This window comes from Cervus elaphus, chromosome 11 (genome assembly GCF_910594005.1).
Source record: "Cervus elaphus chromosome 11, mCerEla1.1, whole genome shotgun sequence".
In the NCBI taxonomy this organism is placed as follows: domain Eukaryota; kingdom Metazoa; phylum Chordata; class Mammalia; order Artiodactyla; family Cervidae; genus Cervus; species Cervus elaphus.
Genome location: NC_057825.1, coordinates 3,936,559 through 3,990,783, shown reverse-complemented (window position 1 = coordinate 3,990,783; position 54,225 = coordinate 3,936,559). Strand labels below are relative to the sequence as shown.

Below are 54,225 nucleotides of genomic sequence, written 5' to 3'. Positions count from 1 at the left end.
TCTCAGGAGCCTCCTCGGGGCCTGGGCCATCCTGCGACGTGGCACTTCCCTCCCTCGCTGGGGACAGCTCAGCTGTGCCTGCCATGCAGGAAATCACGTCCCCGGAGGGCTGGGCCACGTCAGGATATGTGCTCAGACCCTGCGCTGCACAGACATGGCCAGGCAGAAGCGAGCCTGGCCGTGTGTCTGGGTGACACTTGCAGCCACAGGGACGCCTCGTAATTCGTCGGGCTGTTGCCTTTCCAGGCTTTCTCCAGGGTATGAAGCAGAAAATACTTACCAAGGTGCAGGCTAGAGGCCTGTCCAGGGTCCTGGAGTCTCCCTGCTGGGTCAAGAGGTGACCCTTTAGCTCCTATTAGGATGCAGCCAGGAGGGGACACCTGGGGGAGTGCTGGTCAGAGTCCATTCACCACCCTGATGAGACGTGGTGCTTCGGTATTTCATGGGCAAGGCTGTGCCCGAGCATGCCTGTGGGTTGGCAGTCTTGGGGGCATCCCCTGCCCCCCATGCCTCATCTTTCAGCCTTCCCCACAGAAAAGGGTCAAGCCTCCCATCTCCCCGTGACATAACCACAACATACACTTGGACAAAGAACGCAGCCATCCTACGGGCTGCAGCTCCAAGGGTTCCAGTCCAGCTGCCCTTCAGGATAAAGTTGGTACCAACACGACTGCATTTGTAAACTGGTGATTGTGCGAGACGGTGGACCTCTGAACCACACAATCTCTGACTCTATCTCAGCCAGAGAAGGGCAACATAGGGGTCCTTCACCGGCAGGCATGAGCCCCCTTATCCTGACGGACCAGCACTCACCTGGGATTCCTCAGGCATCAGCCTCGATGAGTGGCCCCCACGTGCCTGACATGGAGAGGCACATGGCCTCCTAGCAAGCTCCTAGGTGAAAACAATTGTATAAAGAGTTGCCGAGGACATATGCACACCTATGGCTAATTCATGGTGATGTATGGCAGAAATCAAAGCAATATTGTAAAGCAATTATCCTTCAATTAAAAATAAATAAATTTTTTTTTAAAGTTGCAGAAACCCTAGAGTTGCTGGAAATCCCAGCTCACAAGGAGTGGAAATGCTTAAGGAATGAGGCCCAGCTGTGGCTTTAAGAGCTGCATCACAAATACTTGCCCCAGACATGAAATGAGCAGGAAAAGGAATCCTGAGGTGAGAGACAAGGATTCCTGGAGGTCAAGGGTCAATCATGGGGCCCCAGAGGGGGGTGTATGCAGATTTCCCCCTGTCCATAGTCTCCTGGCTTATAATCACCCCCGCTGGCCTGCTTCCTCTCACTTTTTAATCTGTTTACAATTTTTCCCCACTTAGTGTTGATGGGATTCCAGACTCTGACCTTGAAATCTACAAGTGGTTTCAGTTGTTGTGGTTCAGTCACCAAGTCATGTCTGACTCTTTGCAACCCCATGGACTGCAGCATGCCAGGCTTCCCTGTCCTTCACCATCTCCCGGAGCTTGCCCAAACTCATGTCCATTGAGTCGGTGATGCCATCCACCATCTACAAGTGTAGACTGGTGGTCAAAAGAAACTCCAATGAGATAAGCAGAAAATGTTCCGTCTTCCTTGAAAGCTGTAGAAAAGCAGCTTTCGAGGAAGTTTTCTAAAGTTTTAATTGGGGTATATATATAACATAAAATGTTAATTTTATAAACATTTATTGAAATATTAATTAGATATTAAATCAATATTTTATTTTTCAAAGGATGATTCAGTGCCATTAATTCTCCTTACACTGTTGAGCAACCATCACCCCAAACAGAAACTTTATGCTCATTAAGCATTAACTCCCTATCTTCCCTCCGCCCGCAGCCTTGGTAATCTAGTCTCGTTTCTGTTCCAATCACTTTGCTCCTTCCAGACGTTTCTTACAAATGGAACCTTTCAGGGCTCGTCCATGTTGCAGCGCGAATCAGAACGCCATTCCCTTTTACGCTGGATAATAGTACCGTGCATACTGTTGGCGTACAATCGTGCGTGGTATTCTTTTCTCAAATCCTTCTTTTTTAGAAAGGTGTTCACTATTTCCGGCAGTGCTGGGTCTGCTGTTGCTGCAAGGGGGCTGTCTCTAGTTGCAGAGAGAGCAGGGGCCACTCCCCAGCTGCGGTGCGCGGGCGTCCCACCGCGGCGTCTTCTCCTGTTGCAGAGCACAGCCTCCAGGCACGCGGGCTCCGAAGTTGCGGCCTGTGCTCTCTGGAGCTCAGGCTCACTGGTTGTGGAGCACAAAAACTGAAGTTACCCCGCGCGTGGCACGTGGGATCTTCCTGGACCGAGGATCGAACCCGTGTCCCCTGCATTGGCAGGCAGATTCTTAGCCACGGGACTGCCAGGCAAGTCCTAGTATTCTCTTATAATCCTTCAGTTAGCTTGGAGTTTAGTTTGCTCTTTTTCTAATTCTTTAAGTGTAGAGTCAGGTTACTGATTTGAAGTCTTATTTTTTAATGCAGGCGTGGAAAGCTGTAAAATTCCCTCTTTGCACTACTTTTTCTGTATCCCGTAAGTTTTGTTTGCTTTGCTCTTGTTTTCATTTGTCTCAAGGCAATTTTCTTTTTAAAAAAATATTTGTTTCTTTGCCTGCGCCAGGTCCTAGCTGCAGCCCTCAGAATCTTTGACCTTCCCTTGAGACGTGTGGGAGCTGACTCCCTGGCCAGGGGTCAAACCTGGACCCCTTCATTGGGAGCGTGGAGTCTTAACCACTGGACCACCAGGAGTCCCTGAGTTTGCATTTTAAATCACATAGGGAAAAAAGGTACAAACGAAAGTCAACAATAAAGGCTTTTAGAATTACCAGTTCGTTACTTCTCCTAGTGTTCTTTACTTTTTCACATGGCTTTGAGTTACTGTCTAGGGCTTTTTCCTTTGGCCTAAAGGGCTCCCTTTAGAATTTCTTGTAGGCAGGACTATTCATAACAAACTCCCGTAACTTTGCTTATCTGGAAACATCTTGATTTCCTTTCACCCTTAAAGGATAGTTTACTGGATATAGAATTCTTTTTCTTTCAACATTTGAAATATGTTATTTCACTGCCACCTGGTTGTCATGGTTTCTGATGAAAAAAGTCAGCTGTTAATCTTATTGGGGACAGCCCTTCCACAGGACTGTTTCATTCTTGCTACTTTCAAGATCTCCTCTTTGTCTTTCAACAACTGTATAGTAACGTGCTTTGTGTGGCTGAGTTTATCTTGCTTGGAGTTCATTGAGCTTCTTAATGCGTAGATTTATGTCTTTCATTAAAGTTGAGATGTTTTCAGCCATTATTTCTTCAAATAATCTCTTCTTCTGGGACTCTCACTACACATATGTTGTTACATTTGATGGTGTTGCCAAAGTCCCTCTGAGTCTGTTCAATTTTCTTCCTTCTTTCTCCTTTCTGCTCCTCAGACAGAATAACTTCAATTGCTGTAACACATTACTGACCAGGGGATTTTTGCCGAAATGAACACTGTGGCCGGCGGTTTGTCATGTAAGTGCATATTGAAATGTCTCTGGTCAATAACGTTCAGGTAACACAAAATAGATGAATACTTCTCTGGTCAATGAGTTGTTAACTTCAAGTTCACGGATTCTTTCTTCTGCCTGCTCAAATCTGCCAGGGAACCCCTCTAGTGAGCTTTTCACTTCGGGTACTATACTTTTCAGCACCAGAATCTCCATCTGGTTTCTTTTCGGAATTTCTACCTTTTATTAAAATTTTATGTATTTAATTGTTGGCTGCGCTGGGCCTTCGCTGCTTGCTTGGGCTGCTCTCTAGTTGTGGCGAGCGGGGGCTCCTGTCCGCTGTGGGCCCGGGGTACCCATCGCGGTGGCTGCTCTGGTCGCCGAGCACAGACTCCAGGTGTGTGGGTTTCGGCGGCTGCGGCACAGGGGCCCCGTAGTTTCTGCACACGGGAGCTGCGGTTGCAACTTGTGGGCTCTAGAGCATGGACTCAGCAGCTGGGGCACATGAACTTAGCTGCTCCATAGCATGTGGGATCTTCCTGGGTCAGGGCTCAGACCCGTGTCCCCTGCATTGGCAGGAGGACTCTTAGTCACTGTACCACCAGGGAAGTCCCTATCATTTCTACCTTTTTACTAAATCCCTATTCTTACATTGTCCTCTTGATTTCCTTTAGTTTCTTGTCCATGGTTTCTTTCAGCTGAGCATATTTAAGACAGTTCACTTGATGTCTTTGATTATTTTAATATCTGAGCTGCCTCAGGTAGTTTCTGTCAAATTCCTTTTTTCCTGTGAACAAGCCCTGTTTTCGGTTTCTTGATATGGTCTGTGATCTGTTGAGAACTGGATGTGGAGTATTATAATATGTCAGCTCTGGAAAGCAGATTCTCCCCCTCCTCGGGATTTGCATTTGTTGCCTGGGGGCTGCTGTTTTCCATTTCTGTGGTCACTTTCCCAAACTTTTTGCAAGACCTGTATTCCCTGATGTGTGTGTAGTCACGGCATCCTCTGCCCCCTCGTCTCAGGGGGTCGGGGGTGTGACCTGGCGCAGAGGTCCGTAACAGCTGAAGTCCAGCAGCATCACCTTTCTTCGAGCGCTCTCCTGGGTGTCGTGTCTGATAACATTGCTGAGCCCCAGAAGTGTTGATTCTGATAGCTTCCTCCCCCAGCCTAATTGCTGTTTCCGTGAGAGACTGTCCCTTATGCTGTCACTTTCTCTTGTGCTTAGCTGCGTCTGACTCTTTGCAACCCTGTGGACGGTGGCCCTCCGGGGTCCTCTGTCCGTAGGATTCTTTCAGGGAAGAATACTGCAGTGGGTTGTCACTGGCTACGCCTGGGGATCTCCCCAACCCAGGGATTGAACCTGCATCTGCTGTGGTTCCTGCACTGCAGGCAGATTCTTTACCTTCCGAGCCGTCAAAATGTTATTTTTAAAAACACTGGAATTTCATAGGTTGTTGTTATGCCATGTGAAAGCACTTCCAAATTCAAATACCAGGGGTTCTGAGGAGCTGTCTCAGCGTGTGGCCCAGTTTAATGACACTGAAGTGAATATACAGTCTGTGAAAGGTGAACGTCTCTGTTTCCTAAAGTGAGCCTGAGGAGGCTGGCTGGCCCTTCTTGCTTTTCCTGCTCAAAATAAACCAGTAACCCTGCCAGATTTCCTATCTGAACACAGAACGTGAGGCCTGTGTCTCATTTAAATGAGCACGGGCCCTGAAAAGAACAAATTCACCACAACTCTCAGGCTATAGTAGAAACAGGATTTTAATATAAGATTCAAGTCTAGCATTTGCTATTTACAACAAATAAATATTGCCCCTCCCCAACTGGTAAACATTTTGCTTTCACCTTTTATACAAATATTCAGTCCCCCTCCCCTCCCCCCAATCCCTCCTTTTCCCACTAACCCCTGTCTCGTGTGGTCTCGTTAAGCCCAGGATGCAGCGGCGAACAGTACTTGCAGGGTCAGGAGATCCGACATCAGTGGGACTCGCCCGAGACCATCCTCACTCACCAGTTAGAGAGTCTGGTCCGTGAAGCGGGTCTCTCTCTCTCTCTCCTCTCCCGGGGGAGGGCTGGAGTGGGCAGTGGGTGAGACTCCCTCACCTTCGGTTGGCCCTGATGATGGACTCTTTGGTGCAGCCTGAGACAAGGCCAGAGTGGTGGGAGGAGAGAACTGCAGTGGTGAGACCCGGTGGAGAAGTGGGTGCCCTGGGGTGCCCACGGGCACAGGTGGCAGTGGTCCACACCTGGGAGGGCGTGCGGGAGGTGTGCGGGGGGCCCGGGCCCGGCGGCAAGCAGGGCTCCGCGCCCACTGGCCGCGCTCCTTGGCAAAGGTTCAGCTAGTCCTCTGGTTCCAGACAGCAGAAGGCACCTAAGGCAGCGAGTGGTCCACGGGAGGCCAGGTCAGCCCATCGGCAGGCAGGCGTCAATCCCGGCACCAGGGGAGGTTTGGGGTGAAACGAGTCTGGAGGTGGCCTGGGCTGGGCGGGTCGGGCAGACGTGTCCGCCTGGCCTGGCTCACCGGAGTCTTTAAGTGCTTAGTTGCCTGGCTAGCCAGACCCTGGAAAGGGTGGCTCTGTGGCTGGCAGCTAAGGGAAGATGCCCTTGGCAATCTTGAGTCCCTTCTGCTTCATGCGGGGGAGGGTCGAGCTGGCTCCATGCCTGACCTTTGTCCCCTTGGTGAAGGTCCGTTTCTTTAGGACAAAGTCATAGTTGGCGGTAGAGTTCATGGCGTAGAACACGTTGGCGTTGTCAGGGATCTTCAGCTCTGGTCGGGGAGGGGCAGAGGGTCAGCTGGGCTTACGGGAACCCCACAGCACACCGCACCCCTGGAGCCCCCCCGAGGGCAGGCTTGATCCAGAGACATGAGGCGGCCCCATGCTACTCCAGGGCCACCAAGGGCCCCCTCTTAATGACACTGCCTGAGATGTTTTACTGAGGCACTGATGGAAACCAACGACTCCTGTTTAAAGATGGGCTCTGACTCCAGAAAGCCCCACCTCAGTCTGCAGCTGGCAAAGGGTCGCCCCCTTCTGTCCCCTGCTGCCTCCACTGAACAGGATTCTCCAGGTGGAGTAAGTTTTCCAGAGCCCAGACCACCTCCCCTGAATCCCACCCAACTTAGGACAAAGGCTCCGGGGTTCTGTGAAGGGCAGGCTTTGCCCCTGGCCCAGCACAGGGTTTCAGGGAGGCCTCCATGCCCCCCGGGCCCCAGGGCCCCAGCAGGCAGCTGCTCTTGGCTCTGCTCCCCACCCCCTCCTCTGCCTTGAGCCAGCTATTCCCCATAGCTGGGCTGGAAGGTGTGCCCTGGTCCTCAACCTGGCTAGGCCCCAGTCTTCCTTTTCTGTAAGAGGGGCGAGCCCCGCCCACCCTGTTCACCTCACCTAAAACGGGGCAAGAAGGTGAGAGAGGATTTAGCAAATAACTTCCAGGGACTGAGGCTCAGATGGTAAAGAATCTGCCTGCAGTGCAGGAGACCCAGATTCGATCCCTCAGTCGGGAAGATCCCCTGGAGAAGGGAAAGGCTACCCACTCCAGCATTCTTGCCTGGAGAATTCCACGGACAGAGAAGCCTGGCGGGCTACAGTCCACGGGGTCGCAGAGAGTCAGACACGACTGAGCAGCTAATAACACTTTCTAGGGACTGTGGGGGTCATTGCTAACTGGGTGATGGCTGTGCGTGGGCGATCAGCTCATGGGAAAGAGGCTAAGAGTGACGATAACGTTTGCAGTTCTGGCGCGTTGATGGCACTCGTGCATACATGAGCATGTAATCCATGTAAACATGGATCAGCTCACTGCCTATTCCATCTCCATGTCGGGACGGGAAAACAGGCACAAAGGCTTCAGTTAGTCGCCTGAGGGCTCCAAGCCGACGCTGCCTGGCTCCAGGTCTGCTTGTTTGCAATCCTTTCCCCGTCCCCCTTTCTACCCAGAGTCTCTGAGCTCAGCATCTGCTATAGGCTCAAATTTGTGTTCTCTCTAAATTCCCCGGAATCCCAACTTCCAAGGTGATGGGATCGGAAGGTGGGGGCTGTGGGAGGCCATGAGGTCATGAGGGTGGAGCCCCATGAAGGAGGACGTTTGCTCTTATAAAAGGGACCCCCAGAGAGCTCCCTACCCCCTTTCACTGTGACGGGACACCAGGAACCCAGGAGAGGGCCTTCACCAGAACCTGACCATGCTGGCACGCTGACCCGGGACTCAGAAGCCACCAGCGGCGGTATACTGTTACGGCAGCCAGAACAGGCTTAGACAGGGTCACGCGTGCGTGGACTTTCACAGAGTCGAGGCTCTGGCCCCGGCCGGCACGGTTCTCCCCGAGGGACACATTTTCCATCTCAGCCAGAAAGTGCCTCTTCGAACAGCCTGTGGGCTCAGCCATCTGGCTGCCTGGCCCCAGGAGAAAAGCCTTTTTCTCTCTTCCTTCCTCAACAATGCCCGCGCTGATCGGGGTTTCCCACTGAGGTTCACGGCCAGGAAGGGGCAGGAGACAGGGCCCAGCGGCCAGCAGGGGCCATAAGGAGACCCTAGGCAGGTCAGTGTCTGGACAAAATCCACTTCTCCCCTGCCCCAGCGCCCACCCAGCCAGCCCTGACTCACTCCGATCATCTGAAATAACCTGCACCAGCTCATAGTCCTCGGGTTCGTCCTCATCCAGGTTGTGTTTGTCCATGGCCTTGCGGATTACAGCCGGAGCCTTGTCTTGGCTGGTCACCTGGATGGGGCAGGGGATGGGCCGTCAGGGCAGGGGTCTGGGGTGGGTCCTCAGAGCTGTCTCAGCGCAGTACGCACGGCTCACAGCCTTTGGCCGGGTGCTGGGTCCATGCGGGTCACACCAGCTTTTCCTGCTCCTCTGGGGAGGCCTCCATGCAATGACAAGGGGTCTTTCCCAATCACTCTTGCCCCCCATTTCCTGAAAGCCTGCCCCCACCTGCGACACCACCCAGGGAAACAGCCTGCCCCTGGGGGGCTGCCCCCCTCAACCCCGCCCACCCAGGTCAACGGTATCCACGTGGTCTGGGTACAGACAGCATCTAGTCCCGCCCTTGAGGGGAGAGAGGAGGAGCCGGCTGGATGCCCGGTGGCCGCCTCCGTGCCAGGCCTGCGCGGCCTGGAGGCTGTCGCGGTGGACAGTGTGGACCCCTGCTGCCTTGACCCCGAGGGCCAGATCACAGGCAGGCCTTGGACACAGGGTGACAAAGGTGATGGTGTTATAAAGGGACTCCTGACCCAGTGGGGGTGGATAGGAAGGGTCGTGGGGGTGGGGTGGGGTGTGCAAATGGCTCATCAGCAGCCTGAGTTCTGGAGAATGAGAAGAGTCCCCCAGTGATCGCCCCCCAGCACACACAGTGTTTGCGGGCAACTCCCGCTGGCTAGATGTCAGAACTTCTAATTATATCCCGTGTCTGAGACTGCCAGCCACCAGCCTGGTGCAGCGCCAGCAGCCTCCTAATCGGCCTCCCTGCCCATACCCCAGGGAGAAGCCGAAAGTCACTGCTGGTCCTCCTCTGCTCCAGCTTACAGGGGCTCCCACCTCCCTCCCCCCAGGTCCAGGCCCCTGACACTCCCCTGACCCCGACTTGTCCCCTGACGCTGGCTCCCTCACCCAGGGCCTCCTGCTGCTCCCCCCAAGCTCCAGGCACACGCCTCTCCCCAACTCAGACCCTTTACCAGGGAGGCCCTGCCCCGCTGCTGCTGAAACCCCTGGTCCACCGCCCCCGGCACTGGTCACCATTGGTGATCAACACTGGTCTCTTCAGTCCTGCATCTGGTTGGCCCTCCGTCCTCCCCACCCCACAGGGAGGCCAGCTCCAGGGGGGCAGGGGTGACCACCGTGGTCAATACGGGTCTGCTGCCCAGCAGGACGAGGGGGCCCTCCGGCTCACCAGGATGCTCTTGTACATGTTGCCGTTGTCCACGTCCAGGCTCACCCGGATGATGCAGGAGTCGCCCACCTGCTGGTTGTAGAGGGGCAGTGAGGAGCCGTAGCTGCAGACCCCGGACACGGAGCGCTTGTGGGTACGCGTGCTGGCCACGGGCGTGGTGGAGGCTGAGGAGGAGGACGTGCTGCTGGAGGCCGAGCTGATGCCGGAGGTCTCCGGGGACGACTGGGAGGCCGACTCCCAGAACTGTGGGCAACGGCACGGTCAGCAGGTGCCCCGGGCCAGCGTCCAGTGCGGGAGGGGCTTCTAGCATGGAGCGGGGGACCTTGGCCCTAGGAACCGAGGGCTGGGAAGGGCTGTTGGGGAAGCGGGGGGGATGGTCACCTTCTTCTCCTGGCCGTCGGGGGACTCTGGGACGAAGCTCATGTTGATCTCCTCCACGTCGGAGCTGGAGGAGCCAGCCGAGTGGACGCTGAGTGCGTCAGCAATGTCCCCGCTGCTGAGGTAGGGGCCGCACCTGAGTTGATCACAGGACTTGGAGTGGCAGCTGCCGCTGGTACTGAGCTCCGCGCTGGGGGCCTGGCGGCTGCACAGAAGGGCTGGCTTACTGTCCTGTCCCCTGCCCTCTGTGCTGGGTGCTCAGGCAATCACCCCATGGGCTCCAGCCTCCAACAGATCATTTAGCATCAACCCATTTCATAGAGGCAAAAACTGAGGCCGAGAGGAGTGAGGCAGATGGCCCCGTCCCAGAGCTGTAAGTGGAGGAGCTGTGATCTCACTGCCAGCTGTCTGGATCTCCCCTCAAAGCTTCCCTCACCCCAAGAGAGCCCGGGCACTCACTCGCTCCAGCGCTTGACGATGGCCGTGTTCTTCTTGACCTTGAGGGTGTTGCTGGCCGACTCGGAGGGGGGCTCCAGCTCGCATGACAATGTGTAGCTACAGGACAGAGCAGGGCCGTGAGGCTACCAGAAGCCACACTCGGGGCTCTGACCCTGAGCCTGTCCGGCAGAGGGAGTCCAGGGGCCCGGCTGTCACCAGCGGGCCGGAGGCAGAGTGGCAGAGCCAGAGGTTGGCCAGAACCCCAGTCCACAGGCTCTCGGGAGCAGCCCGGCCACGCCCCGCGAGCCCCTGCCAGACTCACCTCTCCGCCTCGCTGAGCCGCTCCATGGCCCGGAACCAGGCCCCGAAGTGCTCTTCGGGTGTGATGCTGTAATTGTTGCAGGCCGACTGGAGCAGCTTGATCTGGGCGATCACTTCGAATTCCTGGGGGCCAGAGGGAAGGATGGGATGCTGACGGCTGGGGCATGTGGGGGGGCCGGGCCTGGGACAGCCTCTGGGTCCCCTCTTCCCACCTTGTCCTCAAAGCTGGGTTCAAACAGCCCCCCAGAAGCTGTTCTTGACTCGACTTCCTGTCCCACCCTCCTGTGGGAGAAGCTCCCCCACCGTTTCCGTATCCAACTCTCCTCCAAAATGTAGGAAGGGGGACGGTGGTGCCAGGTGTTCTAATCAGGTGGGACTCTGACCTCCCTTGCCCCCCAACACCTGTCCCCTTCCCGTGAGGTTGCGGCCGCTCACCTTCCTCCTCTTCTCGAAGTTGATCAGTCTCCCCTGCAAAGTAGACGGCGTCCATTAGAAAGGGTCCCCTTGCTCACAACCACCCCCTCACCCCGACTCAGGCTGCACTACCCAGAAAAAACGCCAGGGGGCAGCGTAGCACAGAGCCGGACCTGGGTGGGATCAGGGCGGCGGCCCGAGGCTCTGGGTCTGGGGACTGCTGGGGAGACTGAGGCCCTGGGCAGGAGGGCCCAGCCTCTCTCCACACACAGCCACCGCCTGAGGGACGGGCTGTAGCCTGCTCCCCTTGCGGCCCGAGCCCCACCCACCAGCAGATAGGCAGGTGTCTCCCGGACACAGGGGGGGCCGGGGGCTCTCGTGAGACGAGGCACGCCCTCTGCTGAGTGCAAGGCCCCGGGGGTCCCAGCCCAGCCCAGCCCAGCCCCTGGGCTCACTCACATACAGATAGTCCTTCATGGCAGTGTCCAGCATCACTAGGTCCGTGAGGAACGTGCCCAAGTAGGGAACGGTGCCCTGGATGACACCCTGGGACACGGGGTGGGGTGGGGGGGTGGGTGATGAGTAAGGCCCCAGGCCCCTCTCCCCAGCCCCGCCCAGGCCCCCCCTGGAGCACCCTGGGCACCTTTATCATCTTCCCGCAACCCCCTCCCAGGGTCCGCGGACCCCAAACTCCCTCTAGTCGCCCTCAATGCTGGCATGTGGCAAATCCCCCTGGATCACACGGTCCCTGGCCCCTGCCCCCCATCCCCACCACCAAACCCCACTGAGCCAGCTCTTCCGGGACTCTGCTCTGGCGGGCACAGTCCCCCGGGATACCAGCTGGTCAGGACACCACCAGGACCCGGAGGGAGTCTAGCTAATGGGCACGTCCAGCAAAGCAGCCCCAGGAGCGTGTCTCAAGGGGCTTCCCCCGCCGCCCCCAGCCTCAAGCATGCTCACCGCCTCTTTCGGGCGCCTCTGGGCTCGCTTGGGATTCATCTCCAGGGTGGCAAATTTGGAGGTCCCCTCCTGCAGGGCCGAGGACAGCGTCGGTGAGCCCTCCTGCCCCGTCCCCCTCCTTACGTCACCAGCAGACCCACCTCGGCCTTGGTCACTGGCACAAACGCTCCAGCCACCCCAGCACACCCGGCTTCTAGAACTGCACCCCTGACCCGGCCCTCATGGGGTGGGAACCTGGGCCTGCAGCCTGGCCTCCCTGAGCCTGTCTCCTCATCTGGAAAGAGGACCACACCCGCCCCATGGGGTCTCCCAGAACTGGGTCACACCTCCATCACCTGTGCTGCCCGCCCCCATCTCCCTCATCTCAGATGCACTCAGGAGAGCAGGCATCTGGCCACCCCCCGTCCCCCACCGCTGCCCTCCAGGGAGCAGGTCCTGGGCTCAGAGCTCAGGCAGGCCTTGGCGAGAGGGACAGGGACTCTGGGGGCTGGCTGGGGCAGGGTGTCCACCGTGCCGAAGGCGCCAGAGCTGCCTGGAGCCCATCTGGATGTCTCCTGCACAGAACTGCGCCCTCGCCCACTCCGGAGGGGTCTCCTGCGTGCCACCTCTGACAGGGGGAGCTGGGGCTGCCACTCTGCTTCCCCTTTTCTGCGGAAGCTTCTGTGGAGGGACCCCGGTGAACACGGGGACCCCCTGCACTTGCCCCCAGCCATCTGGGGTTAATTGTCACGGCCGAGAGGGGCCCCGTGGTGAGAATCCGAGAAGTGTCCACGGGATGCATCGGCAGGGTCTGCCCTGGGACAGTGTGAGGAGCCCCCAGCCTCCAGGCCCACCTCCCGGGCCGGCTCACTGGGACTCTGGGCTGGAAGCCCCTGCAGGACAGTCCCTGGGCGGGCAGGGGGCACGGCCCTCGGGGGCAGTGCAGAGGAGCAGCAGCACCTGGCTTCCTGGGGACAGGCTGGGCTGGGGCAGGAGGAGACCGCAGCCTGGATCCCGTCCACCCCTGGGGGCCTGGGGGGGAACCAGCGAGGACCCAGGGGACTCTGACCTCGCCCCCACCCCCCCAGAGCTCTGCAGCAGCCCTGGCCCACGCCCTCCTTGGACCAGGGCCTCCTGTCCCCAGAGTGTCCCCCCACAATGGCCCATGGGCCAAACAGACCCCAGGAGCAGTTTTCACAGGAACTTCCAATGGGAACGTCAGCCCCCCACCCCATCCCACACCCCCTCCTCTACCTTGATGAGCAGCTCTCTGCTTAGGGAGTAGTTGTTCTCGTCTGAGAAAATCTCCGACAGCTTCTGAAAGACGCGGAGGCTGTCCCTGGGGGAGGAAAGAGAAAGTGGGGAATGGCATGGGGTGGGGTTAGCACGGGGGCAAAATCATATAAGGACCCAGAGACTCCCTCTGCCTGCACGGCAGTGGTTTTCAAACAGAGTTCCGCTGCACACTAAGGGCTCCACGTGCCTGGGGAGGCCCTCTTGTGGGTCACCCGGGCCCCCCATACCTATTAGACTAAGGGGCCCTGTGTTGATATTAAGTGGACAGAGTTGTGTGGCTGTGAAGTAAACACAAAGAAACCTCCAGGGAGGCTCAATCCAGTACCCGCCAGAGAAGGAAACCGAATCCCGAGGCAGAACCGCAGGCCTAAGGCCAGTGGGCCCTGGGGGACCCCACCCCCCAGGAGGCCGCACATTCTGGCAAGCTCCAGGCTCACTGGGGGAGGACCCCTGAACCTGCGGGAGGGCCGCTGGAGCTCCAGCTTGGAGCCCCTCCGGGGAGAGGCCTGCCCACCTGGAGACCTCCTCCCACGTCTTCTTCAGCCGGTGGATGGAGTTGCTCTGCAGGGCAGAGAGGATGGCGTGGAGGGAGGAGAAGTTCTTGAGGACCCGGCACTCCTGGGGGGCAAGGGGACAGGCCGTGAGGGGGCCCAGCCCTCCTGCTCCGGCTTTGGCCCCTCTCAGTGGGGAGCCCCCTCCCAGAAGAGACGGACGCCCCGGGAGGTGCCCCTGGGACTCCGTGAGGAACGCCCCCCACCCCAGGGGGAAGGTCTGAACTCAATCCCGGGGTGGAAGTGGGTGGGTCGTCGGGCCCTGGAGGGCGTGCGTACCCTGGCCACCTCGATCCAGTGCTCCACCACCCTGGCCCGGTGGCGCGCCGACACGCTCCGGTCCCCGAGGCAGGTGGTGATGACACAGTTGGCCACGCTGTTGAACTGGGTGACGGTGGCACGGACGGTGGGGGCCAGGTGCTCCTTGCCCTTCTTGTCCCGCTGGGACCAGATGGAGCCCAGGCAGTGGTAGGGGACCACCTTCTTGAACAGCTCCTGGGGGGGGGCGGGGGAGGGTCACCCGGCTCTGCCGCACCCTGACTCAGCACCCCAGATCCCCCCCCAGCCTCCCGGGGTGCCATGGGGTCCCTGGTCAGAGCTGGAGCTCAGAAAGCTGGGGAAGTGGTGCGGTGGGGAGCTGCTTGGCGGGTGGAATCTCAAGGTTTTGTTCCCTGTTCACTGGGGGTGCCCAGCAGGTCAATGACCCAGGATGAAACTGGCAGGAGAGAGCTTGCTGGGCCTTGTCCCTAGCCCATCCTGACTCAGGGCCAGAAAAGGCTCACGCCTGCCCAGCCCAGTGGCATCTTAGCCCTGGGTCACAGCTCAGGCCTGTCCCCTCTGCCGACGCACCTTCACCTGCGTGCTACAACCACAGCCCTTGTCTGCTGCCTGCCCTGGCCTCTAACACACATCAGATCCCTAATAAATGCAGAAGCCTGGGAGGCCTCCTCAGCAGACCCGGGGCGGGGGACGGGGGGTGTCCCGGGAGCTGGCAGCAACTCAGTGAGCCCTCCTCGCCCCTCCCAAGGGGGCCAGACCCCACCCAACTTCCGACTGTTCCACCCAGTGACATCCACAGTCAATGCGTGTGGAGGGCAGGGCCCCAGGGCCACAGCCTGGAGGCCACCGAGGCTGTGGGGCTGGGACCCTTGCCCAGGCGACACGTGTGTGATGGTGGCACTGGGCCTTGGGTGGGACACCTGCTCCGGGCTTCCCTCGTAGCTCAGTCGGTAAAGAATCTGCCTGCAGTGCAGGAGACCCAGGTTTAATTCCTGGGTGGGGAAGATCCCCTGGAGAAGGAAATGGCAACCCACTCCAGTATTCTTGCCTGGAAAAATCCTGTGGACGGAGGAGCCTGGTGGGCTACAGTCCATGGGGTCGCAAGAGTTGGACACGACTGAGAGACTAAACCACCACCACCTGCTCTGGACGGGGCCCGGAGGGTCTGGGCGGCAGAGGCCAGAGGGAAGGGGTGCCCGTGCCCACCCCTGTCAAGACGGGCTGCCTACCGCGTCCATCAGCGTGAACTGCTCCGCCACCAGGTCAGGAGGGAACGCCAGGAGGTGGGGTTTCCCCTCCCCCAGCCCGTTCTCTGCGGCCACGGGCAAAGGCCAGGGGGGCTCTGGGGCTGCAGCTGGCTCGAGCTCTAGAGCTTGCGAGAGAGCCGGCTCGAGCTCTGGAGGCGGCGTCGGAGCTGGCGTCGGGGCTGGCTCCGGGGCCCGTGCCGGGGCTGGCTCGAGGTCTGGGCCTAGGGCGGGCTCTGGCTCAGCAGCTGGTTTCAGAGCTGGAACTGGAGCTGGGGACAGAGCTGCAAGAGGAGAAGAGGTCAGTGTCACATCTGCCCTTCCAAGACAGAAAGCACGCCCCTGCCTTCCAGGGAAGCCTCGGCCCTAAGGCCCAAAACAGGATGTCGTCCCCGACGGCGGTCCCCACACGGGCGGTCTGAGGCTAATCTGTTCCCGGCCCAGCAGCTGCTGTGGGGGCATGCACCCCCCCGAGTCCAGCACCCACCCCGCCTTCCTCACCCTCTGGCTCTGCCTCGCCGAGGTCCGCATGCTCCAGCTGGGCCAAGAGGAGGTGGGCCCGGCGCTCCAGGTCGGAGCCGGGCATGTTGAGCTGCACGTAGGCCACCAGCTGCCTGAGGCAGGGAAAGTCGGGGGGCTGACAGAAGTCCTCCGAGTACTGGTCCAGCCAGGTGCCCAGGATGGAGGAGATGGCACTGGTGGGGCGGGTGGGCAGCAGAGTCAGGGGCCTGGCCTTTCCTTCCTCTCGGCCCTCCCCTGGCACCCCTGGGGGCTGGGCTTCTGGGCCCACCCCACCCATCTGGAGGCCAAGGCCTGGTCGGCAGTGGGGGCGGGCAGTCTCGGCAGGAGGGAGGCCTCTGTCCACAGTGACCACCTCTCCCTTCCTGGGGGAGCCTGACTCACTCCTGTCTGCCCCCCACCTCCACTCTGGGCCCCTCACCCTGGAAAGGGAACTGCAGGAGGGCAGGGAGGGCCACACCTGCTCTGTTCATTGGTTTGGCCTGGCCGCACACAGTAGGTGCCGCACACACATGGGAGGGAGGAGGGGACAAGCAGAGCCCCCCGCCCGGCCATCACGAGCCTCCTGCACCTGAACTTGCTCTCAGGGGCCGGCCCTGCCTTCCCTCTGCTTCCTGGGGACCCGGGACCCCAGCCACAGCCTTCCAACCCCTTTCCTCCTGCAGGAGCAGCGCCCAGACCTTGGCCCTCCAGCGGGAATCACAAAATAGGGGGGAGCCAGGGTTCTGCCCAGGCCTCCCCGGCCTCAGCCCCCGCTGGTCCCCGCCCTGTAGACAGGAGACCCTCCCCCCAGACCCGAGGTGCACTCACTTTCTGAGTTGGTCCTGGGGTCCGCCGTCCTCACTGGAGTAGGGAAGGATGCACCCGTATCTAGAGGAGGCCGTGAGGGCGTCACATCTACCGTACCTGCTATGACGTCCAGCGTTACTGGCTGACCCCCCGACTCGCATGGAAGCCTGGGAGGGCAGGATTCCTGTCTGCCCCCTTCCCTGAATTAAGCCAAAAGCCCAGAAAAGTGCCTGCACACAGTAGGTGCTTCATACGGATTTGCTGAATGAATGAACCCCAACCAGCACCTTATAGACACCTGAGGGGCCCTGGGGCCCTCTGCCAGCCCCCAGCGATCCCTGCTCTGGCAATCCCAAGAGGGGACCCCAAGACAGGATCCTGAACTTCCTTTACAAATGGGAAGACGGCTCTACCCCAGGGTTGGAGGCAGAGAGCTTCTTCATGGGTGGAAAGAGTGAAAGTGAGTCACTCAGTCGTGGCTGACTCTCTGCAACCCCATGGACTGTAGCTCACCAGGCTCCTCTATCCACGGGGTTCTCCAGGCAAGAATACTGGAGTGGGTAGCCATTGCCTTCTCCAGGGGACCTTCCTGACCCAGGGAGTGAACTGGGTCTCCCACATTGCAGGCAGATTCTCTACTGAGCCACCAGGGAAGCCCCTTCACGGTGGAGGAACACCGTAATTAAAACCCCGCCAACCCTCAGCAGCCCGTTCCACAGGGCCGGGCGTGAGGCTGCTAATCTGACGGTCCTGCCAGCGCTGTGAGGCCAGGCCTCCTGCAGCCGGCTTTCACAGGAGCAGACTGAGGCTCAGAGAGGCAAAGCGACGTCCCCAAGACACACAGCCGGCGGGGGGGCAGGGAGGAGCGGGGCGCTCACCTCTTGAACAGCAGGTCCAGGACCTGCTGGGTGGTGGTGAACGCTCGGTAGGTGCACAAGAAGATGGTGACGTAGGAGAGGTCGCTGCCCTGGAAGGCGGGCACCAGGTGCTCCACCAGCTTCTCCAGCGTGCCCGCCTTCACGGTCCGCACCTTGCAGGTCTCGTACAGGTTCAGGGCCGACTCGTTTTCACACTGGGGCGAGACAAAGGAGGATGGACGGTCAGCTGCAGCCCGAGGGGTGGGCAGGGGCGTGGCTGGACTCAGAGGAAGTCCCAGGTGCTTGGTGACCTCTGGCCGGAGAAGGGAGCGTGAGTGCCCCGAACGGAACTAGGGTCTCAGCTTGGACTGGAGGTGGGGATGATGAAAAACAACTCCTTGAGGTCATTTTGTTAGCTGAGTAGTGGTCATAGCTCGTCAGTATGAAGAGTATCATCCCCATGAGCTCTGGCAAAACAGACCCATTTTAGAGGTGAGAAAACAGAGGCTTGTCCCCTGGGTACTGGGAGCAGTATGTCTGGACGCAGAGGCTGTTGGTGCAGCACTGGGGAAACTGCCGCAGAAAGGAACTCTGCCCAGGTCCCGGGCGGCAAAAGCCTGGGTCACGGTGGAAACCGGTCTCCCTTCTGAAAGGCTGTGCCTCCTCCAGGCCCCTGCTCCGACCTGGAGGGGTTGTGGGGCTGGGCTCCATCACAGAGGTTGTGGAGAACATATACAGTAACCTGAGCCCTTCGGGGTTGTTTTTTTTTTTAAAAAGCCCTAGTAAGTAAAATGATGTAAGCTTGGAGAGGTGTGGGAGGGCGGTCAGGCTGTTGGGCACCCACGACAGCGCCAGGCAGGGCCTTCCCCGGCGGCCCAGTGGTTAAGACTCCACGCTTCCAATGCACGAGGCGCAGAACCAACCCACCCAACTGGGGACCGAAGATCCCGCATGCCTGCCGCGTAGTGTGGCCAAACAGTAAAACAATTAAATAAAGGTGGACACCTCCCGATTATCCACAATAGAAAAAGAGAAAAAGAAAAAAAGCAACAACACCTGGGGCAAAATGCATAAATAATCCCTGTAGGGTAACAACCTTGGAGAAGAACAGGCCCCCTTAAGACAGCAGATTTCCACATACATGCCTCTATATACTCACTCTTTTCTTAGCAGCTCACTAATCTGACTGCTGCCCCTTCTCGCCTCATTAAAGGCGATCCGTTCCTGTAAATTGCCGGTCTCAATCTTTTTGCGAACCTTGCCTCCTCTAACTCCCTTACCCTACTATCCTGGCCTAACATGAAGGGAAAGAGTGTGAAAGTGTCTTTTTGATGTTTCACACAAATAAGAGAGCAGTGAACTGTGGGCTGGGCTATGGGGGGCAGGGTGGGGGCCCAGATCCCTGTGGGAGCAGGACTAGGGGCCTTCTGGCAGGCAAGCCAGGCAGGGAGCCCCGCGGAGCGGCCCCTGGGCCCCGGGCCCTCCCGCACTCACCCCGAGCCAGCGCTGGCCCTTGTTGGCGCCGTGGTGCACTTGGACCTTCCGCAGGGAAATGGAGTAGATGACCCCGTTGACCAGCTCCTCGCCGATCTCCTGTGTGGAGCTCTGCAAAGACAGTGCCCGGCCGCCGGGCAGGGGTGTCAGGGCCTGCCCGGCTGTGGGGCGGCAGGCATGGGGGACACCCCCGTGTCACCTTCTGTCCCCGGACGAGGCAAAGGGGGGTGGCCACAGGGACCTCCAGTCCAGAATGGAACGGAATCACAGCTGGAGGGGTGGGGACTGCCCCCAGCCCCTGCGTCCTCACCCCGCCAGCCACGGCGGCTGTGGGCAAGACGCACCCACCAAGGTTCCAACCGCAGCCTGCCCCGGCTGTGGCCGCCCCCCACCCCGAGACGAGAACAGTTACTGGTCATTTCACAGGTGAGTACACGGCAGCGGAGGGAGCTGGGAGGGACCACCCGTCCACGGGCACAGCCCTGTGGGCAAATAAACGGCAGACCCGGGAGCCAAGGCCCTGACTCGGCCAACTGCCCCTCGGGGGCTCTGGTCCCTCCCCGGGGCCCCCCTCCACAGCCGACCCCTGCCCTGGAGTCAGCGCCCCAGCTCTGCGGCAAGTGCGGGCGTCCTTGACGGCCACAGACAGAGGCGCTTCCTTCCCCTTCTGCTCATTCATGGCCTTGTGCCTCTTGCGCAACCAAGGAGTTCCCAGTTCTCTGACTGTCCTCACATGCATGGGCACAGCATGAGAAGGGTGACGCTGCTGGCATCCGGGCTGGTGCCCGGACTTCCACAGAACCCCACACCACAGGACTTGCCCTGGACCAGGAGTGGGGCGGGGGGGTCGTCTGGCAGCTCCTGGACCCCGGGCAGAGAGGCCCTTGTTTTAAAAGGTGGCCGCCCCTCCTGCAGGGCAGACAGGCTTTGGCGGGGAGAGGGGGCATTCAGCAAGGCCTGGTCCAGGCCACTTGGTCATTGCTGCCCTGGGGTCTACCCCGTCTCCTCTCCCTCTGCTCCTGACCGGGGATGAGGTTAGCCTGAAGCGGGGGAGGGCGGAGTGGGGAGCGGCTAGGAGTAAAGAGACCTCTGCGCGTTGAGGGAGAAGCAGGGAGGTGCTCGCTGACACGGGCCATCAATCACAAGGTCAACGCTGGTAGCTGGGATCACGGTCACTGCCCCGGCTCGGGGTGGACGTGGAGCTCAGAGAAGGCCCAGTGAAAGCGCTGACTCAGCCTGGGCCCCGCCAACAGCCCTTCTCTAAAGCCAGCTGCCTCAGCTGGGGCCCCGGGCAGGAACCAGGTGCTCAGGGTGCTGTGCACCGGACATCAGTACCCCTGGGCTCAGGGCTGAGGCAGGCGGGCGGCTGGGCCTCTCACCCCCTGCCTCCAGGGCTCTGGGAGGGTTCCGGGAGGCCTGGAAAGCCATCCTCCGGAAAGCCACTTCCTCTGACCTGGGGCCACCCTCCCACTCCGGCATCGTACCAACGGGAAAGCCAGGGCAACACGCCGAGGTTCCCGACCCTTCGCCTCCTCCGGAGAGAGAGCCAGGCGTTTCTGGGAAGTCAGCGGGGAACCCACAGGCGGAGGCTCCCCCAGCCAGGCACCTCCTCCCACCCCGCACACCCCCACAGCCCACACTCGGGGAGGTCCAGCCCTGCCATCCGGAGGAGAAATCCCCGTCCTGAAGCAGAAAACCCCAAACAGATGCCCAGCGTCCTCCCTGGCCTCACACACCCCTCCCCCGCCCAGAGGAGGCCATGGTGCTGGGTGACGTCAGGGGCCTGCCATCCACCTGTCCACCCACCTCTGCGTCTCCTTGGGGGCTCTCAGGGGGGGGGTCCGAGACTGCCTCCCACAAAGGCTGCCACCCACCCTGGAAAGGCCTGTCCCTCCCCCGGGGATTCCAGCCACTTCTGGTCCAGCCAGGAGCCAGTGTCCTGAGCACGCAAATCGCCAGCAGCTGCCAGACGTGCCTGCCAGAGGGCGCTGGACTTGAACCCAGAGGGTGCCCACCCAGCTCCCAGCGGGGCTCCAACAAGGCCCGCTGGACGGAAGCACCCCCTGGTCAGGCCAACCCCCAGGGAGGCCTCGCCGTTCCCCAGGCGGGTCTAAATAGCAGCTCCACAGTGAGTGAGCCACAGGCCTGGCGGGCAGCGGAGCAGCTGGCCGGCCCTGCCCGGGTATCGTGTAATCCTCCAGCCCTGCCCCCACCCGAGGGGCCCCCTCCCGCCAGCCGGGTGGGGGGCGGGGCGGGACGCTGAGCGCCACACATGCTATGCCGGGAAGGGGGGGCTCACCACCCCATCGCACAGATGGGGAGCTGCACCAGCCCCGCGGAGCCCACCCACCCTGTCCCCCTGGGTCGCTTCACAGCAGCAGCAGGAAAAAAAACCAGATTGTCCAAGCAGCGCAGAGAGCAGGCGCCATTTAAACCAACTACTGAGAGACAACAGCGGAGTGGGCTCCCGAGAGAGCTGCCGGGGGCCTGGGCACAAAGCGGTCGAGCAGGGCATTGGCTGCCCGCTCCCACTGCTCTTCCAGGGCCAGAGGAGGGGAGTGGCCAACAGCATTTGCCCTGGGACCCCCTGGGGCAGGAAGGGCAGGGCCCTGGCCCCCAAAGGTGACCCATCCTGTTAGCAGAGCAGATAGTGCAGCAGCGTGGGAACTGGGAGCCCATGTGGACGACACCAAGCTCCCCCCCATGCTCTGGCTGGGGCTGGGGGGCTGCAGGGGGAGGGAGTGGGCAAGCCAACAGCACATGCCCTGAGGGGAGGTGTCCATAGGGTTGCCCCGAGCTCTTGAAAAAAAATGAAAGTGTTCGTCACTCAATCGTGTCTAACTCTTTGTGACCCTGTAGACTGTAGCCTGCCAGGCTCCTCTGTCTGTGGACTTTCCCAGGCAAGAATACTGGAGTGGGTTGCCATTTCCTTCTCCAGGGGACTTTCCCCACCCAGGGATCAAACCTGCCTCTCCTGCACTGCAGGCAGATTCTTTACCACTGAGCCACCTGGGAGGCAGGGGAAGACAGCCCCACGAGGGCGGCCGTGTCCTCAGAGGACAGCGCCTCCCATTCCGCCCCAAGCAGGCACCCAGAGACGTGTCCCTGGGGCCCTGTGGCACCTGGCTGGCAGCTGCCCATTCTACCACCTGGGTCTGGAGGGAGGGTGGTGAGATACTGCCGGGCCCTGGTGAGCAGAGGCCGGCAGGACACGCACCAGCGTGCCCCACAGCAACCCCCCACCCCGTCCCTCAGCACAGCCCGGAGCCCCAGGGATAAGGAAACAGCGGGGTGGTGGCGTAAGTCAGGGCACCACCTGATCAGCCTTCTTAGGGTGAGGGGCAGCAAGGTGCTGCGCCCCAGCTGACTGCAGGCCGAGCACCTCGAGGCAGAAAAAGCAGGGATCAGCCAGGAGCTGATCCCACCCGTATTTCAGGCTAGACCTGACGGGGCCCGCTGGGCCTTTCCCAGCCCCGCCGTCTCCCGCAGGAAGGTGTCCGTGCCTGCACATGGGGAGGCAGCCCTTCTTCCCCCCCCGGGGACCCCTGCACTCCAGCTCGCCTGTTCCTTTCTGGCGAAAACTGCACCAGAACCGCGCGGGGCCTCCAGACCCATGGATGTCTCCAGCTGCAGGATGCTCCCGCCCCAGGAGACCTGGCCGAGGCGGGAGGCAGGTGGAGAAGGAAGGCTTGAAGCCACACTACGGTCTCCCTGTCCCTCCCAACATCCCTGGGGGACGGGGGCTGCACAAGGAGAAACCTGGTCTCACTCAGGTCGGGCTGATTGAAGGCGGTGGTGGTGGCCTCCACATGCACAAGCTCACTGCTCAGGGGCCTCAGGCACCCCGCTGAGCTGTTGCTGAGGGCCACTGAGTCACCGAGGTCCCCTGAGCCCTCAGCCGGCCGCTCACCAGCACCCTGCAGCCCTGGGCACACGAGGCCCCTCTCCAGTGCCCGCTGGGCCCCAGAGTGCTGCTTCCCCTGCAGGACTCTGCTCCCAGCTTGGCTGAGTCCCGCAGCCCCCAGCCTCAGTGAGCCTGTCTGAGAGATGGGCCAAGGGCAGCAGCACTCAAACAGGGTGAGGCGGTGGGGTCACGAGAAGGGACAAGCATGAGGAAGGACCAGCTGGGCGCCGGGCATACAAAGCGCTGAGAACGGGGCGTGAGGACACTGTTGCTGGCGCGTAGACGCGGGACACGGTGCGGGGAAAACCTCTTGGGAGACCTGCCAGACGCCCGGGGAACCTGGGGGAGGGCCAGGTGAAAGGGACAGCGGGTCATTCTAAAAGTGCCAGGAGGAGGGAACCAGGCCTGCGGCTTTCTGACATCTCAGCCGTTTGTTGGAATGCCTTTTGTTGAAAGACACGAGAGTGATCAGCATCAGAGTCAGCTGCTCTGCCTTCGGGAACCCAGGCAAAGTTGCACACCCATTTAACAGAGGTGGAGACTGAGGCCCAGGGAGACGGTCAAGGGACCCAGTTCACCTCTCAGAATGTGTGTCCAACAAGGCAGGGAGAACGAAAATGCCAAGTGTGCGCGACCCTCCCGGTGTGCAACAGGGCCTCGCCCCCCGGCCTGACCCCACCTCAGGTGGGTGGCCTGCACCCTGGGCCCGAACAGAACCTTGCTGAGAGCAGACGGTCAGTGCTGGATAAAGGTGGGCCACACTCCTGGTCCCCAGGTACTGCACCCCAGAGGCGGCCTTGATGGTGGCGGAGTGGGGGGACCACACGAGGTGCGTGGGTGGCAGGGCAACCAGGGAGCTTAGTGACCCCAGAAACTGGCATTTGGGGACTGGCCTGGGCTGAGCCCCACAGAGGCTGACCCATCTTCCCAAGAATCTTCCCGGCCAGCTCAAGCCTCGCTGCTCATCAGCATTTAGAAGAGAAACGTGCTTCCAGGGGGCGGGGAGACCAGACCTCAGGCTGGCCTTGCAGACCCCTGTCCGGCTTCAGACCGTCAGGCCTCCAGGGACCAGGCCTGCAAGGGGGCATGGCTGGTGGCAGTGGAGGGCAGGGGCGCCTGTCGGGGGTGGGGGTGGATCGTGCTGGGCAGACCTGGCTGACAATACCAACACGGGCCACAGCATCCAGCCTGTGTGGGCATCTCCTGGGTGCCAGGCCCCTCGCACACCATCACACGTAACCCTCCTGACACCCTCACTTGCAGGTGGGAGCTGATTGCCATCAGGAGCCAGGAAGAGGCAGCCAGGGCAGGACTGAACCCCGGCTTGGGCCCTCGCTGTCCCGTGAAGAACACCCAGGCCTCCGTGTTCTACCTGGACTGTGGCTGCCACGGCCAGTCACAGCCTCCACGTGGAGTCCAGCCCCTGCTCAGACAGATGCTGCAGGGAGCCCAGAGACGGGACAGGCTTCTTCAGATCACACAGCAGGTGGGGGGGGGCACACCAGAGCCCAGTGCCCTCAGACCCCCACCTCTCCACGGAGACGGGCCTGGTCGGGGCGCCTCTCCCGGGATGGCCAAGGCAGCCACGGCCCAAGGTCAGCTGCAAGAACCCGGCCTGGAAGCACCGCGCTGACCGGGCCAGCCAGTGTCCTTCCGGAGCCCCGGGCACAGGCACTCCCCTGGAACCTTGTCAGAAGACACAATGGTGGCAGGCACGCCTGGCCGGCGCTGACACGGCGCCAGGCACTGGTGGGGACCGCTTTGTCAGGCTGCCTGTCTTGTTCAGGCCTTGCCAGAACCTGAAGCGGAGGAAGTGGCATCAAGTCCATTTTACAGATAAGAAAACCGAGGTTCAGGGAACGAAAGCAGGTCGAGGACTGTGCGGGGCTGAGCCGGGCTTCCAGCCCAGCTCTCCTCCCTTCAGAGCCCAAGTCTGGACTGGCATACGTGGCACTCCCCCCGGGGTCAAAAGGCCAACATCACGCCTCCAGGCGAGACCACAGAGCTGGCTGTGCCAGCATCTGAGGCTTCCCTGGGCAGGGGGGGGTGTCAAAGAAAATGCCGGGCCACACCTGCTCCCAAGAGCTGCTCAAACCCCGGCCCCATGCTGGTGCCCGTGCCTGGCTTCCCAAGCACCCTACCCCACCCCCGCCGCAGGCTGGCCAACAGATGGAGACTGGGGCCACTCAGAGACCCACTCCTACACCGGGCTGCCGGTTTCAACTCCCACCTCCGCAGGACTGGGTTGGGGACAGTGACTTCGCTGGAGCCACAGGTCCAATAATGCAGCGCTTCTGGGTCTGGGAGGCTGGGCAGCACGGTGCCACATGTGGGGACCATCCGGGCAGCTGGTCCTGACCGCCCGAGTGCAGCCTCCTGAAACCGCCCCACTGGCCACTCGAGGGCTGTGGGTGGCCCGTGCTACGTCCCCCTCCAAACACTCCTCACCAGCAACGAAGACAGGGCCTGCAAACGGCTAACTGCCACAAACAGTTAACTTCCAGACTGGGCACGGGGCTGACTCCTTTCAGCGCTGACCCCCACCACTCACTCCTGCTCCAGGGCCATCCTGGAGCCTCCAGACAAATGACCAGACCAGTGGTGGAGAAGTCCCTCCCCCAGATAAGGAACAAAGACACAGTACCAGCCAGATGGCCCCCTCCTGCCTCTTCTCCTAAGGAGGAAAGCAACATGGGAAGTGGTTTCAAGTCTCTGAAGCCCTCCTTTCATTCCACGCCCCCGCTGAGCTCAGGGCTTCCAGGCTCATTGCCTGGGGTCAGAATCCTGCCCCTGCCACTTACTGGTGATTTGTGCAACTTAGTGCCTTGGTTGTTCCATCTGTTAAATGGATAGAGGGCGGTCGTGACCCCAAACAGACACCATGCATGCACACTACTCAGCACAGAGCCTCCCACCAAGTGCAGGCTCATATGAGATATTATTTAAACTCTCAGGATCCAGCTGTGGGCTTATTTCTTCCTTGAAGCTCTCCCCCGTGTCTTTTGGCCCAAAGCACTTTCACATACCTCTGGTCTCTAAGCACCCCTACCCTTCACCGACCATGGGGGCTTCTGAGCTGCCTGGGCCTGGTTCTGGCCCCTCCACAGCTCCCCCGTCCTCCAGGGACGCTTGTAATGATCTCACCATGAACTCAGCCCTGTCCTTCTCCAATCCCCATGGGCTCTTGTACACAACAGGCGCCCAGCAGAGAACACAGCCCAGGTTCACATCCGGGCTGCGCTCTCACTGGCTGCGTGTATGTTCGACTCCACTTCTCTGAGCTCCACTGTTAGTTGCTCAGTCGTGTCGACTCTTTCTGATCCCATGGACTATAGTCCCCCAAGCTCCTCTGTCCATGGGATTCTCCAGGCAAGAATACTGCAGTGGGTTGCCATTCCCTTCTCCAGGGGATCTACCTGACCCAAGGATCAAACCGGGTCTCCCACACTGCAGGCAGATTCTTTACCGCCTGAGCCACGAGGGACGCCTTCTGAGCTTGGCACGTAGTCAAGAGGGTGGGTCAAAGTGAGCTTGAATGAGGGAGTCATGTCTGCAGCCAGTAGGTGCTCCGGACTCTGGGACCCCCCCCCCGGACTCTGGGACCCCCCCCCCCCACCCGCCTGGCTGAGTCGGTGGCCTGCACGGAGACGCGGATGCGAGCCCAGGGACCTCCACGAAGCACGGAACCGTGCCGGCTGAGCTGGGTCAGCAGTGGCTTGGCTCCGAATCAGGATGACGAGCAGATGCCCAGATGTGCGAGGACATCTGGCAGCCCTAAGAGGGAAGGACGGGGTGGAGGCTTGGTAGGAAAAGGGGGACTGGGGAGGAAACAGAAACTGCCTCGTGGTTTCCAGACAGGACAGGGACCACAGGCGGCCGCCTCAGCTCTGGCAGGCCACCGCAACCAGGAAATTGGCTGCGGGGGGTGGGGGGGCGGTGTTGGCAGGAGGGACAGGGACTCCCCACGCCCTCCCCAGCCCACGGTAAATGGTCATTGTGTTTGGTTTCCGGCAGTGGCCTTCTCTCCTGCCAGGACCCTGGCTTTCCTGCACTAAGCCAGAAGCTTCCCCCTTTGATATCTAAACAGTGGCCGCGGCCTGGAGGCCATTGCTGGGGCCAGAAGGGAGAGGCGAGAGGGGGCGAAGGCAGGCAGACCCCTGGGCAGGGGCAGGCCTCAGATCTGCACTCTCCCTCCGTTCCTTGGGGATACAGATGGACAGGGGGAGGGAGGGAGGGAGGAGAAGCAGCCTGGCGGCCTGCCCCTGTGAGTGCGCCGGCCGGACCCTCCAGCACACAAAGCCTGAGGAGCTGCCAGACATAATGAAAGTCAGATGAGCGCTGGGCTGGTGTCAGGCCTCCCACCCCCACCCTCCCAGGGGTCTCGTTCCAGCCGCCAATGAAGGCCAGAGCTGTGGGTGGATGAGGGTCGGGAAAGAGGCCTGGCCCTGCCGCCTGCCAAGCTCACCGATAAAGGGTCTCCCAGGCCTGCCGTCCTCCCACCAAGAGCTTTCTCCCCCCTCTCCCCCCTCCCACACTGGACAAGATGTGCTTTATCCTCCGGTAACTACGCATCCAGACCCTGTCTAGGCACTGCGGACACACAGAGAGAGAGGCCCAAGACCCAGGCTGGCAATTACAGCTCACCGGGGCCTAAAGCAACGACGCGGGGGATACCAAGAGGGCCCTAACCAGCATGGGGGCGCAGGACCTCCACTGAGCCCCCTGACCCAGGAACGGCCTCCCTCCTCTCAGGCCCCAGCCCCAGATTCTGCTACCTTGGCCCCAGGCAGGGGGTCAGAGTCAGGTGCAGTCAGGCGGGAGGAGGAGGGCACTGCTCCCCATGACTCACTGGCCCCCTCCTCCCCACAGCGCACTAGAAACAGGAGTCCAGCCCTTACCGAGTTCGCGAGAGGCACACCCCCCTGCTGAATCCTACCCGACCTTCACAAATTCAGGGTGGAAGCACATTTTCTAATCAAACAGAAGGGAGTCACCCCTCCACCTGAGAGGCCCTTGCCCCAACCTCCCCGCCTGGACACCTGGCCCACAGGTTGGAGGCTTGTCTCCCTCCTTCCCCTACTCCACCCTTTTGACCAGCCCTGAACATCACAGTCCACTTCTGCCCTCCAGGAGGGGCTGCCCGGAAGGCCACTGTGGTCCCAACCACCTCTGAGGATTCCCGGAGGCCACCGCCCTAATCACTAGTGCATCACCTGCGTTTCAAAGCCAAACCGCCTAAGCAGGCCCCAGGCTGGCCACGGGGATGAAGTACGGCCCAGCCTTGCGGCCGGGAAAGGCAGACTCTGAACACGTCTGCCCGGGCTGCAGGGGCAGCGGGGCCGGTACACCTGGGCTCGGGGCGGGGAGGCACTGGGACGAAGAGAAGGGTCCCAGAGCCGGATCTGGTCCCGAAACTGTTTTGCTCGCCGGGCGGCCACCCCTAAGCCCACCTGGCTGCCCTGGGGGTGGGCGCAAGGACTGGAGTTTCTGCGGAAGGACGCTCCCCCGACGCAACTCCCGGGCTGGAGGGTGGGGACCACCGCCACCACCACTCGCGGTGAGCGATCCGCTAAGCGCGCTGCGTCCCCACCCACCCCTCGCTCGGCCAAGCGCCGGGCCGGCGACGCTCACCCACCTCCAGGCGCGGCAGGTCGGGGTCGAGCTGCGTGAAGCTGTGAAGCACCACCGGGCAGCTGTCGGGGCCGCCCACCTCCAGGCGCACGGCGTCCCACACGCTGCGGCTCCGCCGGGAGCCCGGAAACAGCGACTCGGCGCCGCCCGCAGGCCCGGCCGCCTCGGCCCACATGCGCTGCACCATGGGCGGCTCGAAGCGGCGCGGGCGGCCGGCCGGGCCGCTGGACCCGGGGCGGCGCGGGCGCGGGGCCGGCCCGGCGCGCAGCGGGGGCGGCAGCGGCGGGCCGCCCGGCTCGGCGCTGCCAGCACTCTGCGCGCGCCAGCCGGCCCCGCGGAGGTCAGGCCGGGGGCGGGGCCGGCTCTCCGGGGGGGCGGGGCTGGAGACGCCGGAGGGGCGGGGCTGGAGACGCCGGAGGGGCGGGGCTGGAGACGCCGGAGGGGCGTGTGCACGCGCGCGCGCGTCCCCGCCGCGTGTTGCTGGCTGTTTGCGTCTTAGGGAAGAGCACGTGTCGTGTGTGTGTGTCCACCTGCGACAGACTCCAGTTAAGCCCCTCACTAGCTCTGTGATCTAAGACAAGTTGCTTAACTTCTCTGAGCTTCGGTTTCTTCATCCAGGAAGATCACAGCGGGTAATCGCTGTATCGCACACACTCAGCCAAGGGCCTGGCTATGTGCTCCTGAGTCCTGGAGCCAGGACCGGGTCCTCCCTGCACCCCTGAATTTGGCCGTCCTGAGGGTCAGGATTATGACCAACCTAGACAGCATATTAAAAAGCGGAGACATTACTTGCCAACAAAGGTCCATCTAGTCAAAGCTATGGTTTTTCCAGTAGTCATCTGTGGATGTGAGAGTTGGACTATAAAGAAAGCTGAGCGCCAAACAATTGTTTTGAACTGTGGTGTTGGAGAAGACTCTTGCGAGTCCCTTGGACAACAAGAAGATCCAATCAGTCCATCCTAAAGGAAATCAGTCCTGAATATTCATCGGAAGGACTGATATTAAAGCTGAAACTCCAATACTTTGGCCATCTGATTTGAAGAACTGACTCATTTGAAAAGACCCTGATGCTGGGAAAGGTTGAAGGCGGAAGGAGAAGGGGATGACAGAGGATGAGATGGTTGGATGACATCGCTGACGCAATGGACATGAGTTTGAGTAAACTCTGGGAGTTGGTGATGGACAGGGAGGCCTGGCGTGCTGCAGTCCACGGGGTCACGAAGAGTCGGAGACGACTGAGCGACTGAACTGAACTGAGGGTCAGGGTATGGTGCTGGGGGAGGGGCCTCTGCCTGGAATATCTCAGCCCTAAGGCTACCCGGAGAAGGTACCGGCAGAAAGGAGGTGGAGGAGGGGCAGTCAGGGGAGTAAGGGGGAAGAGTCCACACCCAGCATGACCAGCTTGGGGGTCCACATTCAAGAGTGAAGGATCACGAGGGATTCAGGCCAGCCATGCACCTGCCACTCGCCTGGTTGGCTAGGATCCTGGAAGCTTGAGTACTTGAGGTCTCCAGGTAGCCTGCCCTTGAGGATGCTGAGGGCTGGGAAGCCTCAGCTGCTCTTTCTAGAAACCAGTGAGGAGGCAAGTAGACGTGAATGAACGTCCCTCCCTCACACCAACGCACAGCCCAGGCCTACCCCGCCGGGCCTCAGTTCTCAGCCCTCTCAGGGGTTGGCAGTCGCTGTCAGCAGCCCTGGCAATGCCACCTACCTCTCCAGAACTGGTTCCATACCACTGGGCCTCAGTTTCCCATCTGCAAAATGAAGGGGCGGGTCTGGACTCCTCATTCCGTAAGCATATATCTGGCTCACCCACCGTGAGCCCCGCCACAGGTATCCATGGACAGCAGGGCCCCAGCCGCTCCCTCTGACCTGTGTGCCTACCAGATGTGCAGCCCACATCTGCAGCAGGTGCATGGTCCTTGCTCAGTCACAAGGAAGGCTTTGACATGGAAGACAGCTTGAGGGTTTCTATCACAGGCATTAAAAGCCTTCATGCTATGGAAAAGCATGTGTATATGCATAACTGAATCCCTTGGCTGTACACTTCAGAAATTAAGATAACATTGTAAATCAACTCTGCTTCAATAAAATAAAATTTTAGAAAACACTCATGCCCTTAGATTTGACAGCCTCACTCTTAGAAAGTAACCTTAGAAAGCATTCAGAGTGGGGACATGATTTCCAGGGACTACTCTGGACGTGTACTGCTCTGCCAAAGAAATTAAAGGCTACAGGGCCTCAGAGAGTAAAGAGTCCACCTGCAATGCAGGAGTCGCAGGAGACGCAGGTTTGATCCCTGGGTCGGGAGGATCCCCTGGAGAAGGGAACGGTAACCCACTCCAGTATTCTTACCTGGAGAATTCCATGGACAGAGGAGCCTAGCGGGCTACAGTCCATGGGGTCGCAGAGTCGGACACAACTGAGCAACTAACACTTTCACTTTCAAAGGAATTCACTCAAACACTCTGTGCAGGCTCATTGACAAGACCCCGCGTGCCATGACCCACCATAGGAGGACCATCACACAGGGAGTTGTTGTCCAGTCGCTCAGTCGTGTCCAACTCTTTGGAACCTCACGGACTGCAGCATGCCAGGCTTCCCTGTCCTTCACCATCTCCCAGAGGGAGATGCTCAGCTATGAAAGTGAAAGTGAAGTCGCTCTGTCGTGTCTCGACTCTTCGTGACCCCATGGACTGTAGCCTGCCAGGCTCCTCCGTCCTTGGGATTTTCCAGACAAGTATACTGCAGTGGGTTGCCATTTCCTTCTCCAGGGGATCTTCCCGACTCAGGGATTGAACCGGGGTCTCCCACACTGCAGGCAGACTCTTTACCGTCTGAGCCACCAGGGAAGCGGGCAAGTCAGAAACCCAGGATACAGCACATGCTTTCAGAAGCTGACATTACACGTGTGCATATGACTACAGGGACCTACTTTGCAAAAGTAATGGTGGTAATCTCTGGGCAGTGCTACACATTTCTTTTTAAATCTCAGAATTTGCTAATTTTTCTAAAATATTTTAGTAATCACACATACATCATAATAAACACTGGGTTTTGTTTGTTTGCTGTTTTTGTTTTTAAAGCAAGATTTGGCTTGGAGCGGAGATCCAAAGAAGGCTGTCTAGGAAGCCCCAGGGGAGGGTGAGACGGGTTGGGCATGTATGTTCAGAGAGGAATGAGGCTCTCCAAGAGAAGTGAGGGGTGTCCTCCAGGCTGGACACTGCCTTGGGCTAGAAACTTCCCCCTGAGTCAGGCTCCCAGAGCCTGGGGAACTGAGCACCTGACTGCACTCACTTTATCTCTCCTGGGTTCCTTTTATCTCTTCTCCCAGGGAGGGGCCTGGCAAGCAAGCTTATGCCCACTTTACAGCTGGGAAAGAGGCCCCCGGAGGCCAAGTGACTTCTGAGTGCACCAGGTTCACCCCTTCTCTGACCTTGAAGGTCAAGGGGACTGGGGTGAGGGGGCCCAAGCTGACTGGAGAGGTGAGGACAGGGCGCTCCATCACCACACTCCACAGCAACACAGCCGACGCGGCTGCCTCTCATCCAGCTACCCAGACATCATCTGCTGGAGGAGGGGCGGGGCTCGCTCTGGTTGGTGTCTGTCTGATCAGTGCCTGTCCCCCACCTCCCCGCCTTGTTTGGTCCTGCTTTGGGGGTCTCCTCCTGGGTCCTGGGAAGCTTGCTCACTGCTCCAGCTGTCTGCACGCACACACACACTCACTCCTAGTTCCCAGGGGTGCAGTGTAATACAGAACCTGGCACTCAAATGGCTGGGTTTGAAGCCCAACTCCACTCCTCTCTTATTGTGTGGCCCTCCCTTCCGGCCAGTGCCCACCCCCACCCCCCTGCTGCCCTCCAGTCACCGTACTTCCAACGCACAGCTTTCTCCTGTTTAGCAAAGGGGCAGCACAGCACAGCTTAACGAGGGCTGAGAAGGGACTTCCCTGGTGGTCCAGGGGCTAAAACTTAAAAACTCTGTGCTCCCGATGCAGGGGAGATGGGTTCGATCCCTGGTCACGAACCTAGATCCCACATGCCACAACTAAGACCCAATGTGGCCAAAGAAATAAATATTTAAAAAACCAAACCAACCCAGGGGCTGAGAATCACCGGGCACCTCGCACGTGCAAGGCCCTCTCCCCAGCCCTCAAGCACCTCGTCTCATGCTGTTCCCTCAAAGCTGCCAGGGAGATGTCTTCCCAGGGGCAGGGCAGCCCTAAAGAGAGGGAACTGGCACTGTGTGGAAGACCACAGAGCATCCCAAGAAAGTGCTCTTGCTGAAAACCTAACCTGAATCCAGCCAGGCCTCTGCACGCAATGACCACTGGGGGAATGACAGGGTGCAGAAGAACACGTTAAACACACACGGGGACGCACCCCATAAATTCCAGACTCTGGGAATCTTCGCAGGACAGACCACTCAGTTCCTTCAACAAATACATTTCAGGGGAAAACGCAAGGGGGAAAATGTAGATTAAAATAAAAAGGTGGGACATGCAACCAAACGCAACATGTGGATTCTGGACTGGGATTTGAACAGGGCAACTGTTTAAAAAAACAAAACACGCATGCACACGAAAACAACCTAAGGAACAACTGGGCTGATTTGAACACTACTGGATATCTGTTTGAGCAAACTCCGGGAGACAGTGACGGACAGGGAAGCCGGCACGCTGCTGTCCACAGGGTCGCAGAGTCGGACACAACTGAGCCACTAAACAAGTGGCTCTCTGATGAGAGCTGACATCATTGTTTGGATGTGGTCACTGGATTTTGGTTACTATCAGAGTAACCTATTGAAATATCAACGGACGGAGCCGTGTGCCTGAGGTCTGTGTCAACATCGTCCGCGGTGGGGAAGGAGGGCCCATAAGAGAAGCAGCAAGAGCGGCCCCGCAGCGGGGATGAGGAGAGCTGCGTGTCTTTATGCCATTTTCTCCACTTTTGTGTTCTGGGGAATTTTCCATAATAGACGTTAAGAAAGAAAAAGGACACCGTTGGTTTCGAGTCATCCTCTAATGCTGCTGAGGCTCCATCAGCCCTGAAGGGAGGGCAGCAATCCCCAGACCTGGAGCCCACTGCAGTGACCCCCACCCGCCTCACCACATCCCCTGCTCCTGTGGCTCTCAGAGCATCCAGATAACACGACGGCCCAAGGCAGTGGGCAGAATCGGAATCACGAGGCTCAGATGGGGCTCGTGACCTCGGGCCAGTCTGAAATCGAAGCTCTGCTGACCCAGGCCCTTGGATGGCCTGCTGGGAAGGAGACCCAGAGCTCTGTACAAAGTGCAGGGTTTTATGAAGGGGGGTCGCTCCCTGCTTTCCTGCTCCTGCTCACAGCTCACCCCATCCTAGCCGTCCCAGGTTCCCAACCTTTCCCCTGGGTGGGGGGTGCACCCGTCCCTCCCTGGAGATCACAAGGAGCCCTGGATAACATCGCTGTACAGACCGCTTCTGTAATGAGGATGCTCCCCACACAGGAAGCGTAAAAGACAGGTTTGGAGCTGACAGCCGGGAAGAGAACCGGGCCAAACCTAGCCCACATGTGTTTTGGTTGGCGTGCAAAGTGTTTTTCAATTTTTGAGCCAACAGTAAAAGGTCAGGTGACTTCATATAAAAGTCCCCATTTCTGGCTGCTCCCGTAACTTGGGACAATCCAGCCACACCAGGTCTGTGTCCCCAGGTGACAGGAGGCTGGTTGGGAGCTGACCAGCACTTGTCCTTTGCAGCCAGGCCTTGTGCTCATGGGTTTGCCCCAGACCCCATTAAGGGAAAGGTGTGCTCAGGCCAAACCTCTGGGGCCCCTTTTCCTTCCTGCTATCATCCAATCACTGGTGCCCAGACGCACAGCAGCCAGAGGGGTCTTGACCCTTCAAAGCTCCCCCCCAACCTCCGCCTTCAGACAAAAGACCAACTGCTGGGTGTGAGCCCAGCTGGCATCTCTGGAGTCCTCTCTCACGATGCCCAGGGAGGCACACACAGAAAGGCTGCAGTCCCCGGAGCCTCGAGCCATCCTCTCTCTGCCTGGCCCATGCTTCCCGCTTTCTACCCACCCCTTTGCTTGGCACAAGGTCCTAGGGAATGGGGTTTGGGCCCAGGGTGCGACTCCAGGAATCTGGTGGCTCAGAGCAAGAACTGGCTAAAGGCCACATCCAGGTGACAAGGGTCTTGGCCATCACCTCCTCCAACTTCGGTCAAGGTGCCGGAGGGAGCTGGTGACCCAGTGAGGAATAGCACTCAGGTACCCAGACTCAGTCTGAGCAAGCTCAGACTTGGTGATGGACAGGGAGGCCTGGCATGCTGCAGTCCATGGGGTCACAGAGAGTCAGACATGACTGAGCAGCTGAACTGAACTGACCCAGACTCAGGTCAGGCCTCGGTGGAAAACCTTTCATCTCTCACTGAGCGGGTGGAGGTCACCTGGTCTGTCTTTTCTGATCTATATTTAGAATCTGGGGAGGTCACAGATGGGGTGTGACCTGGCCAGGCTCCTCAATCATTTCCCTGACCTGATGTCACCATTCCTGGCTGCCTGGGTCCTGGGGTGGCCCTCTGTGGGCGGGTGAGCACACACCTTGGCAGGAAGTGACGCACCTGGGCTGAGTGTGGGAGCTGTTGGCACAGCAGGCCGGGCTTAGCCCCACCTCCTCCCTCCTGGTTCCTGGGAACTTCCAGGGATGGCCTCCTCCTCGGGGCAACGGGGAGTCCCCAGGGGCTGGAGGCCAAGCTCAGAGATGGTCAGGAGGTGGGACATGAAGCTTCCCAACAGCCAGGAGACCATCTGGGGTGGAGGGGTTTGACATCATCACCCCAAATCTCTGACCTCACAGGGCATTGCTGTCCCAGCGTGAGCAGGACAAGATGAATCAATGCCCGGATCTGTGGAAATGGCCCAGGACTTGGATTCCGGCATTCTGGACCAGTCATGAGTTGGCTCCCCGTCTACTCCCCTGGAGAGGGGTGGGCACGGCCCCCTGACTCTCAGGATGCTGGGGGTGGGGGGCACTCAAGATGAGCACACGTGATGTCCAGGGTCTTACAGAGTAAGACCAAGGACCACTCTGATAACTGTCCTCCACTCCCAGAGTGCTCAGGGCCTAACACCCCTAAAGGCCACTGTCCAACAGATGCCGGGCCCAAGGTGGGAGTGCGGGAGAGGAGAGAGGAAGAGAAACAGAAGGGGAGGGACTCCCTTGGGGCCCCAGTGGTTAAGACTCCTTGATGCCAATGCAGGGGCCACGGGTTTGATCCCTGGTCGGGAACTAAGATCCTGCATGCCACATGGCGTGGCAGGGAAAAGGAGAGAGGACATAAGCAGGAGGAAACGGGCACTAAGACTTGCAACTGAGCCCAAAACATGAGAACACAAAGAGAGGTCAGAGAGGCAGGGTCCCGTCCCTCGAAAAGCCCACACTGACTGGCAGGCTGCTGGGCACCCAGGGCGGAGGAGCGGGCCTGCAGATTTTGGGAAGCTCTCTTAAAATACAGAGCCCAGGTTTGTATTCGGGTCCCTGCTCTGCACCTTCCTAGCTTCAGTTCCCTCTCCCGGAGCCTCAGTTTCTCCATCAGGAGGATGGACATAGTAATAATAATAATAGTAAGAATAGTAATACCACTGCCACTTGGCTCTCAGGAGAGCAGATAAAACAGTGCACAGAAGCTTCGTAATCTGAGAAGAATCACATGAACAGGAGCCGCTAAGACAATCCCCAGCCACGCCACCCCGCCCAGACGGGAGCAGGTAGACAGGCGGCCAGGCGGGTGGGCATACATAGGTTCCAGTGGCAAGCAAGCCTCCCCCCACCACCCCCCTCCACCCAGCCTCCTCGCCCATATCCAGAATGGGAGATGGAGCCTCTCCAGGCAATTTCCAGCCAAACTCCTTCAACCAGTTCTGATGGGAGGGGAGGAAGTTGAGGGCCCCGGCCACGACCTAGAAGCACCTGTTGCCCTGGAAACTCACCTCGGTGGCGGGTGCTGGCAGAGGCGTCTTTGGCGAAGATGTGGGGCTCTGGAGGGCAGCGTGGCGGGCAACGGCCCACCGCCTGGCAGTCACCACAGAGACACAGGCAAGGAACACCCAGCCCTTTCTGCCCCTGGGCTCAGCGGGCCCGGCTTGCCGGGCCATCACAGGGAGGCAGGTGGGCCTGGGACGGGCTCCCGGGGAGGCCGTCTGCCAGTCTGCCTGCCCGTCCGCCGGCCCTGGTGGAGTCAGGCTCCCGAGTACCTAGGCCTGGTGTCACTCGCGTGGCTGTCATACCTGCTCCTGTGACAAGCAGGGCCAGGAATTCCTGCTTCTACCAGGCTGAGGGCCAGCCAAGGGCGGGTGGACTGTCCCGAGCCCGGCCAGTAGCTCAGCTCAGACCTACTGTCTTAGGCGGGGGGCCCAGCTGTGTCCCCAACACCCTGAGGCCCTGTCCCCACTCCCCCTGCCTGGGGGAAAAAAATCACTGCCCAGGGACAAGTCACAGAGATCAGAACAGCTCAGCCAGTGGAGCCACCAGCCAGGTGTGAGGCCAGCTGTGTGCTGTGGGACGCAGGGGACCTGCCTGCCACACTCCGTTTCCTCTTAAGCCACTGTCTCATTCTGGAAGCCTTCCCCATCACTCAGCCCTCAAAACTCCTCCACGTCTGCCGCCTAGACATGGGATTTAATTTTAAACGGCCGGGACCAACCTAGGGTTACCAACTATTTATTTTGCCAAGTAGGGCAGTTTAAAAAAAACACAAAACTGTCACCATCATTATTATCATTTCAGAAAAGCTCCGCCAAAAGTAACTAAGAGGGCATACGATAAAAAAAAAAACAAAAAACGGATGGTCATTAAATGAATATATTTGGCTTTAAGGCAAACTCATGACCTTGTCTCCATTTCTCTCATTTCACCTCAGACCAGACATTGAAACCTATGAGTTGAGTCCAACATACCCATTTGACAAATGGAAAAACTGAGGCCCCCACGGAGCAGGGACTTGCCCAAGATGTCACAGGGTGAGTCTGGGTCCTGTGTCTGTGTGCACCTCTGCAGAGCCCACATATGTACCCTCCCTGCCTCAGCGTTCAGAGCCCAGATCCCCACACCTAAAGATGGCAGGGTGACCCAAAGCTGGGGCTGCCTCCTTACCCTTCTCAGGCCCTGGCGGACAGCCGGCTGGGCACACAGGATCGCAGGGGCCGAGAGGAGAGGGGGGTGGACTGGGGCTCCGGAGCCAGCCCGCAGGCACATCAGGCCCCCGGTTCCTGGCAGAGAGGCAGGGGCCCAGCCTGCCGGCCTGGCGCCAAGCCCTGCCTCTCCAAGCGAGCTAGCATTTCACATCCTCTTCCGGTGGCTTTGGGGGCGCAGGGGACCCAGCAGAGGAGGCCGCTCAGAGCCGGGGAACCGAGACCTGGCTCCTGCCCCCGCCTGGCGCTGCCTTCCTCTGGGACAGGCACGTTCCTCTTCTCTCTGAGCCTCACTGTTTCTGATCCGTTGTGGGAGGGGGTGTGGTATACAGAGGTTTTCAAATTACAGTTTCACATCCCCCAACCACACCGCTGGGGCAGGAGAATTTCTTTCACGGAAGGAAGGATGCCCTGGATGGGGAGCCTCTGCAGTGGGGGTTCTCTAGGGCAGCGGTCCCCAACTTTTTGGTACGAGGGACCGATTTCGTGGAAGACAGTTTGTCCATGGACTGGGGGTGAGGGGGATGGTTTGGGGGTGATTCAAGCGTGTTACATTTACTGTGCACTTTATTTCTAATCTGAGGCTGCCACCGATCTGACAGGAGGTACTGGTCCACAGCCCAGAGGTTGGGGACCCCTGCTCTAGGGGATGTGGGTGGGCATCTGGAGGCGGGTGGGCTGAGGGGCAGGGGGTTCCAGGTGGGCCCTAAGGCAGCAGCCTTCCTGCCCCCCACACACCCTCTCTCATGCCTGCGCCCAGTACGTGTCTTCCACACTAAAACCCCTCCAAAGGCTTCTGTCCAACCCACAAAAGAATCCAGAGTCCTCGCTGTCCCCCACCTCCAGGCTCCTCTGAGTCAGCCCTGACCACTGCCCCAAGCTCACCTCCCCTCGGGCCCCCTGCTCCTTCTCCCCAGCAGCCTTGGCCCTTCCACACACAGAGACACTTAATCTGGACCTTTGAGAAACAGCAGAGGTGACTGGGCTCTCTGTTAGCAGCTCTGGGACTCTGGGCCAGCGACTCAGAGGCCTCGGTTTCCTCCTCTGTCAAACGAGCACAAGGGCACTGCCCAATTCAACAAGAACTCAGCACAGGCCTGGTTTCTGGGCGGCACTCTGACCGTCTCCCATGGTCATGTGCCTGCCCCGGGACCTGGCACTTAACACTCAGTGAATGTTGGCAGAGATTAGCCCTGCACCGGGGGTACCATGGCCTGGCTCTTCCTCCAAGAGCAAGCTCCAGAGGACACTCTGAGGCCTGTGGGCTGCTCAGCATGCAGCCCTACAACCGGATCCCAGGGGACAACTTGGAAATGTTTGTAGTCTAAAAGCAGCAAGCATGCACTGGGCACCGCAAGGCAGCTCTGGTCCCGCAGCAGTGAGGCCAAGAGGGCTGGCAGACACGGTCTGATCTACCTTCCTGAGGACAGGCTGGCATAGCAGGGCTCCCGAGTGCTCAATCTTGTTGGGGAGAAGCCCCGGGCAGGCCCCACAGGACCTGGGTGAGGTGGGGGACAGCCCTTCGGGGGGGGGGGCTGGGAGGACCCCACCCTTAGCCTCTCTCTGCCATGTTGCCAGTTGACTGGTCGTATGACCGCATCCCTTGATGTGGTTTGACTGCCCTGGACATGGACCAGTGAGCTCTCCCCACCCCAGCCTTTGGGACCGTGGATGAAAAAGGAGACCTGGGCCCAGTGCCCGTGGCAGGGATCAGCGGGCAGTGCGGGGACCGACAAGCCTTTCCAATTGTGCAGACATATTTGGGGGTGGGGGGAGAGCTTCCAAAGGCCCTTGAGGAAGCGGGGGGTGGGGTTACAGGAACCAACAGGGAACCAGGCTGCCCAGTGAGGTGTGCCTATGTGTTCATGCCTTAGAGTCGACAGGCATTTATTGAGCGTTTTCCCCGGTACCAAGCTTCATGCCAACTGGCACGTCTACCGCCCATGGCTGCTGAGTGCTCTTTTCCAACGACCCCAACATCCTGCACAGGTCAGCCTGTCCTCGGAGCCATTTAGGCCATTCCTCTGCGAGCCAGGCCAGGCCCAGGCAGGGCTGCCGCAGAGCAGTGGGCCCCGAGCCGCTGGGAAGGCCGAGGGCCTGAGTCACAGGCTGCGGGGCAGGACAGGGCCAGCTGCAGGCAAGAAAGGCCGGAGCCCCGAGGAGGCGGGGCTTGGGGAGGGGCGGGGCCCGCCCGCCCCGCCTCCCACCCGCGTCGGGGGACAGCACAGGCGCCTTTGTTCCCTGCTGGCCTTGTGTCCCCACATGGTCCACCCCATCACTGTCACGGCCTGGAACGGAGACGGGCCATGGAGGGCCGGGGCGCTGGGGCTGGGACTGTCAGGGGCGCTCGACTTGCAACACCGCCACCCCACCCCCCACCAACCACACTTTTCTCCACCTCCATCCCCGTGCCCCTCCCGTGTATGGAGCTCTGGGTGGGCGCGGCTTCGGGGGACATTCACACCAGCCCTGAGATGCTAACCTGCCTTCCACACTTGTCCCAGGACACCACGGTAACGTGACCTGCCGTTAGCGCTCTGCCCACGATGCAGGTGGCCCCAGAATAAGGCACTTGGCCAGCCACACACGGAGCTCAGACCGACAAAACCCCACTGGTGGACACACGTGTACGCACAGACATGCCCTGAATTCCGCTCTTGGGGGCAGGGGAGGAGGGAGGGATTCCCGGGGTTGGGGGGGGGGGAGTCCTGCTACCTCCTGCATCTGGGCATCCCCTCCAGGCTCAGGGCGGGGGCGGGGTGCAGGCCCCGGTGGGGTGCGAAGCACACTGTTTATAAACACTGCTGGGCTGTCGCTAGGCGCTGTGACTCAGACCCAGAGTGGTGACTCCACTTCAGGCTGTTTGCTCAGCACAACATCCGTCCAGGAAGCAGACGGCAGAGGCCCGGGGCCAGGTTTTTGCTCCTCTTTCCTGCAGGCTCCTGACCTGACTTGGGGTCCTGCTGGGGTGGGGGACAGCTCCGGTTCTCCTCCCTCTTGTTTCTGGGAACCCGAGGCCCATCATTAAGTCGCTCAACACACGGTCACCACTGGCCTGGCTCTACAAGGTAGGGGCAACGCTGCAGCCATGCACGCCACTCACCCAGTCCCCCAAACCGGGAAAGGGGCTGTGGTCCAGGGCGGGGGTTCCCTCCAAGGCAAACGCCCACATTTAGAAGCCTTGCAGGCAGAAGCAGCTACTGACGTCCCCCCAGTCCCAGCCCGGTCCCCCAGAACCCAGCCTGGCCCTGTCCCTGGTGCTCCTTGGTGGGACAAAGCACCTTTGCACTCAGCGTTTGTGAAACAGATGAAGCCACTGTAATTATGCTCTGTTGTAAAACTGAGAAAATTGAGGCCCAGAGAGGGCAAACAAGCTGCTGGTGGCTACACAGCGGGTCAGTGCCATGCCCAGGGCTATGCCTGGGCCTGTTGGGTCCCCAGGGCAGCCTGCTTTCCTCTGCTCGGTTCTGGGTTAAAGTGAATTTGTTCCTGGCAGCACAAGTCCAGCTTGGCGCTGCTGGGTCCCTGTCAGCAGGGAGGGTGGTTGGTCCCTTGTATGACGTCCAGCTTCATGTCCCTGTCTGCCTCCCCCACACCCAACTCAGAGCCTAAACCGGAGTCAGGGGTCCACCCCGCCTCCCCATTTCTGCTGTTCCCTGATGTGCCAGTGTGGCATCATTTAACAGTCACAATGTATGAGGCAGGTTTGCAGGTGAGCAGCTTGGGGCCAGAAGCTCAGAGACAGCACCAGACTCACCCAAAACCACACAGCAGGCTGGCTTTTGAGGCTGGTGTTCCCAAGCTGCTCCCAGCTTTTTCTAAGAGCTGAGGGTGATTCTGCTTTTATTTCCACCAGCAGGGGTTTCTCTTTAGAGGAGTGCCATCAGGGGCCAGAGCCTCAGAGTGACTTGTGTGAAAGGTCACATGCCTTAACAGGGAGGCTCTGTGCCCTCTTCCAGGCTGGGGAGAAGTAGGGGCCCGTCAGAGTGGCAGAGCCCTAGGAAGAAAGGAAGAAGAAAGTGAAAGTCGTTCAGTCCGACTCTGGGACTCCATGAACTACACAGTCCATGGGATTCTCCAGGCCAGAATACTGGAGTGAGTAGTCTATCCCTTTAGCGGATCTTCCCAACCCAGGAATTGCACCGGGGTCTCCCGTATTGCAGGCGGATTCTTTACCAGCTGAGCCACCAGGACCGCAGAGGGGGTGGTGCTTATTTTGGCAGCTGAGGCTTGGCCCCGCCCCAGGCAGGACAGTAACCCCGTGGTCAGCTGCTCTGATTAGTGATTCACCCGCCGCAGGGCTCCCCTGCTCCGGCTGCCCGCCCCTGGCCCCATTAACCAGCCCACTGAGTCACACAGGTTGCCAAGAAGCCAAGAATCTGAGAATCCGGGCCTTGCCCCAGCCGCTCCCACTGGCTTTCTGCCCAGCAGGATCTAGCCGGGGCCCTTCGCTAGTGGCGCAGATGGTAAAGAACCCGCCTGCCAATGCAGGAGCCCTGGGTTCGATCCTGGGGTTGAGAAGATCCCCTGGAGAAGGGAATGGCAACCCACTCCAGTATTCTTGCCTGGAGAATCCCATGGACAGAGGAGCCTGGCAGGTTAATGTCCATGGGGTTGCAGAGTCAGACACGACCTAGTGACTGAACAATGGGACTGGAGAGCTGCAACTCTGAATAAGGATGAGCTAAGAAAGTAACATTAATAAGATGTCAATTAAACAACCATCCACTGTGGGACTGGTTTGTGTCCCCTCACTCAGTTGGGCTCTAGCTCAATCTGCCCTGTTCGCCCCTCATGCCCAAGTGGCTGGAATGATGCCCGGCCCAGTCGATCGGGAGATGGATGACTACGTCACTCACACACGCACACACACACCATCACAGGAGCACAAAGGATACTGGTGTTCCGAGCATTTTTTAGTTCTTCCCTCTGTTAAAAATTGGATCGGGGATAAGCTCCTTGAGAGCAGGGACTCTGTTCCCCTGACATATCGACGCCTAGAATGGTCCCTGGCACGCTGTGGGCTCTCAACAAACACTCCTGGTCCAGGTGGCTCCTCCAGCTTCCAAGTTCCAGGACTTGAAAATATTCGAGCTCGGGGCCACCTACTTCGTTCTGGGAAGATGACTAGGAAAGCTTCCTGGAGGAGGCAGCAAGGCAGGAGAGGCGCATGACGGACGGTAAAGCAGAAGGGCAAGTCCCTGTCTGCCAACCTGTCACTAACATGCTTTCCAGAGAACGCAGCTGGGAGCAGAGATGGGAGGCAGGGCCGGTCAGGGGAGTCAGATCAGCGGGTCAGCCAGGTTTTCTGGGAAACAGGGGCCTGGAGGTTCCCAGAAGCCCGCCTGCCTGGGGATGTCGGTGGAGGGAGGCGGCACTCAGTTCAGCTCTGGTTCAATCCGGGGATTTTTTTCTCCTTCCTGAATTCCCTGTTCAGTAATGATTCTTGGGGAACGGAACTCTGCTCACCGGCTACACAGAGTTTGCTTTGCAGTGGTCTGGCCCAGACTAAGAAGCCCCTTCCCGAAGCCCAGCCAGGCCTGCGTGGCAGGGACTGAGCCCAGAGTCAGGCCCCCGTGCCCAGCGCAGCCTGGTCACTTGGCGCTTCAGGGCCAGGGGAGTCAGGACAAACGGGCTCTTGTGGTGAGAAGGCTGCCGCCGTGCCAGGGACACTGCGTGCCGGGTACCACCACCCACTCCGCCACCCGCCTGCGTGGGGCCAGGGCTGCCCTTTCAGAGGGGACCTCCTGAGCTGTTCCGGCCTCTGGAAAGGACCTGGCACTCCAGATGGCTGCCAGGAGGTGGTGGTGGGGGGTGCCCGCTGCCCTCTTTCCCACACTTCTCCAGCAACGGAGTTCTTGCCGGCGGTGGGGGTGGCAGGGTGAAGACGCCTTGGGTTTCCAGATTCTGGGGCTGAGTGACGGTTGCACAGCCTCTGTGCCACCCTCCTGGCACCCACTACCCCTCTGCCCAGCCCTGGACTTTGCTCCTTCCTTGGTATCTCCCACAGAAGGCAAGACGCCAGGGCCTCTCCTCTCGGCCTCTGCCTGCTCATACCTGTGGCTGGTGAGAGGGCGCCTCCAGTCCAGAGGACTGGAGAGAAGGCACCAGGTGGCCTCCCCTGCCCAGGGACTCTCCACGAGCTGGACAGGTCTCCCTGCAACTGCCAGAGCACACCAGTGTGTGCCAGGCGTGTGCTAAGCACTTTAGAGCCCTGTGAGCTGGTACACTCACCTATCCATTTAAAGATGAGAGGCTGGGGGGTCCGGGCATGAACACTCAGGCCTCCTCATGGTCAAGGCTCGGGGCTGGTGCTTTGAACAAGCAAGATGCCTGCATGCGTGCCCGCACGCGCGCGCACACACACACATGTGCGCGCGCTCAGCCACCACCGGGCTGACACGTGGTCACATATTCACCCAGAGGCTGGGGAGGCTCCCAAGACACCCGTGTGCAGGGCGGCACACCCAGGCTCAGGACCCTCGCCTGGGGTGCCCTACTGGCAGACGCCGCCGCCACCCCGTGTCCCCAGGCCTGGAAAGCACACTTCCTCAGGGACGCTCCAAGCCCGCGCCTGGCAGGGCGAGTGAGAGGGGAAGGAGGCCTGACCCTGTGCAGGGATTTCCCAGCCCCAGGGGGCTGCAGAGGAAACTGCTCTTGAAATCCTGGAGAACTGCCATCATCTGCTTCCAGTCCAGCCCTTCCACACCTGGCACTGCCCACCTGCCAGCTCCCGAGCCACCCGGGGCCTCAGGCCAGGTGGGACTGCCTCGTCCTTGAACTTCAACTCCCAGTAACTAGAAGGTCAAAGGACACCCTCCTGGTCAGCACACCGTATGATAGGGTTGGGTGGTGGAGGTCAGGGGCCTGGAACACCGGCCTCAGGGAGGAAGGCCATCTCACTGTCTGGCCTGGGCGACTGTCTCAGCTTTTCAGGGCCCCCGTTTCCCCACCTGGAAATACGGGTGGATTCAAGTTGGGAGCCTCCAGCTCCTTGAGGGCAGTCACGGCTTGTCCACACAGCCGACGGGCCACCTGGCCACCTGCCTTCCTGGACGGGAAAAGACATCTCCTGCCACCTGTGGGTTTCCCAGGTAGCATCAGTGGTAAAGAACCCACCTGCCAATGCAGGAGACATAAGAGATGCGGGTTCGATCCCTGGATTGGGAAGATCTCCTGGAGGAGGAAATGGCAACCACTCCAGTATTCTTGCCTGGAGAATCTCATGGACAGAGGAGTTGGCAGGCTATAGTCCCTAAGTTCGCAAAGAGTCGAACACGACGGAAGTGACTGAACACACACATGCACACGCACACCTGTAGAGGGCTCGCTTGTGCCTGGGCCAGGCGCTTTCATACAACCTGACCTCCAGGAGTCCACAAGGTGAGACCACCAAGACACTTAGGAGTGGAGGGACCCACCTGTCTGGAAGCTGCAAACCCTAGCCAGGCTCCCTGGTCCTTGCCTCCTCCTGGAGGAGGCAGCAAGGCAGGAGAGAAGCACGAGGGATGGTAAAGCAGAAGGGCAAGGCCCCGTCAGCCAACCTGTCCCTAAAATGCTTTCCAGAGAACGCAGCTGGGAGTGGAGACGGGAGGCAGGGCCGGTCAGGGGAGTTGGAGCAGCGGGTCAACCAGGTTTTCCGGGAAACAGGCGCCTGGAGGTTCCCAGAAGCCCGCCTGCCTGGGGACATCGCTCGGGGAAGGTGGCCTTCCAGGGCCTGAGTTTCCCCAACCCAGACTTCTCTCTCCCTTCTGACCTCTAGACAGCCTCACCTCCCAATGCCCCAGGCGGGAGGGGGGGCCAGGGCCTCCCTGATAGACAGGTGAGGGGGATGGTCGGGGCTGGGCTCCCCCGCCCTTTGCCACAGCCCAGACAGATGGGAGTGGACCCCGGCAAGAATCTCCCTGGAATGGAGTCAGGCGCTGGCAGCCCCAGGGGCTTAAAGGGCGTCCTCTGCCCCTCCCCGTCGCCCCATTCTCACTCTCCTAGTTCTGAGCTGGACAGTTACTGGGAAAGGGCCTCCTGGGACAAGACCGGTGATCAGGGGAGAGTCCCAAGAGGGAAAGAGGTGGATGGGGAGGGGGTAGTTCTTGGACTCAGGGCCACTCACTGGCCAGAGGACTTTGTCTCCACTGTCCAAGGTCAGCCTCTCCCCACCCCAGCTCCAAACAGTCAGGTGGGCACATCTGGACGGCCCGGTGGTACCAGAAGAGGCCCTCCCTGCGCCTTCCCCAAGCCAACCGGTTCTGGATCCCAAGCCAGAAAGTGGGGGAGGATCTGGGGTGCCCCCAGACCCCGGGGTGGGACCCTCCGCCTCTTACCCTGCGGGGGTAGAGAGGCGGAGGGAGCAGAAGAGCCCCCTTCTTCAATTCGGTAAACTGCGCTCCCGCCCCGGGGCAAAACCCAGGAGGTGGGCAGCGCCCCCGCCCTGTGGCTCCCTCCTGCCCCTCCTCCCGGGCCGCCCGCGGGGCCGTGGCTCACCTCATCCGCCCGCGCGCCCGGCGGGACCACCAGCATGAACGCGGGCAGAGGCGCGCCGCCCGCTCTCTCCGCCCGGCCCGGCCGCGCCCCCGCGCCCCGCTCCGGGCACAGCCGCCGGCGCCCCGGGCCCGGGCCATTGTCTGCGCCGCCCTCGCCCCGCCCCCTCCTCCCGCGGCGCTCCACGGGGCCGGGGGTGGGGCTGGGCAGTCAAGGCCAGGATCGTCAGGACCCCCCCACCCCTCGTAGGGCCCGCACGACCAGCACATTACCGGGTACCACCCGAGCCTCCCCCAACTCCGGAGGTGGGCACGCCCCCTCCGCCTTTGACAGATGCGGCCAGGGAGGCACAGAGGGTGATGGCTTGAGGTCCTTGGTGCAGGGACCCCGTCAGACTAGGATGCTGGCTCCCTGAGGGCACCCAGAAACCCCTGTGTGTATGGGGGAGGGGGCGGTCACCAACAGTCCCATCCCTCACTGCCCTCCCCAGAGAGAACCTCTGAGGGGCTCACACCCTGCCCAGCTCCCAAATCCAACCCCTGGGGGGCCTGGCCCCAACCAGGCTCCCTCCATTCCAACACGCCCTTCTGTCCTGGGGTCAGGGGCTCCATCCTGGCAAGACACGGCCCTCATCCATAGGCTTGGCTCCGCTGGACACAGGATCAACGCCCACAAAGTAAAGTGGCCCATGACAGGCCCAAAGGGCGGGACTGTCTTCCCTCCCCACGGCACCCCCGTGTCTTCACACTGGGGAGCAGCGAGGCTCCCGGGGTTAGTGCCAGTTCCAGGACACTCGAGGCTAAGCCCTGAGCTGGGTAGAGACACAGGTGTCCGTCTCCGAAGCCAGTGGGCTTCCCCACGAGGCCGCCTGCCTCCCCTTGAGCATGGAGATGGATGCAGGTGGGCAGAGGAAGAAAAAAACGATGGCTGGCCTGGTCCTGGCCCCTCACCCTCCCACCCCAGGACCCCATATGTGGCATAACTGACTCACTGAATGGTAGAGGGGGCTACAGATGGGGAAACTGAGGCTAGCAAGAAGAGGCATGCCAGGGTCACACAGCCAGTCTCAAAACTGGCCCAGGACTGAAATCCCCTATTCCGGGGGCTCCACCTACTGCCCCCTCCATCCATACCCTGCCTGGCCACCCTGTTCCAGGCCTAGGGTGCTCATGGCTTCAGGTTGTAGGGGGTACGAAGCAGAAGGCACTGTGCTCTCCCCAACTCTGGCTGGTACCTGGCTCAGCCCACTGTGCCCTCTGGCCCTGCATTTTATGACATTCTGCTTCCATCAGCTGTCACTCAGGTCTCCAGGAAATGGACGTTGCTAGGGGCCAGGCCTGATGCCAGGTGGCTGGCTGGCAGGCTGGGGTGATGGGGAGCGGGGGAGCAGGCTAGGGTTTCCCTTGGGAAGGCTCAGAGGGTGAAGCTGCTGGGTGGAAGTAGAGGGTGGTGTGGGTCAGCCACAAAGAGTAGCTAAGGCGTACACACAGGCCATGGGAAAGCCCCAGCCCTGAGCTTCCTGCAGGCAAGTATTTTGGGGACCTGCGGTTGCCAAGCGACTGCTCCAGGTTGCCATGGGAACTCTCCTTTCTCCTGGGGCTTATCATTTTTAGGGGGATGCCCTCTTGTCTCCACCTCCCTCTCCTTGACTTGGCTGCCCTGGGAGGATACATCAAGGTCCGCAAACCTCATTCCCCCACCCCCCGGGGAGACCTCCCAGCCATGACCCTAAGAGAAGACTCTTTGAGGTTCAAAAACCCAGAACCCTGAGAAAATGCAGAGAACAGAGTCCAAGGCCTTCATTAGAGCGGGGAGAGGGTGAAAGGGGTTCATTACTCTGTTTACGTCTCCTCTCCGGCTGTTAACCACCACCTTGGGGCCGGCCCTGCCCTGACCGTTGGGAGCCCACTGTAATTGGAAGGAATTCGGCCCCAGCACCCACGCCCGGCCCCTCCCAGGCTTGTCTGCACGCAGAGACATGCCCCTACCAGCCCTGCCGCCACCTGGCTGTGGGAGCCCCCTTGGCCTTCCAGGGCCTGAGTTTCCCCAACTATCAATGATGATGGCAGAGGAGCCATCCTGCAGATAGAACGAGGCACTGCGGCCAAAGCGTGGGCACAGGGAAAGTGCCGTGGGCTGGCTGTCGTTAGCAGGCACCTGCCCTGTGAGGGATGGCGGTGCGGGGTGGCCTGAGGGGTCACTCCATGGAGGGTGGCCCCATGGATAGCGTGCCCCTGATGGCAGAGTGGCCAGCAGAGCCAGGCCCCCAGGCTCCCGGCCCAGCGCCTTCCCCGTGGATTCATCACTTGTCCTGCAACCTGTCCCTGCGTTCTTCCTCTGCGGGGGCTTATCCCCTCGGACGGGAGCCAAGGTGCTCCGCGCAGGCCAGGTGCTCGGCTCTGACTCCGTGGATAAACATCTGCTGCCTGAACCAGTCCATGACCCACCGCCAAGGGCTGTTGGCCCCGGCCTCGTGAGATTCAGAAGCGCCCCAGAGCCGCAGTAAGGGATGGCTTCCGTTTCCCAGGCCAGGGCCACGCCGGGCGCTTTGCTGCATCTCGCCGATGCCCGGTGACACCCACTCTCGCTCGGGGAGCCCAGGGCCCCTGCTTCTCAGCTCCAGAGGGCACGCCCAGCTTTGTACCACCACAGGGCAGAATCCACCCCTCCCTCCCCAGGTGGGCAGTGGGAAAAGCGACACAGCATCGCCTCCTCTTTGGGCAGGGTCTCTGGGGGAGGGACTTCTCCAGCCGCCACCTGCATGTCCACCCATCCCCGTGGCTGCCCTCACGGTCCCTCCCCCCGCCGCCCCTCAACATCTGGGACACACGGTCCCTGGCCCTGCAGTAATGTGAGAACTGTCTGGAAACTGCCAGGGTAATCATAGCCGCGGGGGCCCCTGCAAGCAGCTGAGAACGGGCGGCTCGGCTTGCAGGTGTAGCAGGAAAGACGCAGAACTAACCACCCACGTGGGTCTGAGCCGGGCCGGGCTCACTGGCTGCCCATCCAGGTCGCCACCCAGTCACTCCCCTGCGGCTCCGCCTTGTTTGGTCTCCTCCACCGTGCGTCACCCCTGAAATGACTGCGGGCCTGGTCTGTTTACAACTGTGAGCGTGTCGTCTCCTCGCAACTGGAAGGTGAGACCTTTGTCTCTGTGGTGTGGCCGCTGAGGGTGGCCATGAGCAGGGCACAGTGCCACCTGCTGGCGCTGTGCCAGGACGCCCCCAAGCCGGGGAGCTGGGCTGTCCCTGACCGGGCACCCCCAGGCCCCACTCACACCCCGCAGCGCTGTGCCGGGGGCCACATCCTAGAGACCTGATCAGACCCGAACACTCCCCCATCCCTGTGGACACGTGGGAACCTGGCCTTCGGGGGTAGGATCACTCCAACGCCCTTGTCCTGAATTGAACTGTGTTCCCACAACATATCAGTTGGAGTCCTAACCTCATGCACCTGTGAATAAGACCTGATGTGGAAATAGGATTTTTTAGGAGCACTTTAAAAAAAAATTTTTTTTTTTTTTATTGGAGTATAGTTGATTTACAATGTGTTAGTTTCCACTGGACAGCAAAGTGACGGTTTACACTGTTGCGTATACACATGTGCAGGCTTCTCCAGTGGTTCAGTGGTAAAGAATCCGCCTGCAATGCAGGAGACTGAGGTTTGGCCCCTGGGTCAGGAAGGTCCCCTGGAGGAGGGCATGGCAACCCACTCCCGTATTCTTGCCTGGAGAACCCCATGGACAGAGGAGCCTGGCGGGCCATACAGTCCATGGAGTCACAAAGCGTCAGACACGACTGAAGGGACTTAGCCCACATATCCATATACTCACTCCTTTTTAGATTCTGTTGCGTATACACATGTGCAGGCTTCTCCAGTGGTTCAGTGGTAAAGAATCCGCCTGCAATGCAGGAGACTGAGGTTTGGCCCCTGGGTCAGGAAGGTCCCCTGGAGGAGGGCATGGCAACCCACTCCCGTATTCTTGCCTGGAGAACCCCATGGACAGAGGAGCCTGGCGGGCCATACAGTCCATGGAGTCACAAAGCGTCAGACACGACTGAAGGGACTTAGCCCACATATCCATATACTCACTCCTTTTTAGATTCTTTTCCTGTCTAGGCCATTACAGGGGCTTCCCTGGTGGCTCAGAGGTTAAAGCGTCTGCCTGCAATGCGGGAGACCTGGGTTCGATCCCTGGGTCGGGAAGATCCCCTGGAGAAGGAAATGGCAACCCACTCCAGTATTCTTGCCTGGAGAATCCCATGGACGGGAGGAGCCCGGTGGGCTACAGTCCACGGGGTCGCAAAGAGTCGGACACGACTGAGCGACTTCACTTTCACTTTCAGGCCATTACGGAGGACTGAGGAGAGGTCCCTGTACCATACAGTGGGTTCTTATTAATTACCTGTCTTGTCCATAGTAGGGGCTTCCCTTGTAAAGTCAGTAAAGAACCGCCTGCAGTGCAGGAGACCCGGGTTCCATCCAGTAGTGTGTACGTCAATCCTAGCCTCCCAATTTATCCCTCCCCCCGCCTCCACCCTCGGAGGAGTTTTCTCCTCCAAGTTTGTTTTCTACATTGGTGAGTCTATTTCTGTTTTGTAAATAAGTTCATTTGTACCATTTTTTTTTTTTTTAGATTTCACATATAAGTGATATATGATATTTGTCTTTCTCTGGAAATAGGGTCTTTGCAGATGTGATCAAGATAAGATGAGGTCATTCGGGAGTAGGCTGAGCCCTGATCAAATGACCACTGTCCTTATAAGAAGACGGAAGACTGGACACAGACACGCCGAGGAGGCCAAGCGAGGACGGAAGCAGACTTTGGAGGCATGCACTTACAAGGCGAGGAATGATAAGGATTGCCGACAGCCACCAGAGGCTGGCAGAGGCGAGGAAGGATCCCCCTTCTAGAGGCTTCAGAGGGCCTGGTGCTGCCGACACCTTGATTTTGGACTTCTGGCCTCCCAAACCAACAGACTATAAATCTCTGTTGCTTTGAGCCCCACAGTTTATGGTACTTTGTTACCGCAGCCACAGGAAACTAATACACCTGGCTCCTGGGCCAAGCCATCTCTCTACTACCCTGGCCAAGTGCAGCCAGGCACTCGACAGATGCCAGACCCAGGCGTCACCGTCACGTTCAGCATCACATTCCCCTCCTCAAATCATCCCCGAACACAGGGCATCTCCTTCCAGAATGAATACCTCTCTGCACATCCACTGCCTCGGTGAATCCCACCAATAACCCATGAATGGTTTCAGAGACGGACCCACCCTGACAGAGACCCCAGCCCAGCCTCCTAGTCCCAGACACTGTGAGACGGTCGATGTGTGTCCCTGTGAGTGCCCAGGGAGGGGGATTCTGTCACGCGGCACAGACCCCAGGGCACCTTCCAGGTCTCGCTCTGCCCTCCTCTCTTCCCTCCGCCCACAGCTCTTACGGCCACCCTGGCCCCGGTCTCACTTCCTCTCCGGCCAGCATCTTTTCTGTCTCCAAGTCTCGGCACCTTTGACCTTCTTCCAGACTCCTCGCAGAGTGTGCAAGGCTGGCGCCTCTTGTCCTTCTGGTCACAGCATCAGTGTCACCATGGAGGCCTTTTAGACCACCCCCCCAGGGGTTCTTGACCCTCCTTCTGGGACCCTGACTCATTTCCCAGGAGCACGTGCTGTTCTCTCGCCCATGGATTTGCTTTCCTGCTTTTTGTCCATCTGCCCTCTGAGCCGTAAGCTCCTGGGTGAATGCCCGGGGCACAGTAACTGAATCGACAGAGGATCTCAGAGCCCCCTCCTGCCTCTGGGCCGCTCAGATTGCGGACATGGAGGCTAGTAATAAAAGCTGCCTGTTGGGTGGGAGGCAGCCGGACTCCCCGGGTCCTTCCGTGCGCCAGTGGCCACCACTGAGCACTGTGGCCACAGCCCGCCCCCTCGTGATCAGCCCCAGCACTGCAGCCCCAGACAGGGAAAACCCAGAAAACAAAACACACACCTTTGTTTGGGTGTAGTCAAGGCAGCGTCTCTCTCTCCCTCACCGGGGCAAAGGAGCCGGACCGGCTGGCTCCAGAGGTGTTGTGCAGGACCTCAGAAGCTTTTCTCATCCCCCCTGTTTCCCTCCACTGTTCTGGTGCCCAGGTCCCTCCAGAGGCCTCCTCGTCCCAACTGGGGGTAACTAACTCCACCCCCTTCCAAATGAGGAGCCCCAGGTGCCAACAGAGATGGCACTTTGCCCCTGGACAAGTCTTTGCCTCCGTCTGCACCAGCCAGGTGCCCAGCCCTCCAGGCTGCCACGTGTTCACGTGTTCAGAAGGACCTGGAGGGAGCAGAAAGTATTTTCCAAGGACTTGGAGCACAGTGGGTCATGGATGGAGAACCAAGGCCAACAGACTCTTCTACGAGCTGTAGAACCCTCGAGATCACCCCAGCCATGGGGTGATTTAGCCACTCCTAAATTACAGTGGAGTCAACCGAGGACTTCTCTCCTGTAGTTTCCTCTCCACTAGGGGTGAATCTCATGGTAGTTCCAGGCGCCCAGAGAAGTGGATGCAGGACCCCAGAAACTGTCCTCTCCAGGCCGCTCTGGAGATGGTCCCTTCCCAGGTCGACTCCCGGGAACCTGCCCACCCGCCTGGCATCTCTGTCCCTCAGCCTGGGGCCCTGAGCCTGTTGCCAGGAGACCGGATGGTCCTGACCCACGCGGAGCTGCCTCCTACCGCCTTCTTGTTTTCCCCTTGTCATCTCCGTGTCCACTGTTCCCCTGAATGTACGCCATGGTCTCCACCTGTGAGGTCAGTGTGTGTGCCTTGGGCACGTTGGGAGGCCGAGAGGAAAGGGCTCCTCGTGGGAGGGGGAGGGGATGGACAAGGGTCCCCCCAGGACGTCAGGGGCTCTCCTTCCCCAGGGAAACCCCATGGGAGTGGCTGAGCCCTGAACTAGGAGGCTGGAACCCTTCCTTCTCTTCTGGAGTCTGCCCACCCCCCACCCCGCCCCCCGCCGTGGGCCCCGGGCCAGCCCCTGTACCTCTCCTGGCCTCAGTTTCCCAATCGTACCAGGAGGGGCTGAACACGGAACTGCGTAAGCGCGCGCTCTGCGTGGACTCTCCCCCCACGGCTGGGTCGGGGGTGGGCGGGGTAGTAGGGCGGGGTGGGGGCAGGCGGTCCTCCCTCTACCCAGACGACGGGGAGGGCGATTGCGGCCGGGCGGGGCACTCACCTGGCAATCTACCATCATTCTCAGCCCCGGCAGCACATCGCCGGCCCCAGGGCGGGGCCCCGGGCTAGCAGAGGCCGCTCGCCTCGGCCCGCGCGCGGCGCAGGGGGGCGCCCGGCTGCGGGGCTCATGGCGCGGCCTCCCGTCCCCGCCGGGCCCAGGGCTCCGCCGGCGCCGGCGCTCGCGCCGCTCCCATTGTCTGCGCCCGCGCCGCGCCACCGGCCGCTCGGGCCGCGCCGCTCGGTTGCGCCCGGGCTCCCGGGCTCCGGCCGGGTGGGCGGGGCCCGCCGCGGCCCCGCCTCCACTCGTCCCGCCCCCCGCCCGCCGCAGGTGTGAGGGGCGGGCCCCGCCGCGCGCAGCGCCTTCCCTCCAGCGGGCAGACTGTGGGGGTGGACGCCGGCGGGGGCAGGCTGGCCGCGAGCCTGCGGCCGCGCGCGCGCGCACACCCAGGGCCTGCGCGGGCCCGCGGGCGGCGCGTGCACGCAGCCCCGCCTGGCCGCGGGCGCGCGCTGTGGACCTGGCGCGTCCCCCAGCCCCCGCCGCTTGCTGCGTTCCTCCTGTGCTCCCTAGCGCCTCGGGCGACCCCAAACCCCACCGGGCGGGGCAGCTGGGCTGCGTGGTCGTGTAGGCCTGGAGATGTGGGAGTCACGGATTGTTCGCCCCCATCCTTCTGTCCTGCACCTCGTGTCCGGGCCAGCTCGATGCATGGCCGGGACGGGCAGTCCTGGAGGCGGAGTACGGAAAAGGAGATCACGCCCCCCCGCCCACACTCCCTTGTCTCCCTGGCAGGACTTCCAGACACGAGGTCCAGCCTTTCCCCAGCTGCAGCCCTGGTTGGTGAATGGGGGGCTGAAGGAGCCCAGGGAGGAGGGGGGGGCCCCACCTGGGCTGAACGCCTGTCAGGGGACGTTAGTGTGACTAAGGATGCTCCTGGGTGCTCAAGGATTTTGCCCCTTTTAATTTATG

At 60.2% G+C, this 54,225-nt stretch overlaps 1 protein-coding gene across 7 annotated transcripts; it reads right to left on the bottom strand.

Annotated features, from left to right (window-relative positions):
- Positions 1-5,208: 5,208 nt before the first annotated feature.
- Positions 5,209-37,757, bottom strand: RALGDS (ral guanine nucleotide dissociation stimulator). 7 transcript variants are annotated; one of them, XM_043916495.1, is made up of 18 exons: positions 37,538-37,757; positions 18,873-18,983; positions 17,400-17,593; positions 16,543-16,641; positions 15,715-15,908; positions 15,199-15,497; positions 13,970-14,185; positions 13,654-13,757; positions 13,098-13,182; positions 11,865-11,933; positions 11,364-11,450; positions 10,926-10,958; positions 10,492-10,613; positions 10,191-10,286; positions 9,735-9,936; positions 9,354-9,596; positions 8,068-8,182; positions 5,209-6,232 (listed from the first exon to the last, which is right to left on the bottom strand). In XM_043916495.1, exons 1-18 carry the CDS (start codon positions 37,637-37,639, stop codon positions 6,054-6,056), a joined length of 2,550 nt encoding a protein of 849 aa, XP_043772430.1. In that variant the 5' UTR covers positions 37,640-37,757; the 3' UTR covers positions 5,209-6,053. The 7 variants fall into 7 exon arrangements, with proteins under 7 accessions (XP_043772430.1, XP_043772431.1, XP_043772432.1 ...); XM_043916496.1 differs by lacking the exon at positions 37,538-37,757 and adding an exon at positions 28,412-28,711 and having other exon boundaries at positions 9,354-9,425; XM_043916497.1 differs by lacking the exon at positions 37,538-37,757 and adding an exon at positions 28,412-28,711 and having other exon boundaries at positions 9,354-9,422.
- Positions 37,758-54,225: the final 16,468 nt, after the last annotated feature.

Bases quoted from the DNA above. Each gene is read 5' to 3' on its own strand.
- RALGDS (XM_043916490.1), bottom strand. From the start codon at position 28,594: ATGGTGCAGCGCATGTGGGCCGAGGCGGCCGGGCCTGCGGGCGGCGCC. The intron at 11,451-11,864 runs GTGAGCATGCTT...CCCGTGTCCCAG, and splicing joins AGAGGCGCCCGAAAGAGGCG to GGTGTCATCCAGGGCACCGT. The intron at 10,287-10,491 runs GTGAGTCTGGCA...TCTGTCCTGTAG, and splicing joins CGGCTCAGCGAGGCGGAGAG to CTACACATTGTCATGCGAGC.